The sequence below is a fragment of the Hyaena hyaena genome, unplaced genomic scaffold (assembly GCF_003009895.1).
Source record: "Hyaena hyaena isolate Hyena2069 unplaced genomic scaffold, ASM300989v1 scaffold_779, whole genome shotgun sequence".
NCBI lineage: Eukaryota > Metazoa > Chordata > Mammalia > Carnivora > Hyaenidae > Hyaena > Hyaena hyaena.
The window spans coordinates 297,148-366,656 of NW_024081413.1; the positions used below are offsets into that span (position 1 = coordinate 297,148).

General features: G+C 47.5%; 3 protein-coding genes and 1 long non-coding RNA gene across 8 annotated transcripts in view; 2 read left to right on the forward strand and 2 right to left on the reverse strand.

Annotated features, from left to right (window-relative positions):
• Window positions 1-4,085, forward strand: part of HPX (hemopexin) — a 7,255-nt gene extending 3,170 nt beyond the window's left edge. Inside the window, exons 6-10 of the mRNA XM_039218834.1 lie at window positions 35-247; window positions 515-646; window positions 3,206-3,336; window positions 3,417-3,579; window positions 3,718-4,085. Coding sequence (XP_039074765.1) covers window positions 35-247; window positions 515-646; window positions 3,206-3,336; window positions 3,417-3,579; window positions 3,718-3,977 — 899 coding nt within the window. The 3' untranslated portion in view covers window positions 3,978-4,085. The remainder of the gene's footprint in view (window positions 1-34; window positions 248-514; window positions 647-3,205; window positions 3,337-3,416; window positions 3,580-3,717) is intronic.
• Window positions 4,086-9,198: 5,113 nt separating this feature from the next.
• LOC120221441 lies at window positions 9,199-12,553 on the reverse strand. The gene is made up of 2 exons (XR_005525814.1): window positions 12,445-12,553; window positions 9,199-9,715 (listed from the first exon to the last, which is right to left on the reverse strand). It is a non-coding gene; the product is annotated as an uncharacterized LOC120221441 (long non-coding RNA).
• Window positions 12,554-13,164: 611 nt separating this feature from the next.
• APBB1 (amyloid beta precursor protein binding family B member 1) lies at window positions 13,165-34,971 on the forward strand. 5 transcript variants are annotated; one of them, XM_039218833.1, is made up of 16 exons: window positions 13,165-13,278; window positions 20,285-21,019; window positions 25,099-25,212; window positions 26,725-26,900; window positions 26,996-27,052; window positions 27,132-27,217; window positions 27,323-27,386; window positions 27,807-27,956; window positions 28,291-28,418; window positions 28,523-28,528; window positions 28,831-28,945; window positions 29,095-29,179; window positions 29,457-29,540; window positions 33,881-33,996; window positions 34,144-34,320; window positions 34,405-34,971. In XM_039218833.1, exons 2-16 carry the CDS (start codon window positions 20,299-20,301, stop codon window positions 34,570-34,572), a joined length of 2,247 nt encoding a protein of 748 aa, XP_039074764.1. In that variant the 5' UTR covers window positions 13,165-13,278; window positions 20,285-20,298; the 3' UTR covers window positions 34,573-34,971. The 5 variants fall into 5 exon arrangements, with proteins under 5 accessions (XP_039074764.1, XP_039074759.1, XP_039074760.1 ...); XM_039218828.1 differs by lacking the exon at window positions 25,099-25,212 and having other exon boundaries at window positions 13,166-13,278; XM_039218829.1 differs by lacking the exons at window positions 25,099-25,212; window positions 28,523-28,528 and having other exon boundaries at window positions 13,166-13,278.
• A 131-nt stretch (window positions 34,972-35,102) lies between these two features.
• On the reverse strand, window positions 35,103-39,749 carry SMPD1 (sphingomyelin phosphodiesterase 1). The gene is made up of 6 exons (XM_039218864.1): window positions 39,291-39,749; window positions 37,597-38,369; window positions 36,882-37,053; window positions 36,392-36,468; window positions 36,044-36,189; window positions 35,103-35,901 (listed from the first exon to the last, which is right to left on the reverse strand). The coding sequence occupies exons 1-6, from the start codon at window positions 39,570-39,572 to the stop codon at window positions 35,492-35,494; spliced, it is 1,860 nt and encodes a 619-aa protein (XP_039074795.1). The 5' UTR covers window positions 39,573-39,749; the 3' UTR covers window positions 35,103-35,491.
• Window positions 39,750-69,509: the final 29,760 nt, after the last annotated feature.

The following is a 69,509-nucleotide window of genomic DNA, read 5'->3' on the forward strand; positions in this document are numbered from 1 at the left end:
CCCTACTGAATGCTTATTGATTGATTGGACAAAGGTAACCACACATGGTTCTGGGACTTGACTACGGGAACCACAAAGGAACGTTCCTGGCCAGCTGTTGGAAACTGCTCCTCTGCCCTGCGATGGCTCAGCCGCTACTACTGCTTCCAGGGCAACCAATTCCTGCGCTTCAACCCAGTCACGGGAGAGGTGCTTCCAAAATACCCTCTGGATGTTCGAGACTACTTCATACCCTGCCCTGGCAGAGGTGAGAAAGCCCTAGCCCCTGAAACCTACTGAAATTCATCTACCTCCCTTGAGTTTTCAGACCCCACATACCCTAGCTCCTACCTTAACTCTGTGGTATAGTACTTTGGCCCTTGCCTTAGCCCCATCTCCATTCTAGGTCTTCCCAGTTGTCTTCCTGTGGGAAAAGCCTACATTCCCACTAATCCTAGCCATCTCTTCCACCTCAGACTGCATTCTGACCTTTGACCTTGCTCAGGGTCCCCCCTTCACCTATTTCTCTTCCCAGGCCATGGACACAAGAATGGGACAGGCCATGGGAATGGTACCCACCCTGGCCATAGGGATGTGCGCTGTGGCCCAGATCTAGTCTTGTCTGCACTGCTGACTGACAACCATGGTGCTACGTATGCCTTTAGTGGTGAGAGATGCCCCTTAACTCCCCTTCTCTGGCCTCCATACCTCCCATGTCTTTCATGTGTATCTACCATCTCTGATATGCTTCTTCCATTTTCATCACTGCATCCCTTATTTTGTCCTCTTGGGCCCCATCCTTAGCATCCTCAGCACGCAGGTTTTTTTTTTATCTCTCATCTCTTTTTGATGCATTTTGTTCAATCTCGTCTCTCATTGCCCAGGTCTCTAACTTCATCTACCTGTCTGCCTCCCAGTACTCTCTACTCTCAGGTCTGTGCCCTCTGTGGGTCCATATGACTCCTTATAGATATAGATATGGAGTCCCCATGACATGCCCAGTAAACAACTATAAAGAAAACTTATGGGTATAGTGAGAACATCGGCTATTTATTCAACAAATATTAACTGAGCGCCTGAGAGGCACTGCATTTTTCTAGGCATGGGATACAGTAGCCAACATGGAAGATGAGACACATGCCCTCACAGAGATTGACTGAGGAAGACAGGACAATAAAAAAGAAAAAGAGAATACATTTAGGTAGTTGTGAGGTTCTGGGAACATCAGAATGTTTCTTATTCTCAAATACCATTTGGAGGTAGTATAAATGGATTTAAAAACTGTTGATGTTTTAAAATATAAAATTTAAAATGTTAGGTGTCCAAAAAAACTGCAAGGAAATTAAAACAGGATTATGAGATAGGGGTGAGGAAAATGAGGGTCCCCTTATTTGAAGAAATGCTTTTTGAGCTGAGATTTCAGTGATAAAACAGCATTAGGTACATACAGCACTGGAGGAAAAGCATTTTAGGGAAGGTAGACAGCAGATACTTTGAGGAATCAGGAAAAGAGGCCAGTGTGACTAAGGAATAGTGAAGGAGCAGGGGAGTGGCTTGAAAAGAGGGAACCAGGGGCCAGAATACATAGGCCTGGTAAGGATTTTCAACTGTGAAAGAAAGCCAGGAGGGGGTCTTGATCAGGACTGTGATGTGTTCTCACTTATTTTTTGAAGATCATCCTGGAGTACCCAAGTCATTAAAGATATAGTTGTGTAAACAGGGAATCCAGCTAGTACTTCTTGCAGTAGTCTGGATTACACACAATACAGTTTGGACTAGGATAATAGCAGAAGTGGTGAGGAGTCATCATAATATATTTTGGAGGTGGAGCCAACAGTATTTTTTTAGTTTATTTATTTTTGAGATACAGAGGAGGCTCACAAGAGAGAGGGAGGGGCAGAGAGAGGAAGAAAAAGGATCCCAAGCAGGCTCCATGCTGTTACCATAGAGCCTGATGAGGGGCTCAAACTCACAAACTGTGAGATCATGACATGAGCCAAAATCAAGAGTCTGATACTTAACTGATTGAGCCATCTAGGTGCCCCTTGAGCTGACAGCATTAACCAATGGATTGAATATTGGTTGGAGTGGGGAAGGGAACAGAGAGGTTTCAAGAAATGATTTAGCTTTTGGGGCCTGGGCAACTGGGTGACTGATGGTTCCTTTTTCTAAAATTGGGAAAGACTAGGGAAACAGTAGCAGTGTGTGTGCCTGTGTGTGTATATGTGTGCACACACGTGTGTGTTTGACAGGGGGCAGAAGTCAGTTTGCACATGGTAGGCTTTTGGTGCCTAATGGACCCAAATGGACATGTTGGGTGGGCAGTCTAGTTTGAGCCTGATGCTCAAAGGAGAGGTCCATGAAAGCTGAAGAGAACAGATCAAAAGTCATCAGCATACAGATGGTATTTAAAGCCCCGGACTGGGTGAAATCACCAAGGGAGTGAGTGTAGGTAGTGACGAGGCCCAAACTAGAGGATTCCAATATAAGATACCAGGCTGAAGAGAAGAATAGTCAAAAAAAAATTAGAGGAACACTGGAAGAGGCTGGTATCACAGGAGCCAAGATCCAAAAAAAGATCTTTCAAGAAGGGAGTCGTGAGCAGTCAAATGCTGCTGAGAGGCGGAGCAGGATGGAGACAGAATCGACGATTAGATTTGGCAAGTTGGAGGACACTGACGACCTTGAAAAGGGACCCAAATGTAAGTGAAGTGGGGTAAGGAAGGAAAGGTAAATGGGAACTTAGACAATTCCTTTAATAAGTTGTTATGAGAAGGGGAGAAGTAAATGAGGACACTGATCTGGCTACTCCCTCATTCTCCTGTCACCTCAAAGGATTAGAGAATACCACCAGACTGAGAACACTTGGTGGAAGTGTGCTGTGGTGCTTACCTTTTAACTTCTGGTCACTGTCTTTCATTTTCCATAGTACCTCTGCACATGGATGTCTGAGATGCATAAGGAGCCCCCACCAACCTCTTTGGCACCTTGGCCACTATTCTCCATGCTTTCCCTTCTGTCAGACCCCTAGTGACTCCAGCTCCAATTAGGTCACCATAACCAACTTTGCTAATCAAGTCCTGCTCTAGCTCCTCTCACTTGGCCTCTTTGCTCTTGGCCTCTGGCTGTTCTCTTCCTCTCAGGACCTATCCCTGTACCTGTTACTTGCCTGTTCACAGCCTGGCCTTTTACCACCAGCACTAAAGGTACTTCTGATACTTCACAGGGTCCCACTACTGGCGTCTGGACACCAGCAGGGATGGGTGGCACAGCTGGCCCATTGTCCATCAGTGGCCCAAGGGTCCTTCAACAGTGGATGCTGCCTTTTCCTGGGATGACAAACTCTACCTGATCCAGGTATGTATTGGGAGAGAGGCTTGAAATGGTGACTGGGAGAATATCCAGCTCTATGCTGATGAATGTTCTTTATCCTCCAGGGCACTCAGATATATATCTTCCTGACAAAGGGAGGCTATACTCTAGTAGATGGTTATCCAAAGAGGCTGGAGAAGGAATTTGGGAGCCCTCATGGGGTCAACCTTGAGGCTGTGGATGCAGCCTTTACTTGTCCTGGGTCTTCTCGGCTCCACATTATGGCAGGTGAGGGGCATCTGGATGCTAAAGGGTGGCTTGTTCTGCTATGTCTCCATGGCATAGATCCCCATCAGGGCATGAGAAGGGCAAGGTCAGTATCTTCATGATGTGTAAGCCATGTTATGTCTGGTGCCTTCTTCCCAGGACGGAAGCTGTGGTGGCTGGACCTGGAGTTAGGAGCTCAAGCCACATGGACGGAGCTTCCTTGGTCCCATGAGAAGGTTGATGGGGCCCTGTGTGTGGAAAAGTCCCTTGGCCCCAATTCGTGTTCTGCCAACGGCCCTGGCTTGTACCTCATCCATGGCCCCAATTTGTACTGCTACAGTGATGTGGAGAAACTGAACACAGCCAAGATCTTACCCCAGCCCCTGAGAGTGAACAGCCTCCTGGGCTGCAGTCACTGAGAGGAGGGCTCTTGACATGAGTCTGGCATAGTCCCTTCTCCCTATTTTCCTTACAATAAAGCCAGAGTGCTTCTTTGCTGGACTCAAGGAGCCCTGGTTGTGGAACAATCTCACTTCTTCCTTTGAATTAAGAAGCTAATGACATCTCTTTGGAGGCTCTCAAATTCAAATGAAGCTGTGGGAAGCAAGGGAGGGGAAGGCTAAGGGACAAATCCCTGGAAGTAGAGCCACATTCTGGACCATGGCCTTATCTGTCTTAAGGCCAACACTTAAGACCTGGTGGCTCCTTGTTTTGTGGGAATTTGTGGGTAGAACAGTAGACTGACAAGCTCCAACTGCCATACAGGGCTTTGCACTGGGAGACCAGGTCATAGAATGGTTCTTGATAGGCACCAGGTCCTACCGGGCCAGGAGAACTGCCTAAGGTTCCTTCACCAGCTTTAGTGGCTACGAGGAAGGGCAGGAGATGAATCTTGGCCTCTTAGATCAGGATGGATCCAGGACTTGAGGTTGGCTGGGGCTGGGAACAGAGGTTAGGGATGAGCCACCAGAACTGTGAGGTGCACTCCCAAGAAGAATCTTGAGCTTTCCCCTTCATCCCGGATGGTGTCAGGATGATTATCCTTATAGGCCTGGCTGCCATTCCTTCATTCTGAGGGGTGAGAATAAAGCCAGAGTCTCACATCTGGTTGATGTGCTACATCTGAGGCCATCACTGTATCATACCTGAGAGCTTGGAAATGTCTAAACAGTTATCCAGCAACTCTGGTACTCAAGGTTAACTTCCTCCTCTCTATTGAAGGAAGAAACCTAAGTCTTTTTCTTCTCTTCTCCCATCCGCTCTGTCATAGGGAAGCCTCTAGCTTGTCTCCAAGGAACTCCCAGAAAAGGTCCCCTCATGCTTCTTTCATCCACTTACTTAGCACCTCCTATGTGCAGAGCAGTGTGTCAGTCAATGAATCACACAGTCCTTGCCCTCAAGAATCTCCAACTCTATATCACAGTTAAGAGGGGACCCTGGACAAGGCATTAGATAAATGCAATAAAGTGAGATAGACATGAAGGTAGAAGACCATATATACAAAGGAGAGTGGAGCCAGCAATGCCTGGGATGAAGGGATTAGGATAGGTTTTACACATAACAATCTGAGTTTCAAAAGATGAGTAGAATACATGGAATTCCTTCAGCACATCTATATTCACTGCCTACTATGCAGTATCATGCCAGGAGCAATATCGGCAGGAGGCAACATGAGCAAAGAAAACCCAGAGCAGAAGAAATAGCCAGGATTGGGAACCACAGCAATTCAGGAGGGCCAAATGAAGGGCTGGTGGTAGATGAGGTTGGAGAAGGAGGCTTATGAATTCATGCAAGGCTAAGACGCATGGATTTTGTCTGTCTTTGGGGTAATGAAGGCCTGCTGAGGGATTTTAGACATGGCTGTGGCATGCTGAGGTTTACACTTTAGAGAGATCACTGTGACTGTGTGAAAGGAGGCCAAAGTGGATGTGAGGAGATCACTGAGGAGGTTGGTATTATTACCAGGTGGTAAATCACATATGCCTGGACATTGGGTGGCAATGGAGATGAAGAGAAGTAGGTGGATTAAGAAATATTTAGAGGGACTTGCTAAATATTTAGCAAGTGTGAGGGGTGAGGGGAAAGAGAGAAATCTCACCTCCAAACTGCTCTATGGCCTTTTTTCCCCACTCATAATTGCACCTCTCCTTCCCAAACTTCTCATGGCACCCTCTTGAATTCTCTCCATGGTTAATAAGCTTCTCTATATTCTTTACACACTCCATAGTTTATACACTTCTCTATCTCTTTACCTCTAGCTTTAACTGAGATCAGGCTCTGATCCAGGGTCCCTCCTCATTTCCCTATAACTGTCCCAATAGATGGGCAACAATATCAGTATTAGCAGGACTCCCATACACATCTGTACCATTTCTCTTCCTCTTTAAAAAATGTTTATTTATTTTGAGAGAGAAAGAGGGTATATGCATGCATGCACGAGAGTTGGGAAGGGGCAAGGAGAGAGAGAGAGAGAATCCCAAGCAGGTTCTATGCTGTTGGTCCAGAGCCTGATGTGGTGCTGAATCTCATGTACCATGAGATCATGGTCTGAGCCAAAGTCAAGACTTGGATGCTTAACTGACTGAGCCACCCAGGTGCCCCTCTCTTCCTCTCTTTTCCTTTCTTTCTCTCTCTCTCTTTCTTTCTCTTTCTTTCTTTCTTTCTTTCTTTCTTTCTTTCTTTCTTTCTTTCTTTCTTTCTTTTCTTTCTCTCTCTCTCTCTCTCTCTCTCTTCCTTCCTTCCTTTCTTCTCCTTCTCCTCCTCCTCCTTCTTCTAATGTTTATTTATTTTTGAAGGAGAGAGAGAGACAGAGCATGAGTGGGGGAGGGGCAGAGAAAGATGGAGACACAGAATCTGAGGCAGGCTCCAGGCTCTGAGCTGTCAGCACAGAGCCCAACGCAGGGCTTGAACCCACAAGCTGGGAGATNCTTAATTGACTGAGCCACCCAGGCAACCTCTTCTTCTTTCTATGCAGGTTAAATTCCTAAATTCTTTCTTTGGCATCATCCAAGTGAGCCATACCATTCTTTTTTTTTTAATGTTTGTTTGTTTGTTTGTTTGTTTGTTTATTCAGAAAGCAAGATGGAGAGTGAGAAGGGGAGGGGTAGAGAGAGAGGGAGAGAGAATCCTAAGCAGGCTCTGTACCATCATCTTGGAGCCTGACATGGGGCTCAATCCCTTGAACCGCAAGACCATGATCTGAGCCAAAACCAAGAGTCAGATGCTCAACTGACTGAGCCACCCAGCCACCCCAAGCCATACAATTCTTCTGTTCATCATCTACCAACCTCCTGACTACGTCCTCTCAATTGGTGAAGTCATCCAATTAGTATGGCTAAAATCTGACCCCCTAGTCATTATTCACAATTGCTCCACCTGTGAAAAAATGCCTTAAATTCCATCATCACACTGTGACCACAACCTCTTATCCTTATCTTTCTGCTTCCCACACAACTTTATTCTCCTACTCCTGCTCCTTAACTTTATAGAGATGTTTGATCCCTTAATTATCTCCCAGTCCTCCACTCCCTCAAAGCTATTCTTTCCTTACCCTAGTTGAACATCAAGATTGGTCACCTGAACAACTTACTTAACAATGCTTTTATTTCTCTGTCCCCTCTAACTTCTACTTAATCTAGCCATAAAAAAGAAAAGAAAAAGAAAAGAAATAAAAAAACCAATGTTAGGTCAGAAGAGGGGTGAGAACTTTAGAATCAGTCATGTCTGAATTCCAATCCTAGCTAAATCACTTCTAATTTTGTATATTTGAGAAACTTAGCCTCTCTGAGCCTTGTGAGTGGTGTACGTGTATAAACACGCATGTGTGTATGCAAACAAGGAATACATATTGTATCGATGGCTGTTCAGTAAGGATACAGAAATCACTCCAGATACCAAATAGAGAAGGATTTAAAGCAAAGAATTTGTTACAAAGTTGTAAGGGAGGGGGGCAGCTGGCTGGCTCAGTTGGTAGAACATGTGACTCTTGATCTTAGGGGTCGTGAGTTCAAGCCCCAAATTGGGTGCAGAACTTACTTAACAACAGCAGCAGCAGCAGCAGCAGCAACAACAACAACAACAGCAACAACAATGTTGTAAGAGAGGTCTGCAGAAGAATAAAAAGGAAAACAGAGGTAATCAGAGACCAGGATACTACCACTAACCTTGGTTTAGAAGAGGAAAAGGAACAAAAGTTATTGCCCAAGGACTAAGGAGCTGGAGCCCACAAATGTGCACTAGCAGATCGAGGAGCTGGAGCCCACAAATGTGCACTAGCTACTGATGTGCCCGGAGTCTGTGCTGCTGATGCTACGGAAACCACCTCTGCTTTTGCTAGGCAGGAACCACTGCTGCTGATGTTGCCAGGGGCACCGCCAGGAGCAGGAGGGCTTCCCTTCCCCTCACTTTCCTCATGTGACGGTTCTCACTGGTGGAACCTACCTGGAATGAAGCTACAAAGGCATCTGAGAAATGTGGTTTTCAGACTTCCAGCCCTGTTAGTACAGAAGAGTGGGTGTGGGGAGGAGTACAAATCGGCAATATCTGCTACATATATTCATCATAACTCTTCATTGCAAGTGATAAAACCCAATTCAAATTAGTGTTAATTAAGCACAAAGGAAACTTACTGACTTATGGGACTTTAGGCAGAGGGAAATATAGGTGTTAAATTGATGTTGCCAGGCATCTGTCTCTCCCCACCCCTCAGCTCTGCCTTGAGTTGGCTTTGTTCTCAGGCAGGCTCATCCTTCCCTGTGGCAAGATGTCCGCCAGGTTTGCCTTCTGTGAACACCTCTTGCCCGACAGTTACAGGAAACTGCTCAAATTTCATCATGTACCCATTTCTGAATTGATCACTTCGACCTAAGTATGGGTTAGGAACCCAGCACTGACATGGATATGGAACTGGGATGATTCCCATCTGAACCACAGAGTAGGGTCGGGATGGATCTTCAAAGAAAACTGGTGTGCTGTTACCAATAAGGGAGGTGGATGCCGTGCAGATAACAATGGCAACAACATGTTCATGACAGGATAATACTCACCTTGTAAGGTTTTTCTTGTTCTTCTTCCAAACTTCTTCCTTCCTCAGATAAAGATTTTGACAATATTGATATCACCAGGTGCAAAATCCCTCAACCTCTTGCCTGCTCCACTTTAATAATTACCCTACCTATGCCCTTGTCCTCATCCACTCAGTCCATAAAGTTAAGGTGACTAATTCTTCTCCATGAATCCTTGATCCTCGTCTTATTGCCTCTGGGATTTCCCTCCATCTCTCATTGTTTTTTCTTTCTTTCTTTTTCTTTCTTTCTTTTTCTTTCTTTCTTTCTTTCTTTCTTTCTTTCTTTCTTTCTTTCTTTCTTTCTTTCTTTCTCTTTCTTTCTTTCTTTTTCTTTTCTTTCTTTCTTTTTCTTTCTTTTAAGTTTGAGAGAGTGAGAGAGCAAGAGAGCGAGCATGCAAGTGGGGGAGGGGCAGAGAGTGAGGGAGAGAGAAAGAATCCCAAACAGGCTCTGTGCTATCAGTGCAGAGCCTGATGTGGAGCTCAAACTCACCAACTGTGAGATCATGACCTGAGCTAAAGTAGGATGCTTAAATGACTGAGCCACCCAGGTACCCCTCATTGTCTTTTTTTCTTTATTTTCAAATTCATTTTCTCTACCGGTATCTTTTTTTGTAATTTATACCCATGTTCAAGTCTCTACCATTTTCAAAAGACAAAACCAGAATCTTTAACTTCACATATAACTTTTCAGCTGCTGTCTATTCCTTCTTCCAAATTTCTCAAAAGGGGGAGTCTGTACTTACTTATTCTACTTCCTCATTTTCATTTGTTCAATTCATTGCATTGTGGCTTCTGCCCTCATTTTCTGCTGACACAGATCATATCATGGGGATCCAGGCCTTCAGTGTTGCCAAATTCAAAGGATAGTTTTTTGCCTTGAACTTATTGGAAATCTTTGCTGCATTCAATGCTGTTGACCACTTCTTTGTCCTTGAAAGTCTTTCCTCCCTTGGATTTCTTCCATGATATTACTCTTTGCTGATTCTTCTCTTATTGTTTCTTCTTAGCCTTCTTTCCTCTGATGGCTTCCCAAATGCTGGTACTCCTAGAGTTCGCCTTGATCCTTTTCTCTTTTCACCCTAAATGCTCTTCCTGGAAATGCATTAAAATAGTCCTGTTCAAGAAGGGCATTGAGCAAGTCCTTGCCAGGCCTAGCACTTGACTTATGAATACCACTCCATATAACATTTGGAAAGATCTTACTCCATATAGATTTTTCAAATCATAACAATCACCCAGAAGAGAGTTTATTGAATAAACTGCAAGAAAAAATTGCAATATCAAAGCAATACTTATATACAGCAGTAGAAAAGTCTGCCTTTGTATCATTAAGTGTCTTTGCGGCTAACAGAGGTGAAAGATCTACTCTTCCATATAGGTGAGGCAGGTGCCAACTGCCTTGTAATGCTAAATGGCTGGTCTATTAATCCAAAGAGCGTAAAGCCAGTGTTCTTTGTAAGTGACTCTGGATAGATTTGCTTCTTTTTTTTTTTTAAGTTTATTTATTTATTTTGAGGGGGGGGGGAGAGAGAGAGAGAGAGAGAGAGAGAGAGAGAGAGAGAGAGAGAGAATATGTGTGTGTGAGCAGGTGAGGGGCAGAGAGAGAGGGAGAGAAAATCCCAAGCAGGCTCTGCGCTGTCAGTGTGAAGTCTGATGCAGGGTTCAAACTCACAAACTGTGAGATCATGATCTGAGCTGAAACCAAGAGTTGAACGCTGCCGCTGCCCAGGTGCCCCTGGATAGATTTGCTTCTAAATAATTTTTTCCCTAATAGTTTCAAGGTAATAACTTTAAAAGATTGCTGCCTCAGAGGGACCTACACTGAGCATCAGAACCACACACTGAGCATCTGAGGTAGTTCATAGGTTATTGGTTGCTCTGTGGCCATGGAGAGCATCAGAAGTGGAGAAGAGATACAATAGAGAGAGGATGGATGAAGGACACAGGCTGACTCCCCATTATTCAGAAAGCTTCGCAGACTTATGAAGAGATCAGGGATTCAAGAAGACTGTGTATAGGTCAAACTGCAATATATGTGAACTGTACAATTTCCTTTTTACATCTTAGCTAATTAGACTCCTTTCCCCACCTTCCCTACCCTATACTGTGTGCCTCTAGTTACGCAAAGAGATTTTCCTGAATATTGCAGCCATCCTACTCAATGGGATTGGGAAGACAAATATTCTGCTTTGTAAGTGGGTGATATTTTTTCAGTTGCTCCAGCAGAGATCTGGAAGTCATCTCTTTATTCATACTTCCATAGCCAATCAATCAACTGATCACTATTTTTGTGAATTCTACCTACTGAATTTTTATTAAACCTATGCAACTTTCTCCATCCCTACTCCCACCACTGTATTATCTGCTACCTAGACTACATCAATTGCCTCCTAACTGGTCCCCACACTGCCAATTTTGCTCTCCTCCTATCTATTCTCCATTTAGCAGCTAAAGTGATCTTCTAAAATGCAAGAAGGAATATGCCAGTCCCTGCCTCAAACCCTTTGATGATTCTCCATTCCCCTTATAATAACGTCCAAAACCCTTAGCCTAATATACAAGGCCCATTTTTGATTTGGTACCTATCTACCTTACCAGCTCATCTAATGAGAATACTTCTCCATCCTCACATCCATACTGGCCTTCTTGTACTTCTCCTTGGCCTTGGAATAATTTCCTCTTCTCCTGGCTAACCTCCATTTCCTTTACCCCTTCCCCTATCATAAATGCCACTACTTTATGAAAACCATCCCAAACCTCCCAGACCAAATTTAGTCTGCTCCTAGCATCCTGTACATCTCCTTCAAGATAATCATCACATTTCTAACTATATGTTAATGTCTCTTTCCCCTGTTATTCAAGCTTCCTGAAGGTAGGGACAACACTCTGTATTCTTGTTTCTTTACATGAAGAAACTAAGGACAGTGCCTCACACTTAATAATTTGTTGAAAGAGAATGAATAAATGAATGAATGAATGAGGGGGACCCTTCCTCTCTTGGATAATTCTTACTCAACTTTCAAGAACCAAAGTCAGATTTTATATCCTTCAGGGTTGGTTACAGTCAAATCTGATTCATCTTTGGATCCTTAGGTTCTAGGTTGGGACCTGGTACATATATAATAAATGTCAAATCATAATAAACTCTTGGCCAGGAATTAATAATTATTGAAACTGAATGATGGGTATATGAAGGTTCATTATACTGTTAAGTCTCCTTTTGTATATATTTGAAATTTTCCATAATAAATAAAGTTAAAACATTTATATTCACCTCAAGTCAAGTGAAAGTATAGTCAAGGATGATCATGAGGCTTCTGGCTTGGATGAACCAGTAGATAGATGGTGGTGCCACTCACTGGGAAGGGTGAAGTTGAGCTGTATCCAGGCTATTGTGGATGTGTGTCTGTGGATGTGTGTGTTGGGGAGAGTTCTTTTTCACCACAGTGAAACTTCTTAGAAGGCCAATAAAAGGATTAGATAATGAATTTATATTTGGACACCTTTAGTTTGAGGTACATTGAAGGCTTCTCCAGTCAGTTGCTCAATGGTTAGCATTTCCAATAAATTGAAACCTCTGCCTTAGCAGAATGAACCAGGAGAAGGTTTCTGGATGGTAATGTTCCCCTTCATATCTTTGATGGCTTCCTGGCCACTGGGAACTATCCCACCATCCAGGGAGTAGCCTGCAGAGCACAAAGCCCCCCATTCCTTCCTTCACACTTTTCACCCACATTCTCCCTTTTTCCTTCCCTCTCATGAATTTCCACTGGGAGTGATTTATTCCAGACATTATAGAGTCCTTGATGTCGCAGCTTTACCTTCAGCAGCAGAGGTAGACTGTTAACAGACATCTGGGTTTCAGTCTGATTTCACCACTTACTAGTGACTGCAGGCAAGTCGCTTTACCTTTCTTAATCTCAGCATCTGTCTCTGAAAAATAAGGACAACAGTGGCGATTTCACAGGGCTGGTGTGAGGATACATGTCTGGAAAAGGTTTAAACACCAACCCTGGCACAGTGTAAGCGACCAATAAATACGATCTATTATTATTACCAACCCTGTGTCCTCATTGCCTCTCCACCAGGACGTCAGGGACTGTTGCCGCAAGAGTGGAGCAGGCTGCCTCCTCCGGGCGCCTCCCCGCGCGGCCGCGGCCGGGCCACCGCCACAGCCGCTCCCGCTCCAGCCTCGTCGGTGCGGCGCGCGCAGGGGTGCGGGCCCTGGGCCCTGCGGGGCGCGCTCGGTGAGTCCGGGACCTCGCCACCGAGGGCTGTGCCGGGCCGGACAGGGGTCGGCGAAGGCAGGGGCAGAGCTCTGGGACTCGGGGACCCGGGCGCAGGGCTGGCGGGGGCTAGGGCTGCTGGGCCGTGGGGAGCACTGAGTCCCGAGCGTCCTGCAGGGTGGAGCCCTCGGCTAAGCTGCGGCAAGCGTAGCCCGCGACGCGCTCGCGCTCCTGTTCCCGCGCGCGGCCCAAGATGGCGCCCCTCCACCCCCCGCCCCTCGCCCCGCGCGCGTCTCCGACGCTCGGGGCGCGGCCCCGCGGCCCGCGCGCTCCAGGGCGGGGGATGTTGTGATGGAGAAGCCGCCGCGGAGCCGGAGCCCCGCAGCCTGAGCCACCTCCGCCACCTGGGCCTGGGGCCTCCCCGCGCAGGTAGGAGCTGCCCCTGCCCTGGCCCAGCCCCGGGGGCCGGATCCCGACCTCTCCATCGGCTGGAGGACCCCGCAGCCCCTTCCCCGCACGGCCTGGGTCCCCCCGACCCCGGCCAGGCCCCATCCCTGCGGGCGGTCCTCCCGCCGCCCGCATTCCGACCATCCTCCTTTTCTCCCTTGTAGACTCCACCTTGGTCCTCACAACGCCCTCTCCCCGACCTTTACCTGGTGCCCCTCTGGGCTAGAGAGGGTCGAGTATGGGGGACACGAAGCGAGAGGGGGATGGGGGTGGGGGAGGGGAGGTCAGGGGCTGGGAATGGGACGTGGGGTGAGGTAGGCAGAGCCCTGGCGGATTTCTCCAGGGTCCCAGGCCTGGAATCTGTCAAGCCGCATTCTGTTGCCCTCGGCGACTAAGGGGTGTGCCTTGGGGCCGGCAGTGTCCCCAGCTCGGCAAGGAGGCCTAGCACTCACAGAAGCACTCGTCCAGAGCAGCTTTCCCACCGCCAATTTGTAGGTTATTCGGAACGTATTTTGCATCTGCCTGTGTATTTCTTGCATTCCCAGCCCCTCCAGACTAGTCCCAGCTCTCTCTCTACTCTTTCAAAGCCAAAACCTTTCCTGCACTTGCTGTCTTCATTTCCTCACTTCCCATTCATTCTTAAAACCTCTTCATTTGTCCACTGTCGCGACACCCACTGAAACTGCTGGAGCCAAGGTCACCGGAGACCTCCATGTGGCCAACTCCAAAGGACACTTTCCTGTTAATCCCCCTTTACCTTTTAGTAGTATTCGGTGGTGTGTGGTAACTGTCCTGGAAACATTTTCCTGGTTTCTCTTGTCTGGCATCGTCTGCTCCTTCGTGGTCTCATTTGTTACCTCCTTCCCCTCCCTTTAGATGTTGGTAAAGCTTTTGGTTCTGTCCTGAGCTATCTTCTCTCATTATATACTTTCTCCTCGGTTATTTTATTCACTCCCAAATCTTCAAATTTCATATACCTATATGGTGAGGATTCTCAGATGTTTATATCTGGCCCAGACTTCTTTTTCTGAACTCCACATCCAGCTGCCATCATGACATCTCCATTGAAGTTCAACAGAAATCCCAGACCTACAGATCCCAAGCTGAATTATATTCCCTGTGTCATCTCTCTACCCTTCTTCCAAACCTATTCTCCCTTCGGCTCTCAGAAATGGCTACTTTCTGAGTTATCCAAGCTGGGATCTTGGGCAACATTCTAGATTAACCTCTCTCCCTCACCCTCTGTATCTTATGTCACCAAATTCTGTCACATCCACTACTTAAATACTTTTCAGATATTTTCCATTTGTTTCACTCTAGCCTCACTGCTACTGAATTTAATCTAGGCCAAAACTCTTTTTCCTTCTCATTGTTCTAATAGCATACCCTCTTGCCTACCTCCCCTTAAACACTCTGAATACAGTGTGATCCTTTTTAAAAATGGCATCTATCTGATCATTTATTCATTCAACAAATATACTTTAAGCACTTTTAATATATCTGGTACTGTCTTAGGCACTGAAGATATAATTATGAGCAAAATAGACTGGGATCTTGTCCCTACAGAGCTGATAATACAGGAGGGAATCAGATAAGAGTAAAATCACAAGTGTAATAAATACCGTGAAGGAAAGGTGGATGGTGCCTTGAGAAGACATAAAAGCCCAAGATAAACTGGTCTGGGAGATAGAGAGAGGGCCAAGGAAGGCTTCTCTGAGAACATGACATTTGAACTAAGATGTAAAGGATGAGTATCAGGCTGAGTGAGTGAGGGTTAGCAGAATGAGGTTCCAGGCAGCAGGGAAAAATCACATGCAAACACCTTGTGAAAGGAGAGCGCATCATGTCTTCGAGGAATCAAAAGAAGGCCAGTGAGACTGGAGAGCAGAGTGCTGATGCTGGAGAGGAAGGCAAAGGCCACACTGAGTAGGACAGTTTAGGCCTTGTTAATAACTGTGATCTTAAGATCTTTGTCCTTGGTATGTATTGTGATGGTGGTGGATGTGGAGAGTAGATGAAGTCTAGAAATTTTCCTCAGGGAGAAAATTATCAAATTATCAGTATCTGGGGATGGATGGAATGTGGGGAGTGGGGGAGAAGCTAGTGTCAAAAATGGTAACCCCTGCTTCTGATTTGCACAACTGGATGGGTGGCTCTATCACTCCATGTGCCAGGATCCTAAAGGAAGACTAGTTAGGGTGTGGGAGAGAGAAGCTTATGCAGGCATGTTTGTATGAGAGGCCTTTGAGACATCAGGCGGAGATGTTGAGTAGGAAGTTGAATGTACATGTCGTGGAGCTCAGATGAAGGGTCTGAAATGGAGATGTAGATTTGGAAATGAGCAGTGTAAACGTAGCACCTGAAGCTATGGGCATGAATAAATACATTGGATATTTGGCAAGAAGGAGTAAAGGGTATAAGAACAAACCATGAGAAACCATAGCATGTAACAGCTGATAGAGGAAGATGAGCTAGCATAGGGGTCTATGAAGCCATGGGACAGGAACTAGAGTGTAGGAAGAAAACCAGGAGATGTAGTGTGGGGAAGCCATGGGTGAAAGTTGGATGAGAGGCAGGGTGTTGAGTGGTGCCTAGAGTACAACCAAGATGCTGTGTGGTTTGGATTAGATGACAGGGGCCTGTTGACCTTGGCAGGAGCTATTACCGAGGTGTGCTGGGAACGGAAGCAGAGTTGAAGAGAGTTGAGCAGTGAGTATAAGGTGAGGAAATGGCAACAGTGAATAGAGGCATCTCTTTCAAGATATTTGCTTGAGCTGGGGAGAGAGAGAGAGCTAGTGGTGCTGGAGGAGTATCTGTCATGAAACATTCTGTTTTTAAGTTGGGAGATAGTGGATCCCATTGAGAGGGAGAGGTTGATTATATAGAAGAAAAAATGGATAAACAGTGGTATAAAATTCTTGGAAAGGCATGAAAGGAAGGAGCCAAAGTAACAGATGAAGCAGTTGGTCTTAGGAAGAAGGAGAAAAGGATAGGTGCTGAAGTCAGCAAATTTATGTTTCTGGACATTCTCCAATTGCTGGCTTCCCTTTCCTCTGTGAAGGAGGAGTGGGAGGTCTTCCTCTGGGAGGGAGGGGTGGTACAGGGGTGGTCCAAGGAGAGTTGTGTTTTTGTCTCAACTAAAAGGTCCCTTCCTTGGGGCACCTGGGTGGCTAAGTCAGTTAAGCATCTGACTCTTGATCTCAGCTCAGGTCTTGATCTCAGGGTCATGAGTTCAAGCCCTACCTTGGGTTCCATGCTGGATTTTAAGCCTACTTAAAAAAAAAAAAGTTCCTTCCTCAAACAAGTCTTTGCTGATGTCTGGACTGGAGTAAGCCTCAGACTCCTATAATGCCCTGTTCCTCCCCCATCACAGTGCGTCATCATTTATTCAACAAATAGGGAGTGCTTATTGGTGCCAGGGACTGTTCTAGACACTGGTACTACACTGCTAGACTGTGTACATCATTGAGGAAGAACCATTTCTTTATAATTCATCACTCTTCCCCATGCCTAGTACAGTGCCTCACAAATAGTAAGCTGGCAGGTTTGAGGACTCTTGACCTTGAGTAGGACTCACCCTTACCCCTGTGGTCTGGTATCAGCTCCTTCAGGCTTAGTGGCCACTCTTTTAGCTCCTTGCCTCAAGGGTCCTGCCCCGCGCCCTGCCTTAAGCCAGAATCCATGTGGATCTTTCCATCCTTTGAGAGGCTTCAGGTACACGTACATAACCCCAGTGAGAAGGGAGAGGCTGTCTTGTGCCCCTTCTTAAAGACACTGGCCATCCTTTGCCTCAAAAGTTAGGTGATGGTGCCACACAGTGCCTTGAACCAGGTGCTCAGGCTTCAGCACTTGTCCACAACAGAGCTGCCTCATTTCTCCCCCAGTACTTTCTGTCCTGGTGACCAGAGGACAGGGATGCCCTGGAGTCGAGCTGGCTCTTCATGTCTCAGCCTCACAGTGTATGTGCCCTTCCCAGATCACACCTCAAAGTGCTAAGGAGATTGGTCCCATCTTGACCTCTTAGAAACCTAGAACCATATACTGCTGCTTCAGAGAAGGGCTCATCATCTCCATCTTCCTCTGAGCTTGCCAGAGTCATGGGATCTTCCACATCCTGGAACTCATGGAGATCTGACTGTTGAACAGATTTCAAGCCAGGATGTTGATTTATGCTAACTCCATCCCTCCCTTTTCCCCTAGATCTCAGTCCTTGCCACCCTGGGATTCCTTGCCTTCATCATTCTCCAGCACCCTACCTAATACTCCTGTTGCCCACCCACAGGACCACACAAGCCTGTCTCAATATCTGTTGCCACTAGTTCTGAGCCTCCTAATTCCTCTCATCCCATATCTGTCCCCTCCATCTTTCCCTTCTGTCCACACCAAGGGCCCACTGTGTCACAGACGCACAGCACACACACTTTGTTAATGGGAATATGAAGCTGAATACGACATGGCCTCAGATGTTCAGATGGAATGGGGCACTGTGTGTCGTGAGGTACAGAGGAGGGAACAGTCCCCTGAGCATGAGGAGAGAGGACTGAACTGGAAAGTCTCACTGCTTAGGAGCCTTGACTGCTGAGCCAAGTTTTGAAATATGAGCAGAGATTCTCACATGGGGAGATAGGATTCCAAGCTGGCGGAGCACTATAAACAAAGAGCCAGAGTGTGAGGGTACCACAGGTTCTAGAACCTGCCATACTTTGTGAGACTGGAGTTTAAGCTATGAAGGAGTGGGGGATGGGGGAGGAGTTCTGAGAGGTCATAAAGATTGGCTCAGGGAGGCTCTTGGTGTCCTGCTAGTGAGCACAGACCTGAAGGCAGCAGTGACCCATCTAGGTTTTCCAACTGAGGAGTGACACAATCTGGTTTCCATTTTTGGAAGATTACTGTGGTTCTAGGTAGCGGCAGAGCCGTTTTTCTCATTTATGCCAATGACTGTGAGTTTGCTTACCGCCCAGGTGGAGCCACACCAAGCAGCCAGCAGTTACATGCGAGGCAAATACACAGACAAGAACATGTTTTCATCTATGTCACAGACGTGTGCACAGCAATGTGCTAGGGTCTGAGGAGCTGGGCAGGAAGGAAGGGTGGACTATGGCTCCTACCTCAGGACCATGTGCGCACCTGAGACAGCAGAGCCTTGCTCAGGCAGAGAAAGCATCTCACCAGCAACCTGGGCTCAGGGCTGAGAGCTGCACTGAGGTGCAGAGAGCCCCAGGACCTGGGGTTTGGGGGGAGAAAGAATTCCCCAGTGGGGCCACCAGGAGAGAGAACTCTCAGGTGAGAAATCAGGGAGAAAGAGCCATACAGTGGGAGTTGGAGAGAGAGGTGTGTACTGAGGGGCAGTCAGTGAGGGAGAGCTGTGTGCTGGGGTGAAGGATCAAGTAGGAAGAGAGGACTCCAAGAGAGGGTATCAGGGAGGGGGAAGGGTGACACAGTAGGAGCTAAGAGGGCCAGGATGAGAGAGAATTGGGTATTAGTTGGTTAGGGAGAATGACCTGTGAGGTGGTGGTAGGGAGGGTCCAGGGAGTAAGCACTCTATAGTGGGGGTTGGTGAAGGAGGACAGCAGAGCAGTGGAAGGTCAGGGAGATGGGGAGGGTAGAGTGAGGCTTTGACAGTGGGATCATTGGGCGATGTGGCTGGAAGGATAGGTAGGCAGAGAAGGTGGTCCACAAAGGGCTTGTAAGGAGAGGGGGTCCAAGGGGACAGGAAGTGGAGGGCTGTCACTGTGGAACAGGAAATCCCCTCACCTGAAGGCAGATGGGGTTTGGTTGGGGTACTGTTGAGACACAGTAACATGGCCAAAGTGTGTTTTCTGAAACTGGGAGAGGAGATGCTAAAATGGGGCATTTGGGAGGTGGGAGGGCAGAGTTATACATTCATTCAACAAATATTTATTGAATTCCTACTCTGTACCAGGACTGTGTTAAGCTCTAGGTATATTGCATTGACAAAAAAACAAAAAAAAGACAAAATCCTCCACCATGGAAGTGAAATTATAGTTATGAGAAGACAATCATGAAACATATAATAATAATAATAATGTTGATTAATAGCTTGACAGATGGTCTAGGCACTAGGGAAGGTTTGAGTGTTGCTGAGAGAGGGAGTGGTAGCCTACTGTTTTTAAAGAGTATCAAGGAAAGTGTCACTAAGAAGGTGACATTTGGATCAAGACCTGAAGGACTGAAGGGTACAGGTCCAAAGCCCCCGCAATGACCCAAGCATGGGCCATTATAGGGGCTGGCAGATGGAGTGGTGCCCACAGTGAGACGCTTTATGGAAACAGTCATCAAAATGTAGGTTCACCTTGGCCAAAGGAGCCACAGATTAGAACTGAAGATCCTTCCTTCGTGATCTTCCTTCCCAGGTCCATGCCCTTGAGGGATGGGTCTGCAGCTCATTCTCTCCTATTCTCACAGTCCATAGTTGGGGTGGGCTTCAGGGCTGGTTGAGCCCAGTGATTTGGCAATGATAGGAACACAGCCTCAGGAGCCCACAGTAGGAGAGCTGTGGATAGCAACGTGGCAGGAGGAAAGGAGCAGTCAGTGTCCAGTGTCCAGAACACATGAGCCAGTCCCACGCCAGCTGGGTCCCTGGCACAGTAAGCCCCAGTCGGATAAGCTGGGGGTGGGGATGCATAGAGAGCCATTGTGTGGAGGCTCTGCCATTGGGAGTAAGGACAGAGCAGGGTCTGGCTGTGCTGTCCCAGAAAGCTCGGGGCTGGGGATTTAGGGCCAGAGTGGACTGTGGGGCCTGGCCCTAGCCTTTGGTGGAGATAGGATAAGCAGGTGATGGTGAAGGGGGACAGCAGTTGAGGCTAGTTGTTGTCATGAGAAAATAGCTCACAGGACATGGAGCAGTGCATGCTGGCCTGCTGTGCATAAGGGAGATGAGGAGGTGCAGAGCACAGCCTGGGCAGAAGCAGAGGTGCTGCTATCCCAGCCTGGAGGCTCAACATGGTCTCCTCTCCCCACCCTGCAGGATTTGCCAAGGCCATGTCTGTTCCATCGTCACTGAGCCAGTCGGCCATTAATGCCAACAGCCACGGAGGCCCCACCCTGAGCCTACCCTTGCCCCTGCACGCTGCCCACAACCAGCTGCTCAACTCCAAGCTGCAGGCCACGGCTGTGGGACCCAAGGACCTGCGCAGTGCCATGGGTGAGGGTGGTGGGCCTGAGCCAGGCCCTGCCAATGCCAAGTGGCTAAAGGAGGGCCAAAACCAGCTGCGGCGGGCTGCCACAGCCCATCGTGATCAGAACCGCAACGTGACCTTGACCCTGGGAGAGGAGGCCAGTCAGGAGCCTGAGATGGCACCCTTGGGCCCCAAAGGCCTGATGCACCTGTACTCTGAGCTGGAGCTCTCTGCCCACAATGCGGCCAACAGAGGGCTCCGCGGATCCGGCCTGATCATCAGCACTCAAGAGCATGGGCCAGATGAAGGAGAGGAGAAGGCAGCCGGGGAGGCCGAGGAGGATGATGAGGAAGAGGACGAGGAGGAGGAGGAGGAGGACTTGTCTTCTCCCCAAGGGCTGCCCGAGCCCCCAGAGAATGTGGAGATGCCCCCCAGACCCCAGGCCCTTGCCGACGGTCCCCGAGAGCACAGCAAGAGTGCCAGCCTCCTGTTTGGCATGCGGAACAGTGCAGCCAGTGACGAGGACTCAAGCTGGGCCACCTTATCCCAGGGCAGCCCCTCCTATGGCTCCCCGGAGGACACAGGTACCTTAATGGAGCTTGATATGGGGAATATGGGAGGGCAAGAGGGCAGAGGTCAGGCCTTTCCAAACATGGGCCAGGGCCAGCCTTGGCATGAGTCACAGAGCGCATGTCCTTAGCAGACCGGATCCAGGTTTTCCTGAACGAAACCATTCCTATATTCAGAGTGCTTGCACAAGTTGATAGATTCTCCTGTCACACACACCCTGATGGATGGTAGACCAGGTACATTTAGGGAGCACTTACCAGGTACTGCTCTGTGCTCATCATTATTGTATTTAATCCTTACAATAATGTTGTGAGGTAGAGACTATTATGGTGCCTGTACTACAGATGACCAAAAAAGGAGGCCTGGAGAGGTTAAGAAGCTTTCTCAAAGCCACCGACAGTCTGGGATCACAGTAGGACTGAGTCTCGGCCTGAGCTCCTGGCCCTGCATACCCTGCCACTGATGTACACAGTAAGATGAACCAGGTGCACTTGAGCCAGGTTTTAACAGGCCAGGTCTGGAGGCGGCAGCAGCACCTCCCCACAGAGGTTTATTTGGAAAGACTGAGGTTGAGGGTTGTGTGCAGAAACCACTCTGAGCATTGCAAGGATATCATTTTGTATCCTTTGTATCAGGAATGGAATATTGACTAAAAGTTAGGAAATAAAGGAAGGTTTTAGGGTGGGTGGGGGGAGAAAATAGATATTAAGGCTCCAAGGATTGATCATTAAATACGTCCTACTTAAATAAATTGAGTCTCCATATTTGCTCATGTCATGTAGAGATTCAGTCAGGGCTGAGGAAAAAAGGACAGAGATAATGGGCTGTAGCGGCAAGCCTGGGCTTCTGTGGGCTAGGATGTAAGTAGAGATTAGGAAAGACTCTTGTGTGCACCTAGCAGGCACCATACCAGACTCCAAATGTAGAGCCTTTGCAGGGTGGCATGTGGTTCATGCAGGTGAGCCAAGGGCAGTACACCTTCCCTTTTTAAAAAACTTATCATGGACATTTTCAGAAGTTGAGAGAATAGAATAATGAGCCCGATTTACCCATGACCCAGTTTCATCAATTATCAACACATGACTAATCTTGTTGCCCCCACCTACTCCTGGGTTCTAGCCTAGGTTATTTTGAAGCAAACACTCAAATCCATAAGTGTTTACCTCTGCATTTCCAAAAAACAAAACTCTTTTAAAAAGATCCACAATATCATTATCATGAACTCAAAACTTTAACAGTAATTCCTTAATATTATCAAACATCCAGTCAATGTTTATAATTTCCCAATTGTTTAATAAATGACCCCCAACTCTGCCATTTTAAAAAAAGTTTTGATTGTTTGAATCAATAACCAAAGAGTCCCAGACCTTTCCGTGGTGGATATGAATCTTAAATTTTCTTTTGATCTGTATGTTGTCCTTCCATTCCTCTGTCTGTCTCTATTTTTGCTTGCAGGTTGTTGTTGTTTTAAACTGGGGACACTGTGTTATTTGTCTTGGGTTTTTCACGGTCTGGATTTGCAGACCCTCTCCCTGTGGCAGTGTTGAACAGGTTTCTCTTCCCCGAACTTTCCTGTAAATTTGGAAGTAAGTTTCAGAGCCTTGATCCGATTCAGATTTGAGAGTTTTTTTGGTGTTTTGCTTTGGCGAACACTTCATAGGTGGTATTGAGTACTTCTATCAAAGACAAAGTCTGATCGCCTCTCTTTTTGTCATATTAGTGGCCTTCAATGTCATTGCTTGGACCCCCTTTAAAGGGAACCGCTGCTACTCCACTCCAGCTTGTTATTTATAGGATTGGGTGTTGGGGGGGAGGGAATGTAGTTGCAATGGAGCCAATTCGTGCAACTTTTCTAGGTAAACATAAAACTGGACATTGATGTGAAATATCCCAATTGCTTTTTAAAATTTTAATTTAATGTTTATTTTTGAGAGAGAGAGAGTGTGTGTGTGTGAGTGAGCGCGAAAGCATGAGCAGGGAAGGGGCAGAGAGAGAGGAAGACACAGAATCTGAAGCAGGCTCCAGGCTCTGAGCTGTCAGCACAGAGCCCGATGTGAGGCTTCAACCCATGAACTGTGATATCATGACCTGAGCTGAATGAAGTCAGCTACTTAATCTACTGAACCACTCAGGTGTCCCCCCTCCCCCAATTCTTTTATTTATATTTTTTATAAAGCATCATGCAGGCCCCACCAAATCTGAGTCGTGTATCAGTCTGTAGGCTGCTGGTTTGCAGCCTCTGCCCTAGCACTGGGTATGAGTCAGAGGTCTGATTGCTCTGGGGCTGCTGGGATGGTCATTACAGTAGCTGCACCTATGAGCCTTCTGGGAGAAGAAGGTTAGAACTGCTGAAGAAGCGGGCAGGGTATGCTCTGCACGGGCATCAACGTCAGTGAGAGAGGATGGTCAAGAATCAGGTTCTGTTAGAGGCTATAGAAGTTCAAAGTAGTGAGTGGTGTGGGGACAGCCTAAGGAAGGGGCTGAGTCACTGCTTACTCTTGTAATTGTGGTACTATGGCCATGAAGGCCACAGAGGAAGTCTGGGCTGCCGAAGGAATGGAGTAGAATTGGACAGAGGTGTTTTCTCCTTCTCATTCTAGGATCTCCACAAAGTTGTTGATTGAATGCATAAGCGAATAAATGAATGAATGAATGGTGAATGAATGAGTGAAAGAACTTTACTACCTGTGTTGGGTTCATACTGCCAGGCCTTGTCCTAGATGTTGAGACTGCATCTCCCTCCTACAAGAGAGGAAGTGTCCTGCCCTTAAGGCACTCACAGTCTAGTGGGGGAGACAGAGATAAACAGGCAGCTCTGATCAGCATGGTGAGCACTGGGATGGGAAAAGTGTAGGAGGGACACCCAACCCTGCCTATGTTCATGGTGGGGGAAAGGGGTGGGTCAGTTTTGAGAAGTGACCTTTACATGGACGCCTGAAGGAGGAGTGGGTCATAGCCAGGTGAAGATTGAGGGAGGGAGGCTGGACTTGGAGAGGACAAGGGGCTTGCCTAGCAGGGAGAGAGAGAGAGACAAGAAAGGAGGGGGGTGATCATAGATAAGGCTAAGAGGCAGAAGGTTAGGGGCTCAGAACAGCACCCAAAGTCCAGGAAGAGTTTAAGTTCTATCCTGAGGGCAAGAGAAAAAATAATTAAGAATATTAAAGTGGAGAGTAGTTTAGGATTTCGGAACAATCACATGGGTTGTAGTGTAGAGCCCCCCTGTGAGGCTGTTGCAGAGATCCAGGTGAGAATTCCAGGTAGGAGCTCGGACTACTGTAGTGACCTGGGAGTACAGAAGAGGGGAGACCATTATGCAATTCACTGCCTCCTGAGCAAATGGCCACACCCCTGGTTTCACCAGGAAGGTGTGCATGGATGAGTGAATGAATGATACACAAATCTTTGAATTTGTGCATGAGTGCCTGAATGAGTCAAGGCAGGAGTGAAGATGTCCATTCCTGAAAATATGTGTGTATGTGGCAGCAAAGGCCTGAGTGGGGCTGTGCTTAGAGGGAGATGTGCCAGGCTCCAGAAGGGCCTCCCAGATGGTCAAGGGGGGAGAGCGGCCCCTCCAGGACAGATCGGAAGGATGAAGCTCTTTGAAGCAGGAAGGTACAGGACTAAAAGGGATGGCAGATGGATTGGTGTGTGTGAGTCAGTCATAGATGGTGAATTGGTCCCCACATTCAAAAGGTGCATGACCCTCCATGAAGAAGGGTGTGGCTGTGGGTGGCATGGTTGCCCTGGGTGCTGGTGTTCCTGAAAGGTTTGATAGGAGGGCTCTGAAGATGATGGAAGGTTCCTGGGAAAGAGCAGGCATTCTAATTCCCTAGGGCCTGAGGTGAAGGGAGGGTGGAGGGAGAAGAGGTGGTAATGGCTACTTAGAAGGCTGGACGGGCAAGAAGAGCCCCTCCTCTGTGAGCCCACCTCACTTGGAAGCTGAGGGTGGTGAGACATCATGCTCAAATAACTCTCACATCAGGTGTGCATCCACCTTGGGTAACCGTGCCTGCTCCCAGGCCCCCTGTGCCCGGTTGCCCAGCAGCCTGGGTCTGGGGACTGCCTATATCCTCAGTGCTGCCTCTTGGACCAGTCAGGATTCCTGGTTTCCTTGGTAACGGGAAGCACGTCAGCAGTCTGGGCGCTCCCAGCCATCCTGGTGCTGCGGTTGCCGAGGAGACGCTGCAGCCTAGCTGGGCCCTGGCAGGTGAGGGGGGCTGTTCTGGGAAGCCCCAAGCCCAACCTCAAGCTTGCTGGGGCCCAGTCCTTAAGGCTCACTTTTGGCCTCAAACTGCCGGGCAGGTTCTGGGCCAGGGAGGGAGCCCTGGGAGTCCTGAAGCCACGCCCTTTTTGTGCTGAGAGCTACAGGCTTTGCAGGGCCCCAGGTGACTGAGGTATTCCCTAGGGGTTGAGCTTCCTGGTGTCCCCTAGACTAGGTTTGACTGTGGTGCTGTGGCGACTGCCTCGGGGTGGGATGGAGATTCAGGATTGGGGGAGGGGAGCCAGGGTTAGAAGGAAGAGATGTGAGCAGGATGGGCTAGGGTCTTATGAAGACCCTCCATCCCCATCCCAGGGAGCTTCCCTCCCCTGGTGGTCTGGGCCCCTCCTTGGCGAGCGCCAGGCGGGGGAGGATCTTGCCTGGCAGGCGCTCTGCCCTGGTGAGAAGGGGGCGGGATGAGCTTTTCTCTGCAGCCCAGCACCAGGCTGTGAGCCCAGCTGGCTGGGCTGGAGGGGCTGTGAGGAGGGAGGGTAGAGGCAGGAGGGGCTGGGAACCAGCGCCATGTTCTCCCAGGACTTTTTCCTGGCCATCATCCTGCAGGACAGCAGCCCAGGTGAGGGGTAGCGTGGGGCTGGGCATGATGTGGGGTGGGGCTGGGTGGGGAGGAGAGGCAGAGGAGGCATAAGCTGGGCCACAGAGCTGGAGTGGTGTGGCTCTGCTAGGGGACGAGGGGTGTATGTCACAGGTATGTGTGCACGTGCATGAAATATTTGCCTGCTTCTGTGTGTGGTAAAAGGTCTCGTCATGGGTGTCTGTGGTGTCTGCACACATGTGGCAGAGGCTGACTGAGTGTGCACTATTTGTGTGGTACCCACATATGTGTTGGGGGTTGTTGTGGGTGTGGTCTCTGTGCACATGTGGTGGGAGCTGATATATATAACTGTGTGTATGCACACCTCTGTGTATGGTGTCTGCATTAGTGTATGGCTGGAGTTGGTATGTATATGTATATTTTTGCCCCTGCAAATGTGGGTGCCCCTGACTGTGATACCTGCCATCTATATGGCATTTTTTGTGTGTGCATACCCTTGTGTTTGATGTGGCTGCACAGGTGTGTAGTAGGGCTTGTATGTGTTGTGTGTCTGAGTGCACATATGTGTGCAGGAGTTGATATGCGTGTGTACCTGAAATATGGATATGTGTGATAGGAGGTCAGTTGGGGTTACCCGACCTCCCTCCCTTCTCTCTGCCTTCTTCGCTCTATGTGGCCACATTAGCCAGGCGGAGGGTCCGGGGGGATACCTGAGTCATGTCCCCTGCAGGTGGTCCCTCATGTTGTGATTCCAGACTGCAGGCTCTAGGAGGAAGCAGGAACCTTGTGCTGGAGCCCTTCCCCCATCCCTCCTCTGTACGGTGGGGTCTCAGTGAGGGGATTGGGCATAAGTATCCACTATCTGCTTGTTGGGTGGGCACATCCTCATCAGTCCCCCGACCTGGCAGATTCCTTCTGGAACCCCAACGCCTTCGAGACGGATTCCGACCTGCCGGCTGGATGGATGAGGGTCCAGGATACCTCAGGGACCTACTACTGGCACATCCCAACAGGGACCACCCAGTGGGAGCCCCCGGGCCGGGCCTCTCCCTCACAGGGGAACAGCCCCCAAGAGGAGTCTCAGGTGAGCTCACAGGTTGTTTTTTGTCCAGCGGTGGAGGGGTGGTGCTGCTGGAGCAAGATGAGCCACCCACTCATTGCTCCCATCCCTCTCTCTAGCTCACTTGGACAGGCTTTGCCCATGGAGAAGGCTTTGAGGATGGAGAATTTTGGAAGGTGAGGGGACCTGCTTTACAGTGGGGGAGCTGGAGAAGGGGCATCATTCTGGTCCTGACTTCTCTCACCCCTTCCCAAGGATGAACCCAGTGAGGAGGCCCCTATGGATTTGGGGCTGAAGGACCCTGAGGAGGGGACATTGTCCTTCCCAGCTCAGAGCCTCAGGTGAGTGGGAAGGCATGACAGTGGGCTGTCATGAGGCCTCTGGGAGAGGCCTTGGGACACCTCCCTGTTTGGTGATCCGTACTAAGTGTTACCTTCTTTCTCCAGCCCAGAACCATTACCCCAAGAGGAGGAGAAGCTGCCCCCACGGAATGCCAACCCAGGGATCAAGGTTTGTTCATGGCCAATGCCCATTCCTCAGGCTGGGACTCCTGTGTGTGTGGGAGACCCCCTTGTGTCACATTCTTAGGGGGCATCTCTGGTCTCAGTAAGCTCTCCAGGTCCTGAGTTAGGAGCTCCTCTAGTCTTAGCACAGACCCCTGTGTCTGAGGCAGAGGCATGTCAGTGTTTAACTCAACTAGCCCAGTGGCTTGGGGGGGGCGGGGTTCTCTCCAGGATGGTTCAGATGCTTCCTTGTACTAGCAGGGGTCTCTTCTCAGACTGTCATCCTTCCCATCAACCGATGGGGAGCTCTGCACACCCTCCTAGCTGCTATGTTCTGAGTCAGGAACTCCTGAGAGTGCTCTGTGTTGGGGTTCTCCTGTTCTAGCTCAGACTCTGTACCTCCCACCCCCTCTTCTGTGTCTGGCAGTGTTTCGCCGTGCGCTCCCTAGGCTGGGTGGAGATGACCGAGGAGGAGCTGGCCCCTGGACGCAGCAGCGTGGCAGTCAACAACTGCATCCGTCAGCTCTCCTACCACAAAAACAACCTGCATGACCCCATGTCTGGGGGCTGGGGGGAGGTGAGGGCTGAGCTAGCAGGTGTGGTGCAGTGGAGAAGGGAAGGGAGCTGTGAGGGAGAGGAGAGCTGGGCTGCTAGAGCAGCAGTGGGGGGAGGGAGGCTTCACCCCCCCCACAAGTGACAGCCTATGACATGGGTGTGTGATTCCAGGTCAGGGCCTTGGGAGATGGTTTCTAACAGTGACTGGATGATAAAAGGAGTCACATAAGAGATGACAGATGTGACCTCTACTAGAGTGAGGCCTGCACGGTTGGGGGTGCCCTGAGCTGCCGGTGGCAGAGATCAGCACCTCCCCAGCTGGGGCTCCACTGAGTGACTGCTCTCTGGGTCTGCAGGGAAAGGACCTGCTGCTACAGCTGGAGGACGAGACACTAAAGCTGGTGGAGCCACAGAGTCAGGCCCTGCTGCACGCCCAGCCCATCGTCAGCATTCGAGTGTGGGGCGTCGGGCGGGACAGTGGAAGGTGGGAGCTGGGCCTGGGATCCTAGGGTGGGGGCATCCAGCCATCTGAGTGGGGGCCCTCCTCCCTAACTGTATTCTTTGCCTCTCTTGTGCTGCTGGACCCAGAGAGAGGTACTTATGCCTAATTTACCTTGCCTGTTCCTCTTCCCACACCTGGACCAGATGCCTCAAAGCGCCCAAGTTCCCCTATCTGCCCTGCCCCTTCCTGCCCTCCTGCTGTGCTCATCCATTTTTCCCCTCCTCAGCATGTTTGCCTGTCTTACCCACCAGCCAGAAGGCAGCACCCACGGGAAACCATCCCAAGGCCAGAAGCCCTGAGGAGCTGCGATGGACAGGGAGGGTGCGGGTTGGGTAGGGATGACGCCTCATGTTGGATGGCACTGGGAGACACTGAGGTGCCCCTCCCTCAACAGGGACTTTGCCTACGTAGCTCGTGATAAACTGACCCAGATGCTCAAGTGCCACGTGTTTCGCTGTGAGGCACCCGCCAAGAACATCGCCACCAGCCTGCATGAGATCTGCTCTAAGGCACGGCCCCCTCCACTCCCTGGACTAGCTACCACCTTTGCTCTACAAGGATGTGGGTGGGGTCACTGAGTCGGGGTGGGGGGGCTCCAGGGCAATGGAGCCCTAATAGACTCTCCCTTGCTCCTCCCCTCCGGTCCCCCCTTCCTCAGATCATGGCCGAACGGCGTAATGCCCGGTGCTTGGTAAATGGACTCTCCCTGGACCACTCTAAACTTGTGGATGTCCCTTTCCAAGGTCAGTGCCACAACCCTTCAGGTCCAGCCCAACTTTGTTGGCAAAGGTATGGTGACTCAAGTAGAGGCATGTGCTACTATATAGACATGACAAAAACTGGGCACATGGAGACTAAAGTCTTTGGATCAAATAAGTGAGGGACTCTGGTTAAAGGCAGATAGGGAAGGGGTGGAAGTGAGGACTTGGCTGGGTGCATGTCCAGCTTATGCCCTGGTGGTGGGGACTGGGAGTGAGCAAGATCTGCCACCACAATTGATCCTCCTTTTCTTTCCCACAGTGGAATTCCCAGCACCTAAGAATGAGTTGGTACAAAAGTTCCAAGTCTATTACCTGGGGAATGTGCCTGTTGCTAAACCTGTTGGTATGTGTGTTCTTTACCTAGAGACTACCAGCATTGATCCCAAAGCAATGCCCCCATCTTCTGCCTCCCAGTGCCTCTTTTACCAGACCTTCCTCAGGCTTGATGTCACCCTTTCCTTTAAAATGCATCCCACCTCCTGTACTTCTGTCCCATCTGCACTCTGTGTCCTGCCTATAGCAGCGGTTGGCATGCCTTCACTGAGTATGAACCAATGAACTAGGCACACAGGGAGACCAACTCTTGCATCCCATGGAAACACTTTGATTGGGTTGGGAGGCAGGTCTTAGGTGACTGGAAACACCAAGTAGCAGCTGGGAGCTGGGTTTGGTATTACAGCACTAACTATGAGCTGTGAGCACCTAGAGAGGAAGCAGTGAGCATAATTGTGACATGCTTTATTGCCTGTGAAGTACTTCCTTATATGTCATTTAGATTTTATTTTTATTTTTTTAATGTTTATTTTTTTGAGAGTGAGAGAGAGACAAAGTGTGAGTGGAGGAGGGGCAGAGACAGACACAGAATCCAAAGTAGGCTCCAGGCTCTGAGCTGTCAGCACAGAGCCCGATGTAGGGCTTGAACTCGTGAACTACAAGATCATGACCTGAGCCAAAGTCAGATGCTTAACTGACTGAACCGCCCAGCCGCCTGTTTGTCATTTAAGTTTTGATGATACTATGAAGTTGGGATTTTGGTAACACCCATTTTGTAGATAAGGAGACTGAGAGTAGAAACTATCTGGTTCTCACTCATATTTCTGGTGCTTTCACAGTACCTGTTATTTATTTGTTCATTTGCCTAACAAATACCTATAAGGCCTACAATGAACTAGGTCCTGGGGAACAATGGCCATAGCTTTCACAGAGGCTACAGCAGAAAAAAAAAAGAATTAATCAAATAATCATATTAATAATAAATGTATTATTACAAATGAGCATTCATTGAAAGAAAGCAGCAAAGTACTATAAAACTTGTAACAGAGGAACTTAATTTAGGGATGTCAAAAAAGACTTTCTTGACAAAGTGACATTTGAACTAAGACCAAAAAATGAGTAGACGCTAATGTGGTAAGATGAGCTAGAGATAGGAATAAAGCAGGGGAAGATCATTACAGGCAGAATGAACAGTGTAGGGGAGGACCCATAGTGGAAGGCATTTGTCTTCATCCTAAGAGCAGCAAGGAGCTGTAGAAGAGTTTTCAGGAGAGCACTTGGCATACTCAGATTAGAATTTTGTAAAAGCTTGCTTTGGCTATGCTATGGAGAAAGATGTTTGGTAGGTGGAGGTGGATGTGAAGAACTCAGTTGGGAGGGTCTTGGAGTAGTCATGGCTGGTAAGTGTATTGTGGACTGTGGTGGAGCTGAAGAAGAGTGCACAGAGTCAAGAGATGTTTAGACAATTAAAGTATCTTGGTGATTGACTGAATGTGGGACAAAGGACAGAGGCGTTCAGGCTGACTCCTGGCTCCCTGGCTTTGGGAACTAACTGGATGGTGATGTCATTCTCTAAAGGCAGTAGACTTTGGAAGAGGCCAATTTTAGTATAGAGATGGGAATTCAGTTTTGGACATGCCAATTTTGATGTGTCTTAGGGAAGCTTAGTGGAACACTCAGGTTGGCTGAGTTGGATTTTAGAGGTAATCAAAGCCATGAGTGTAGAGAAGACTCAAATGACACAGCCAGATGGTAGACTTAGGACTCAAAGCTGGTAATCTTTAATTCTCTGTTCTTCCCCTCAAGCCATGCTGACTTTAATGACCAGCATCTTATATCCAATGAAGGAAACCTTCTTGAGAAGGATGGGGATTGAGCTGGGGTTTGAAAGAAGGCCTGGATTTGCAGAGGGAAGTTGGTATTCCAGTTAGTTTCAATGGCACTGCCACAGACATGGAGCTGAAGGTGAGACAGTCATACTCAGGGAGCAGGAAAAAAGCCTGGCTGACCTCTTCACCTTTGCTTTCATTTCTTTCTGCCTTTCACCCTCAACTTCCAAGCCCTCATTGCCTCTTCCAGCTATTACCCCTACTCCCCTGTCTTTCCGCTACCTTACATAGGTTCTCACAATGATGAAGCAACTGTCTGCAATCCGTAACCGCTCCTCTGCTGCCTGTCACCTGGATGGGTCTGTTCTGTTGAGTCCCCTACCTCACTTCCTGCTTTGTCTTATGCTCCTTTCTTAACCTCCAGGAGTTTAACACTGGCCCCTCCTGAAGCTTCAATATTCACTCATTAATCATTCATTTATTCAGTGAATAAGTATTGAATGCCTGATTTGTGCCAGGCACTATTCTAAGTTCTCGGTATACATGAATGAACAAAACTGACAGACTACAGCCTTCAGGTAGCTGACATTCTAGCCAGGAGAGACAAGCAATAACGAAATTACATACTATGTTGGAAGGCAACAATTGATCTGAGAAAAAATGCACAGTAGGATAAGGGGTATTGGGAGTACAGAGCTAGGGGTTAGGGTGTAGGTTTTACTCCTGAGTTGTTACCAAATATGGCAGACTTTTTCTAGGCCACGTTGCTCACTACTCCTTCCCCCCCCACCCCTACTGATCCTCCCCACACTCTGAGGCCAGGCCCCATCCCCCACAGCCCCATGAGCTTGTCAAGCAGTTTGACTTTGATATCTTGTCCACATTCATGGTCTTCAAGATTTTCCATCAAGTGGCCTAAATGTCAAAAACACCACAGCCCTTGGCAATTAGACCTGACCCCCTCAGGACTGCCTGCGTTGTCACCATTCTGTGGGCTTCTAGGTTACTTGGTTATACAGTTTGAATGCATTTGCCCATGTTGCCTTCAGGGTGACTTGCTCATGCATCTGGAATTCCTTCAGTATATAAGCCCTGTTCTAAGATTGGGGACATGGAGATGAATTAAACTTGGCTTCTGTTCTTGAGATGGCCACAGCCCAGTGTGGAGAAAGGTTTTACAGGAGTTATCAGATGTGTTAGAGGCTGTTCCAGCAACATCCTCTTTCTGCCCTGCGACAGGGAAGGCTTCTGGGTGGGGCTTGGGTGAACCCCAAAGGATGAGTATTGGGAGTTTCTCAGTTAAGAGGGAAAGGGTCCTCCAAACGGAGGCTTCTCCACACAGCCTGTGTCCCTTGAGGGCATCCTCTTCTCTTACTCTGTATTCCCCATCTGCCTAGTAGGGCATTTGCCAGGATTAGATGTTAATAAATGCTACATAAATCATTTGAAGCTCAGGGAGCAGTAAAATATGAGGTCTGACAACTCAGATGAGGCTGGTTTTTGGAGGACTTGCATGTTTGGGAGAGGAGTTTGGTTTGATCTGGCCAGAGGTAAGATGAGCAAGTCCAAGATGAGGGAGGATTTTAGAGGGAGCCATTTGTTCTCTTCCTTGTCTTCTGCCCACAAAGGGTCCATGTGGTCTGCTTATGGGAGCCCAGAGGCACTGAGAGGGGCAAGAGGGCCCAGGAGTGGCCCATAGGGCTGCATGCCTTCACGCTGGCACTGCTTACTCTAACCTCTTAGCTGCGAAGGTAGAGACCAGTAGATCACACTGCCGGTTCATGAGTAGTGCCAGGACCAGCACCCATGCTCCACCATGCCATGTGCTTCTCCTGCCGTGGTTTTCTGCTGAGTGCAGGCAAAAGTGGGATGCAGGAGTGAAGTGTTTAATAACAGTTTGAGATGGAGGAAACCACTGTTACAGGGGGAAGTTGATTGATCTAAAAGCCAGGAACCTTGTGTTACTTCCTTTGAGCACATTGTAGAAATTACTGAAATTACTGAATCCAACTAATATTTGACAATCCCTCTCATTCTGAAAACTTAGGAATATAGAGAAGGGAATTTTAAGCATCAGTTTCCTTATCTGTAAAATGGTAATAAAAGAATCAATTGGGAGATTGTGGTAGGTGTAAATGCAATTGTACACTGTAATGACAGCACAGTGGGACACAAAAGTCAATGTACCTCAAGTGGATACAAAACAAAACAAAGTATGGGTCTTGGGAGAGGAGTGGCCTATAGGGGCTGGTTTGGAAGTTGTTGTGGTGTGACACAGAATGTCTGAATGTGGGTGAACACCGAGAGCCAAGATGTGGGGAAGTCAGAGCTTTGGGGGATCACCTCATTTAGGAGGCTGAAGGAAGAGGCAGAATCAAGTAAAGAAAACCAAGCCTAGGATTCACTATTGAGGAAACCAGGAAAGTTCTAAGTCACTGAAGCCAAGGAAGAGGTACCAAGGAAGGGATACTTGTGCAGCATTGTCCAGGGCTGTAAACTGGTGAAAAGGGGATGGAGCAAAGGCCCTGGGGTATCCTCTCCCCATCCCTAGTGGTATCATGTTTGTATCCATATCTTTCAGGGGTAGATGTGATAAATGGGGCCCTGGAGTCAGTCCTGTCCTCTAGTAGCCGTGAGCAGTGGACCCCAAGCCATGTCAGCGTGGCCCCTGCTACCCTTACCATCTTGCATCAGCAGGTAAAGACTGGGATGGGAGAAGGCATGGCTGTGCCTCACCATGGAGGGGAGCCTGGGGTGGTGGGGCAGGAGCTGCCAGTAAGGTGGATGAGCCCAGAGGAAGAGAGGGTTGGGCTGTTCCTTTCTAACTGGGCTCCCTCCCTCCAGACGGAAGCAGTGCTGGGGGAATGTCGGGTGCGTTTCCTCTCCTTCCTGGCTGTGGGCAGAGATGTCCACACATTTGCATTCATCATGGCTGCCGGCCCAGCCTCCTTCTGCTGCCACATGTTCTGGTGCGAGCCCAATGCTGCCAGCCTCTCAGAGGCCGTGCAGGCTGCCTGCATGGTAAGCGGGTAGGGTGGTAGAGTGGTGATGCCCATCCCACACGGGGCAGGCTGGAGAGTGACTGCCACACCTGCTTCTTTGCAGCTCCGCTACCAGAAGTGTTTGGATGCACGCTCCCAGGCCTCCACCTCTTGCCTCCCGGCACCCCCTGCTGAGTCCGTTGCCCGTCGTGTAGGGTGGACTGTCCGCAGGGGTGTTCAGTCGCTGTGGGGTTCCCTCAAACCCAAACGCCTGGGGGCCCATACCCCCTGAAGTCCTCAGTCCTCCCTCCACCTGCTTGCATTGGGCCCCAGGGAACTCAAGGGTATGGGGCAGGGAGGGGCCCTTGAGGCTATTGTTAGGCCTCAGGCCCCCTCAAAGCTGCCCCTCCCCAGTAGCTGGGGTTCCCTGCCTAGGGGCTGGGGAGAGAGAGACCTAATCCCTGCGAGGAAGTGACAATACTGGATTGGTAAGAGGAGCAGGAAGCAAGGCCAGCCCCATGCTCTCCCCGTTTCAGGTGGAGCAGGAGGAACTGGTCTAGGCCAGGCCCCATCTTGGTAGGGTCTGGCAGGGGCAGAAGGGGGACTGGTCCAGGCATGGGTCCCCTCCCCACTGTTCCATGGGCATCTCTGCTGTACTGATATCACTAATAAAGTCTGTCTGCCCTGCTAAGCTGTGTGCCTTACTGTGCCTGCACCATACCATCACCCCCAGGTGATCATCCCTCAGTTAGGATTATATTCCCAAAGCCCCCTTCTTTTGCCTGCTTTAAGAGGAGAAAGTGGGACAGTCGCAGAGGGGTCTGGAGTCCAAGTCTCTTATCTTTATTTTAACAGCCTGACAATCAGGCAGCAGCAGCAGTACAGGGCTCCTGGCTGGCCAGCACAGGCCTGGGGTGAGAGCTCCTGTGTGGTCTGCTGTGCAGTACCAACTTAGACCTTTGCTCCACAGTCATGAAAGGCAGCACTCCCAAGGCAGCTTAGATGCTGGGCACAGGCAGAGCAGCTGCCCTCTCTCCTGTATCTTACCAAACCAGCTCCATGAAAGAAGGTCCTGTTTCCCTGGTGTGCTTGGGGCCCAGGGACAGGGTTTTCCTCCAGACGCTGTTCTTACCATGGCCATTGCTGGAGTTTTTGCACCTTTTCTAAGATTTGTACTTTCCCAAATCTGGGAAATCTGGGCCGTGGGGGTCCTAGCAGAGAGATGGCCTTGGCTGCAGGCTCTGGACATCAGGGAGGCTTCCATTCGGCACCAGATGGCGACATAGAGCAGGGCTATCGGAGCGAGCTGAGAGCTGGGCACACAGAGTAGTTAGGCGGCAGGGCATACCACAGGGCTCTGAGGGGGGGTGGCCTTTATGGTAGAGAAACCAGAAGGTCTGGAATAGCTGCGTGTCACCCCGCATGCGGTACACCAGGTCATGCCAGGCGGCAGGCAGTGCGTTGGCCAACCCGTAGGTTTCTCGAGCCCTATAGAGACGCTGCCAGTGTGGCGTGGCTCCTGGCTTATTAGCCTGTGTCAGGTTCAGGATGTAGGTCTCATGATCTAGGACGACATGAGAACTCCCCGGATAGTTGCCATCTATTTGGTAGACCCGATAACCTGCAAGGAGGAAGGGCTGACTAGAAAGGGAAGGAGCCAAGGCAACTCCAGGAAGAAGTCACATGTCCCATCTGCCTCTTGCCAGCCTTGGCCCCGACTCTGTTCCTGCTTCCTCTATCTCAACAACTCCCACATCACTCACCAGGATTAAGGCCGATGTAGGTAGTGGCACTCGGTGCCAGGAAGGCTACAGACAGTGGCCGGCTCAGGGTCTCCTCATCATAGAATACCTCAAACTCATCCAAGTGGGTGTGGCCAAAGAACTGACCAGCCAAGGTGTTCTCATACCTGGCCAGAAGACACTAATTAGATTCAAAAGGTTTTAGGGACAGGGAAGAGATCTGGGAAGATAGGATGCTTTCTGTCTCCACACATTGAAGTAAGTAGCCTTACTATCCCAATGGGGCAGAAGGAATGATAAAATACTCAAAAAAAATTTCCAAATGAATGTCAGACTTCATCCACCCTCCTCTCCCCACCTCCCTCCTACCTGGCTACAATTCGGTAATAATTCCAGCTCCAGCTCTTCAGGCAGTGCCCAGGGGGAATGTGGCCAATTATATGCACCTGAAGGGAGAGTTAAGGGAGGTTATCAGGGAGAATGCCCCTCTACTTGCTAGATGGGATGTTCCTTGATTCATCAATTGTTCAATAAAGCCAATTAGAACTTCAAATTAAAAAAAAAAAAAAAAAAGAGGAAGGTTATGAGGACAAGGAGGGGTCCAGGCAGCCCTGGCAAGGAGAGTTGGTACTCATCACTCCTACAACAGCTGGTATTGCTGGCCAGAGGAGGGGGTGAATGAGAGGTCTTAAGGGGGACTAGTAGCTGAACTCCCAGGGAATCCGGTTGTTGGGAATTCCAGAAAACCAGGCTTCTCTGCTCATAGATGCTCCAGATAGGAGTCTGGTCATAAAGGGCCTGCTTTTCCCCCCACCCACATGGAGCACCTATTCACCATGTTCTCACCACTTTCCCTCACCTTGTCTCCTCGATCTTCCGCTGCCTGAAGCTCTCCCACCAGCCACTGGAGCTGTTCAGCAGGATCTGTGGAGTTAATCAAGAGCCAGAAGTTCTCACGGGAACAAAAATTCATATTGAGAGAGATGAGGCGGAGGCCAGGGCGTGGGGAAAGGGCATAGAACCCCCCAATTCTGAAACAAAGAGAACACGAAGGGTCAACACTCATTCATAATCCTGGTCCTGTTCTTGCAGTCCTGTACTAAGCATTTGGGTGGAGGGCAGAGGCAAACGGGACATCATACCTACCAAGGAGCTCACATGCCAGCAGAAGACCAAACAGCACCAATTATAGGGCCCGTATGACTGAGGCAAATGGCTCAGATAGCTAAGGGCTCTAGGAGTTCAGGGGAGAGATCAAAGAGAACTGTAATGGGAAGCAAGGGACATTCAGAAGGAATATGATCTGAGCCTGGGAAAGTTGGGATGTTAAAGTTGGGGGGAAGGAGGTGTTTTAGAAAGGGCCAACATGAGCAAAGACACAGACCAACATGGAGAGGGTATGCTGTCAGCCCTGGGAGGGACAGAGAGAAGGGCAGAGGAGGAGTGGGATTAGAGTCAGTGAAGACAGCTGAGGACTCATGTTAGAAGAGTCACAAGTAATGCCCAGGTCCTCTGCTCCCTTCATTATCATCCACTTTCTTTTCCCTTCCTGGGTTTCCATGGACCTCAACTACCTGAGTGTATGAAGGGCTTCAGGAGGCAGCCAGGACTCCCATGCTTTAGCCATTGCCTCATAGAGCCAGCTGGAAGAGTGATTGCCCTTTATGAAGGGGGGAGGGAAGCCATTGACAGGTGTGCTCTCGTGGTTGCCTACAGCAGGGTACACAGGTATTGGCCCCAAGAACTTCTTCACAAGGGCTGTGATGGTGGTCAGGGCCCGAAGCTGGTCCTCACGTGATTGGTGCCAGATATTGTGGGCAGGGATGTCTCCTGTCCAGTACACCATATCAAAGGGGCCGGCAGGTCCCAACCCGCTCAACAGGCTCTCCAGGGTCCGCAGGGGCAGGTCACACTTGCTGTACTCGCCCCAGTATCCAGCACCTGGGCGGGACGCAGGTGGCAAGCCAGAATCCCGGCGGCAACACAATGGGTTCTCACAGTCAGAATCTGTGCCCTCCAGGTAGTCATGATCCCAGTGCAGGTCAGTGAGGAAGAGGATGCGGCTGACAGGGGCGCCTGGGGCTGGGGGCTTAGGTGGTTGTGGGGCCGGCTTTGGTACAGCTGGCAAAGAGATGTTCCAAGATGAGAAGACATCCCAGTGCCCACAGGTGGAGCCCAGGAGCAGACCACAGGCCTCAGATGGGCTCAGCACTGAGCGTGTCCACACCTCCACCATATCATCTTCAAAGAGCTGGACAGTTGACTGGCACACAGTGGGCGGTGCTATCTTCAGCAGTTTGCAGAGCTTGGTGGCCATGGAGCCCACCCAGGCTACACCGGACTCCTTCTGTAGTGGGAAGAACCAGTGATGAGAGGTCAGAGGGGACACAGAGACCAGGTCAACCCCTGGCTACCACCATCTGTGCCTCCATATCCAAACTGGGGCCAGGCCAGACTCAGTGCCACTGTGGTGAAGAGACTTCAGTGCACTCCTGACTCCCGCAGATATTGCCCTGTGACTCAGACAGCATCAGGCCAATACTTCCTCTACAGCTCAGTAGGCAGTGGCATTTCAGGCCTTTTGCTTGCCTGGCTGGCTTCCTCAGTCACTGTCTGCAGAAAGCCTTGAAATTTGGGCTGGGCAATACGGCTGTCCAGAGTTTGGGGACACACACAAGGGCAGGCCCTGTTTCCCTGGGGAGACCTGCAAAACTCACCTACCAACTCGCACTCATTATCATCCCATCAGAGTCAGGGCAGTGCCACACCCTTGGATCTTTCTGAATTCACGTCCCTTTTGAGCAGCTAGTGCAGGTATGGCACTCCAGATTAGAGATGCCAAGTGTAAGGTACAGGGGGATTCAGAGTCAGATATATCAAGAATGGAGTCCCAGCCCTTCCCTTGTCGCCAGCAATGTGCCCTCAGTGAAGTTACTTAACCTCTCCCAGATGCTCTTCATTTGGAAAATGGGAGATAACAACTGTTAAGTAATGAAAACACCTCACAGACTTGATTTGACCTGTATAAAATGGCTAGCACAGTGCCCAGCATATAATTTGGGCTCTTTCCTTACTTCACAAGGTCACAATGGAGGTAGCCGTGGCGTGTAGTCATGGGTGTCCCTAAAGGAGAGCAAATCCGGTAAAGGCTTGTATCCTCCAGCCTCTTCATCAGGGATGCTCTTCAGGACCCAGCTCCAGCCCCTCCACCGCCCGACCCTACCAGAGCTCCCTTGGCTGTTCCACTGCAGGCCCTTTAAGCGCTCACCTTCAGCCCGAAGTCGATAGCGGTGAACAAGGTTTTGCAAACCGGGCAGGTGAGGTTCCACCACCCAAAGGCGTCACGGAGCTGGGGCACTAAGCGACCGGCAGGATGGCTTTGGACGGGAAGAGGGTGGGCCGCGGCCGGGCCCCAGAGAACCAGCGCCAGAGCCAGAGGCAGGCCCATCCACAGGAGCCTCAGTCTGAGGGACCCTCGGGTCCGGTCCGACTCCTGCTCCGGGCGGGACCTGGGGTGGCCCTGGCTGAGAGATACTCCGTGGTGGGGCATTGCCCAGCTTCCTAGACAGAGCTGGTTCGTTCGTCCGGGTCCCGCCGGCCTCGGCCCTGGCTGGCTCTCAAAGCGCCGGGCGGCGCCGGGGACTGCCAGCTAACCCCCGCGGCAGTCGACTGACTGCTCTGCGTCCAGCCAAAAGGCAGCTCCGCCCCTTCCTCTTCCTGGGTTCCCCAGCAGCTGATCTCGCCTGCAGCCAGGATCCCGGTCAGCGCAGGAGCGGCTGCGGGGGGCGGAGCGCACCCGGGCCCCGCCCATGCCTCGCCTCGCCTCATGCCCCGCCCCGGTCCTGACGCGACTGCGCGCGTCGCTGAGCGGAGGGGTGCTGCGGCGCCCTATACCGCGGGAGGTCGCTGTAGCAGCCCTTGTACAAGCTGTGGAGCCGATCAAATGTGGCTAGTGAAAGGCTCGCGGAGGCTCCTAGGCGCCTACTCACTTCAAACATGGACTAAGTTCCTGGAATAGCTCATTGCCAGGTCCACCTGGCACACTAATGGTTCACCACTAAGGAAGAACGTTTGGGGGACAGCAGGGATTCTCACACTGAGTGTGTTGCCTCTGCCCCGAGAGCGCCTCCCCTCCATATCTCCTGTTCTGCCACAGGCACCAGAACCCTTGAGTCACCCTGGCAGAATCTTTGAGTCACATTTGATGCAGAGTTCCTGATGGAAAGGCTCCTGAACTCGTGGGGACACCCATACATTTACTTTACAGATGAGGAAACTGTGGCTCAGTGATGGCAAAGTGACGAAGGTGTACAGATCATACAGCAAGGAGGGCCAGGAACATGAACTAGAACTTGGATGCCCCGTATATCCATGAGGGTGAAAGTATCATTTACTGAGCTCCATGCATGTTCCGGCACGAACGGAACTATCTTTATAGTTACTATCTTCAATTGGAACAACCCTAAGAAGTAAGAATAATACTATTATTACTTCCATTTTGCAGATGGGGAAAAATGAAACATGGGGAAGTTAAGTGGCAGAACAGCAATCAAAACCTGAGCTGTTTAACTCCTAGAGTTCTTCTCCAAGATTCTACCAGATCCTACAGTGCTACCAAAATCCTGTCAATTCTTTCCTTTGATGATTTCAAGTGACTTTTCCTCAGTTCTGTGGGCATCATCTCAGAGTAACTGTAGTATAATAAGGAATATATTTGGTCTTTGTCTCAAATTCCTGTTTGGGGTACAGAGCTCCTAAAACCCTTTGAATTTCATGAGTGATCCAGTGCTTTTGTTATTTATACTACTCCTTTTCAATCACACCGAAATTTATGCTAATAAGCCTTAAGATGGGGCTGGTGACTTAAAGACAGAGTGATTAGAGGGTGAGAAATTTCAGCTCCACCCTCAACCTATAGAAAGGGTGGAGGACTGGAGACTGAGCTCTCTATCTCTTTGAGAGTTTCCTGTTGGTGAATTTAAGGAGTTGCTAGTAGGGTGGCACACCTAGAAAGCACATGGCAGCTTCATCCCCCCCCCCCCCCCCCCCCCCCCCCCCCCCCCCCCCCCCCCCAATCTGTACCTTTTCCTGTGGATTTCTTCCATTTGGCTATTCCTGATGTACCTTTTATAGTAAACTGGTAAATGTAGATAAGGTGTTTTCTGAGTTCTGTGAGCTGTTCCAGCAAAATATCAAACCTAAAGAAAGTGTCCTGAAACCCCAGAATTTATAACTGGTTGATCAGAAGCACAGGTGGCAACCTGGAGCTTGCGACTGGCATCTGAAGCTGGGCAATTCTGTGGGACTGTGTTCTTTAATTTGTGGGATCTGATGCTAACTCCAAGTAGCATCAGAATTTAATTGAATTGCTGTATAGCCAGTTGGTTTTGGAAAATTGAAGAGTTGCTAGATGATCACCAGAAGTGGTGTCAGTAGTAGGATTTGCTGAGGTGCCTGGATGGCTCAGTCAGTAAAGTGGCTGACTTTGGCTCAGGTCATGATCTCACGGTTCATGGATTTGTGCCCTGCACTGAGCTCTGTGCTGGCAGCTCGGAACCTGGAGCCTGCTTCGGATTCTGTGTCTCCCTCCCTCTCTTTGCCCCTCCCTACTTGTGCTCGCTCTCGCTCTCTCTCTCTCTCTCTCAAGAACATAAATAAACATTAAAAAAAGTAGGATTTGCTAAAAAAAATAACTAAAATAAAATAAAGAAAGAAGTACAATTTGCTAGTCTGGCCCCAGCTCTTGGAAACGTGTTTTGGGAAAAGAGAGGATGAAAGGGCGGAGGAGAGGATGAGGAACCTTTGTATCCTGTGCGGTGATGTTCACATAGTCACCCATAGAAGCAAACAGTTGTTGTGCTATAATCAATTACTAAAGGTAAATTTTACCAGTGGAATTTAGAGATGGATCCAACTCCTAGGGAATTGATTCACCAGATGCTTAAGGAAATGGAGACTAATATAGTTCCTAAAAACAAGCTATATAATCTCTCTCTCTCTCTCTTTTAAATAAATGTTTATTTATTTTTGACAGAGAGAGAACACTCACAAGTGGGGTAGGAGCATGGAGAGAGGGGAACAGAGGATCCAAAGTGGGCTTAGCAGCAGAGACCCCAATGTGGGGCTCAAACTCACGAACCGCGAGATCATGACCTGAGCCAAAGTTTGATGCTTAACTGATTGAGCCACCTAGGTGTCCCCAAACTATATAATCTCTCGGTTACTATTATCTGTAATAGCTAAAATGAAAGAAAGGAAGAGTGCTGGGTGAGACCTTGATGCTGGACCAAGCTAAGATTTTGTTTAGTCTGGGTTTGGCTTAGGAGGGGACAATTGAGAGTACCTCCAAGACTTTGTCACAAGAAGATGGACCACATGGGGAGAGGACAAAACCAAAAAACAACTGAAACCAGGAGGTATCATGTGAGGGATTGTTTTACTTTGTAGATTAGTATCATCAACTTCCTGAAGAACCCTTACTGAAATGGATTGTGAGTGTGACTAATTTAGAGGTAGTATCTTTGTTTTTACATGCTTCACCATGGAAGAGCAAGTTTGGGTTCTTATGGGACCCATAGCTCACTATGGAATGATCTCAGATGGCAATACAGATACACAGAGGGTTATTCCTGAGGAAATGACCAGCCTGCTGGATTGGATAAAAGCCACTGTGAGGTCTGTTCAACCTAACAAGGGACACTGTGCACGATTCCTATAAATGTCAAGCAGAACACCCTACATCAAGTAGCTGATCTGGTTTGTATGGAAGCCATGTAGGGTTAGCTTTATGATGACCCTAGCTTTATATTCACCTACTGAATATGCCCATTTCCCAAATCATGGTAAATGGTATGGTTATGTGTTAAAAGGCCGCTTTTATGTGGGCACCACTTTTGCATGCCCCTCCCCACCCATGTAACTTTTTTGCTGCAAAATCAGTCCAACATGGCTAATCAAATTTGGTATCTAAGCTTCCCTTCATGGGTCTTATTGATGTTAATAAAAACATTAGATTAACAAGAAAATGGGGAGACAGAAAGGGGAGAGTCAAGGTCCATCTTGATGGACAGCAGGATGGACATCTTCAGATGGTTAATAAGAAGAGGACTTCAAGTAGCCCCATTTCTCCTTAACTGTGTTGCTCTCAGTCTCTGTCCTTCCTGTGTAAGAGGACATTGAGGGACCCTCAAGGCCCAAATTCCCCCTGTTCTCCAAGATCTTTTCCCATGAAGTCCTTTCCTTTGCTCACATCCTATCTCCTAACAACATCTTTCTTGCTGACTCCCTCGCTCATTTACCCAATTCTCTTTCTCATAGTGTTTCATATGGTTGGTTTTGGTGGAACCATCATTGCTGCATATCACACACCCTTATCCTTCTGAGTAGGTGATCAAAAGCCCCTCTTACCCTGACACGGATGACATTGTTTTCCAAGAATTGAATTAGATTCTGAGACAAAGGTGAACATGCAAGAGATTTCTTCAGGGGCGCCTAGGTGGTTCAGTCAGTTAAGTGTCTGATTGCAGCTCAGGTCATGATCTCGCAGTTTGTGAGTTCAAGCCCCATGTTGGGTTCTGTGCTGACAGCTCAGAGCCTTGAGCCTGCTTCGGATTCTGTGTCTCCCTCTCTCTACGCCCCTCCTCCACTCATGCTCTCTCTCTCTCTCTCTCTCTCTCTCTCTCTCTCCCCCTTTCTCAAAAATAAATAAATATTTTAAAAAGTTTAAAAAAGATTTTTTCAGAAGTGCTCTTGGAATCTACAGCTATGGAAGGATGGGAAAGATTGGGGGACACGTTGAGCTTTGATGCTACCTCAGTAGGGACCTCAGTGGACCCAGTGGGAGTTCTGAAGTTGGGATGACCCTTCAGAGTTGTCTTGAAATGGCATGAGGGGGCCTACCTCATTTGGGGAGGTCCCTGTAGATGCTGTCAGCTGAGGGCTTTCTGTTGAGAGCACTCCTAACAGACGGGAGAATAAGTCCTTCATTCCTGAAGGAAGACCAGGCGGCAATGACAGTGTATTCCACAGTCCGTCTGCCTCGTGTGCCACTTGGATCCATTTCTTCATATAAGTTCTGGGAGCAGCTCCCTCAGCATTGTGGTGAGTCTCTCTTCATGGTGGAAACTTAGAAAAGGAAAGCTAGTAGGAAGAATTATGGCTACTGTAGCTGATATCAGGATAGCAAGGGATACCCATCATTTTCCTTTTCTACTATACATTGTATATTTCCTTTCTCCTTAGCCAGCATGTCTGCTGATTTCAGTGGCTTTCCCTGATGGTGTGATCCAGACTTTTACTCCTGAGGTATGTGAACATCTGGTATCCATGCCCTCCTCAAGCCATTGCTGCTGCATTTTTTTTTTTTTTATTTTACCATCAAAATAGAGGAGGAGAGTATCAAAAGGCTCCCAAGTGGACAAGCTGGTGCCAAACTATTTCCCCTCCATCTCTTTTTGTGTAGCAACTGCCCTGCCTCTTCTATTCTTCTAATTAGGATGCACTTCATGGCCCAGATGGTGATGCTTCTTCTTGCCACCTGGTCCCTTCACACAATGAGCCAAAAGTTCATGGGCAGCAGCCATACTCTCTGTCCTGTTGGACACATTTTTTCCTTTGGGAATCAGGACCTTTAAACCTGTGGGGCCTAGAGTTGTAGGGACAGGAAGCACAAATTCCCCAGGTGGATCATAGGAGTAATGATAAGAAGGCCATTCCTGCTTCCTCCTTTGTTTTTGGATTCATGAGTTCAATCTGTTAGGCATACAGCACCATATGAAGGTTGCTATTTTGAAGTAGACATTGCATGCTGGAAGACGACACACTGTCTTCTCTAGGTATCACTTTGAAGTTTATGCTTTAGCTGTGCCTTCACAGCCCATTCCATAGCTGTATCAGGCTGGCAGTTTCTGGGTTGTGTGATATGTAATGTTACCAGTGGGTCCCCTAGTCATGGGCCCACTTTATACCTTCTTTGCTAAAGACTGGGTCCTTGGTATGATGTGATGGGATCTCATGCCTGTAAGCTCTTGGATAATGGTGATGATTGAGTCCCAGTGGGCAGGAAAAGTAAAACCATGCCTGAAATATGCATTTATTCCTTTAAAAAAATTTTTTTTTACATTTATTTATTTTTAAGAGACAGAGTGACACAGAGTGCGAGCAGAGGAGGGGCAGAGACAGAGGGAAACACAGAATCCAAAGCAGGCTCCAGGCTCCGAGCTGTCAGCACAGAGCCGGACGCAGAGCTCAAACCCACAAACTGTGAGATCGTGACCTGAGCCAAAGTCAGAAGCTCAACCGACTGAGCCACCCAGGTGCCTCAATATGTATTTATTCCTGATAGAACAGCTTCACCCTGTAGAGTGGAAGGAATCCAATGTAGTCAACTTGCCACCAAGGGGCTAGTTGGTTTCTTCAAGGTATGGTGCCATCTTAGAGATTTGGCTTCTGTTTTGCTGCTAGCAGTTTTGCTGCTAGCAGGTTAGAAATTTGACATTTGGCAAAAACCAATGTCAGGTCTGGTAAGTGGCTTTCTAATGATTAATGCTACCACCTAGCCTCTATTTGGGAGGAGACTCTTATCATTTCTTTTGCTAGCAGGGAGCCCACCAGCTCAGCAGAATTGTTTCGTACCATCAGCCTTGGGCTATATAGGAGAGCCATTATGGAATGTCTTGGTGATTCTGGTACCCACCCCTCTTACCAAACATTCCTTGTTACTTGGGAAAATTATGTATCCCATGGACTATAGTTATTTCATGAGTTTTCCAACCTTATAAAGTATATTCCTTCTTGGACACCCACTTTCTGAGCCTTTTTTATCCTTCCTGTCAGCTATGGCATTTCTGCCTCACTTGGTGCAGGCTGTCACTTTCTCCATGCTTTTAGTTGCTGATTAATAATTTTGTACTTTCATTACTCTTTTCTAGAGCATCAGTTGAGCTTAGCTATAATCACTCAATTCCTTTATTTTTAAAAAAATTTTTAATGTTTATTTATTTTTGAGAGAGAGATAGAGTCCAGCAGGGGAGGGGCAGAGAGATGGAGACATAGAATCTGAAGTAGGCTCCAGGCTCCTAGTTGTCAGCCCAGAGCCCAGTGTGGAGCTCAAACTCATGAACTGTGAGATCATGACTTGAGCCAAAGTCAGACACTTAACTGACTAAGCCCAGGTGCCCCTCAATTCCCTTATTCTTTTTTTCTAAATTTTTTAAATGTTTTTTATTTATTTCTAGGAGAGAGAGAGAGAGAGAGACAGTGTGAGCAGGGGAGGGTCAGAGAGAGAGGGAGTCACAGACTGAAACAGGCTCCAGGCTCTGAGCTGGCAGTCAGCACAGAGCCCGACGCAGGGCTCGAACCCACGAACCGTGAGATCATGACCTAAGCGAAAGTCAGACACTCAACCGACTAAGCCACCCAGGCGCCCCATCAATTCCCTTATTCTTATAATTTCCCTCATGTTGCTCAAAAGTGTGATTCACTGAACCAGCCAGTACATTTCTTTGCACCAGCATACCATCCCAGTCCACCAGAGACTCTCCAACTCTACCTAGCTGATGCTGGGGTCCCTGTCAGCTGGGTGGCGAGTGATCCCTCTCTACAGTCCCATCTTAGTGTCTGCTTTCTTAGAGCATCATGGCACCAGCTACTGCAGGTTGGGTTACCCAATAGCTGACTCTAAGATGGAGAGGTTTATTAGGGAGTACTCTCAGGATCACCTCATGTGATGGAAAGGAAACAAGTAGGATTGGGCAGGGGGAGAAGACGAACATTGATGCAGTCTCTACAGAGGCTTCAGCCTACCCTACAGTGAGTTCTGAGAAGACTTTTCAGAGTTGTTCCAAGATGAATCAGGGGGACTGAACCCTTGCTCCCTCCTAAATTGATTGGTCATAGGATGTTTCAGAAAGGGGGTATGACCTTGGTCAACGTGGCTTTCCTAGGTGGGGGCTCCTGTATGGGCTCATCGTTGAGGGCCATATTCCAGCAGCACCCCCAACAGTTGGGGGGCCAAGTCCCTATTCCTGAAGGGGAACCTGGGCAACCCAAAGCAGTGTCCACCACACTCATATTCCCAGGGTCTGTCTTAAGAAAGGACATAAATACAACTTGGATATTCTATGGCTTAAGAGTCATTATGAGCAGAGCTCTGTGAGGCTACAAGTGAGAGTGGTAAGGGCCACTTTATTCTTTATTTCCTCTGGATTTTAGAAACTCTGAAACCTATTTTGGAGGCTCCTAGCCTACTGGACAATGGGGAAAACTTGGGGAAGGGGAGAGGAGCCCAGTGTTTAAAGACCTAAAGCTCACACAGCTCCTGTTTCCATAGCAAATTGGGTGCCAGGCTTGGAGAGTGATTGGCAGGGGGATAATATACCTAGTTGGGATAGAGAGCTTCCTAGTTAATTTGGGCTAATTGGATCAGGTACACTAGGGTATCTATGCTCCATTGTGTCAGGAGACCTGTTTAAATTCTATACAGGTAACCAGACAACTCTCCAGCTGCAAATTAAATCCATAATTTCCCCAGCAGCAGCCTAGAATTGATGGGAAGAGGTCCCCCTCTTGTGGATTTTTTAGGGAGTACCAGAGAGCTAGGAATCTGGATTCAAGGGCATGGACCCTGAAGAAATGGAATCTTCTGACAGGCAATTTTAACAGTATGTCGCAAACCATCCGTGGTAGGGACCGTGGCTATGGAGATGGGCTTTAGATTCAGTCTCTTGGGTTAGAATTCTGGCTCTGCCGCTCACTCGTGTGACCTGGAAAAAAAAAATCACTTTCTGAGCTTTGATTTCTTCCTAGATGACATGGAGATAATAATGGCGTGGCGGTTGTGAGATTCAGTGAGATCTCAAGGGCTTAGAAGAGTATGTAGTGTTGAGGAGGTGTTTAGTGTCTGATGTCATCCTGTTAAGCTGTGTCTTCCATCTGTATTGACTATCATTGCTTTAATGAGGTACAGCTCCCAGGACTTCTGGCTACCAACACCCCATTCATAGTGTCCATTGCAGTGGAGAGGAACTTACTGTGGTGAGGTGAAGGCCAAAGGAAAGAATATGGGAAGGGGCACCTGGGTGGCTCAGTCAGTTAAGCATCTGACTTCAGCTTAGGTCATGATCTCATGGTTTGGGAGTCTGAGCTCTGCGTAAGGCTCTGTACTGTCAGCTTGGAGCCTGGAGCCTGCTTCAGATTCTGTGTCTCTCTGTCTGTCTGTCTTTCTCTCAAAAATAAATAAACATTAAAAAATATTTAAAGGAAAGAATATGGGAAACTGAAAAATCCTTTCTCTTACTGCCCCCACCCTCACCTTAATTAGCCATGTAAGATGTAGGGAGCATTTACTTAGCAGACCGTGACTTGGCTCCTTTCATTGTCAGGCAGTCATACATTTATTTGGTCAACACACACACACACACACACACACACACACACACACACGCAACTGATTTGTCTAAACAAAAGCCTCACAGAATTCAGCCTCCCTAGAAAAGCCCTATAGTCATGTACTGTTTATTCATGCAACCTCACCCTCCCCACCCGAATTCCTTATGAAAGCATTCTTTCAGTAACAACAATTCCCTTCAGAGGGGAGAGAAATTTTGCATCTAAGAGAAATATAATTTAGAAACTTCCCTATATGGTTATACTAGTAACTGAGCAATCCTAACCAGTCCAATAGGAGCTTCCATGGGGGACGTGTGGGAAATTGTGGGAGCAGAGAGGAGGCATGTCACCTGGATCTGAGGGGCTTAGTGCAGGTTCCCTAGGAAGTGAGTTATGTCTATGCTAGGCCCAAAGAATGGATTGAGACTAATGTCCCCACAAAGGGAACCGCACATGCAGTCCTGTGGCAGGGAAGGGCTGGCAGGTATGGGAACTGAGGCAGACGACAGTATGACCACTGGAGGCCTGGGAAGGAGTTGGAAGGTGTGTGAGACTGAGACAGGAGACTGGCACTGGCCAAAGTAGGAGGATTACATCAGAGTTTAGTCTTAATCCTCAAAGGAATGAATGCATTAATTAATTAATTAATTATCCAGATAGCTAGCCATTCAGGTGACACATTCTTAGAAGTCTATTCTGCCCAAGTGTTGTGCCAGGGACCCTGAAACACAGAGATGACTGTGCACCAGCACCTCCCACAGAGCTCATGGACCGGTGGGAAGACACAGACACGAAGCACAGACCTATAAGAAAGGGCTTTTGGCAACATGTTTTCTTGGTACTGTAGGGGTCAAAGGAAGAAGTGGTTGGTTCCTGCTAACTAGAGAGAAAAGGTTCATGTGGATGAGAAAATTTTTTCCAGGAGGCCAGTCTTGAAATGTGTTAGTATTTGCCTGGAGGATGAGATTGGGATGAGGTTTCTCCTTCCTTTTCAATGCTTGAGATGCACTAACCATCTTTCAGAGCCTACACAACATGCTCCCAGATTTCTCTGGGCCTTTGCACCTGCTGTTCTTTTTACCTAAAAGATCTTCCCTCTCCTTTCACTTAATTAACTGTTACTCATTCTTTTTAATAAAATGTTTATTTATTTTGAGAGAGAGAGGTAGAGAGTGAGCAGGGGAGAGGCAGAGAGACAGGAGACAGAGAATCTCATGCAGGCTCCACACTGCCAGCGCAAAGCTCAATGTGGGTCTTGAACTCATGAACCATGAGATCATGACTTGGGCCGAAATCAAGTCAGATCCTTAATGGACTGAGCCACCCAGACACCCCTGCTACTCATTCTTTAGCTCAACTGTGATTTCCTTGAGGACGCTTTGCCTGATCTATTCTTTTCTTTTTCTTCCTCTTTCCTCCCCTTGCCCTCTTTCTCCTCCTCCTTCTCCCTCCCCCTCCTCCTTGTCCTCCTTCTGTCCTCCCCCCTTCTCTTCCTTCGCCTCCTCCTTCTTTGTCCTCCACTATAGTTCTCATTGCAGTTGCATTTGTTTATGTGCTTGTTTAGTTACTGCCTGCCTGCTCCAGTAGACTGTAAGCTTCACGAGGGTCCGGACCTTGTCTAGTCTTGCTCCCGTTGTATCCCTAGTATTCACCACAGTGTCTGCCACTGCCTCCATGACATTGTTGCTTGAATAAATTAGAAGTGAGAGTCTAAGCAAAGGGCCAAAGGCAGGAAACACTATGCAAAAGAGGAAATTTCCAAAAGTTTAAATAAAGGCTTGTTCAAGGAGACGCAGGGAGGCAGGCAGGGCCCACATGCTGAAGATTCTGCTTGCAAATTTGGACAACCAAGTATTAAAGGATTTTATTGGAATCTGTCCTGATAGCCTATGGAGCTTCAGTGAGGAGAGCCAGAGAGGTCAGCTGGTAAAGATGGTAATAGGTGAGGTTAGAGATGATGAATTCTGAAGTGGGATTTAAGAGGGGTGTTTGGCAGGAGAAATAGATGGAAGAGATACTGGAAAGCGGCGCCCACAGCACCACCTGGACGCTGTGGGAAGAGGGCCTTTGATGCCTTCCAAGTGGCCACCTCCGATCTGTAAGTAGACAGATGAACACAGGGAGCACTTGAATTAAAGACACCAAGGTTTTTGGTTTAGCTGATAGGCAGATGGAGCACACGTGTAAGAGTGGGGCTGGGACAAGAAAAAGGATGTATCTTCCTCTGAGGTTAAAGGTAGGGGTTGGAGGAGGAGAGAAAACAGAAGGATTGCAAAGTCCAGGTGATCTGTCAGGAACTGAGGCCTCAGAAGCCCTAATAACCTGCTTCCTCCCCCATCTGCCTAATCCCTTGTCCATCAAGTTTTACCTTAACCACTCTACCACACAGGGCGTCATCTCCATGCTCCACCCGCAGCACACTCATCTAGCACCCAGCACTACACAATTACTCAGTGGTTTCCCCACGAGAACACAAGTGATGGGCGTGGGGCAAGACCTTCAGTGTCTCCATTTTATCCCCACTCCCTGGCATGGTGCCTGGAGTGTAATAAAGGCTCACTGTTTATTTGTTCAAAAAGAAAGGAGCGTTTTTCTTGTATCTAATCTAATAATTTTATATACATACCCCCCTTTTCCTCATAAAACCTCATTCCCCCCCTCCCAAAGAATTTTTTTCATCTGTGTTTCTTAGAAGCTTAGCTTCCTTGAGGGGAAGTTTGAAATAAAACTGTAACCCTTGCTTGAAATCAACTTGTCTAAGTTGCTTTAACAAAGCCCTTGCCTTGCTTTATGTGAATAATAACACCCACACTTTTTTGTTACATCACTGTGAGGACCACACCCCAAGGGTTTCATTTTGAAAGCCAGTTTTCCTAAAACCAGAAACACAGTACGTACACATGTTAAAATTTTTTTTCAAGTTCTCAAAGGGTTACCTTTAAATAGAGAATGCTTCTTCCTACCCCAAACTCCTGAGCCTTTCTTTGGAGAGAAACATGACATTTTGTGTGTGTGTGTGTGTGTGTGTGTGTGTGTGTGTGTGTGTGTAATAGAATGTTGAATGGGACTTCTGATGCCTCAATATTTTGACCAAAGCTCTAAGGTTAGGCAATATACATACCCAAAGGATTACTTAAAAGTTGGCTGAACAGATCTTTTGACACTCATCCTAACATCCACCTTTGGTCTATATAAAAGAAGTCTAAAAATTCTATGGCAGTTAAAGCACAGGGGCAAGGGCTGTGATTTTTCTAAGTATGTGTATGTTTGTGTACATGTGTGGACGGCAGGGTGAGGCTGCTAAGGAAACCGCTAAGAGTGATTGGGAATCTGGTGTCTTTCTTGGAGAGAAAGGCTTGGGGAGTTGCAGAAGCTCATACCCAATGCAATCTCAATTCAGCTACCAGAGCCACGTATGGTGAGAGGGTTCTTGGAAGAGCTTCATATGTGACATGGATGCTCTTGCCTCCTCTCCCACCTGTGTGTTTCAGGTGGGGAGGCTGGCTGGAGTACCCCTCAGCGTTAGAGCAAGGATAGAAGGCAGTGATGGGGTAGTGTGCATGCTCATAGTATGTGACTAAGTCACAAGGCCACCAAGGAAGAGAGCTGAATGGGAATGAACCTTGTATAAGGGGGCACTTGGTATGGGCAAAAGGAGACTATAGAGTGTACTTCACTAGAGAGGAACTGAGAACATTGGGACTCTGGACAGTTGCTGGAGGATGCATACCCCTTCCTGTTCACTTCTTCCCCATCCCCCAGCTCAGGGAACTGGACACTGTCCATAACCCTACAGGGCTTCTGAAATCCACACATGTCCCCGAAAGAGAGCCACAGCTCTATACAGAGGGTATGCAGAGCTCAGTTACAACAGGCCAGTGCCACGTGTATACACTCACACCCACACACCCCATGTGCACTCCAGAGGAGTCAGTTGCAGGAGGTGAAGGGGGTTGATGGAAAATGAAAGCACTGTTCACATCTCCTTTTATTATTACCAGCTCCCAAACCACAAGACTGGCCTGAGCTGGGAGTGCAAGGCTGCTGGGGGAAATTTTGAGTTGGAAATGTTTGTTTTGACATACGTAGAAATGAATCATTTCAATACACAGAAGTAAGCTTAGTTTTAATTATCAACTTGAAACTAGTTTTCTATCTGAAAGTAACTGTAAATCTATGGGATTAGTTTGCAACATCATGGGAGAGGTTGTGAAAAAGGCATTCAGTGCAGCATGTGTGAAGGCTGTGTTCAGAAGGAAAGCTGAGGCATGTTTGTGCTCCACTGAATTCAGTTCATTCAGTAAATCCATTACATCTGTATTTATAGGCTGTAATGCAAAATACACAAAGGAGAACATAGTACATTATTTCTTCTTTTCATATCAATTGCCAGAGAGCTGACTTCTGGATAGTTCCAGGGAGCTAGTGAATCACATGGGCTTTTCACTGGATTCTGAATGGAGGGTAAATGCCTTGGGGAGATGAGGATTGAGATACACTATCTGCTTCAACCTGGTACTGTACTGGAGAAGGATGCTTGGGCCTCAGGCCACAGCAAGACTTTATATGAATATTCTCTTCTGGCCACCCTTCAGCTAGATTTAGACTTTGGGATAGATCCAAAAGATGAGCCTGGCCCATGGCCCATCTACGAGGAGAGGAGAGCAACACATTTTCAGGACTGTCTCTAAAATAATAATACCCAGGAGCACCTGGGTGACTTTTTCAAAAAACTAATTACTATATTTTTGAGAGAGAGAGAGAGAGAGACTGATAGAGCATGAGTGGGGAGAGAGGGAGACACAGAATCCGAAGCAGGCTCCAGGCTCCGAGCTGTCAGCACTGAGCCTGATGAGGGGTTTGAACACACAAACTATGGGATAATGACCTGGGCCAAAGTCAGCCGCTCAACCACCTGAGCCACCCAGGTGCCCCAGGGACTGACTCTTCCTTTCAGCTCAGGTCATGATCCCAGGGAGGTGGGATTGAACCCCACAACAGGCTCTGTGTTGAGCATGGAGCCTGCTTAAGACTCATTAAAAAGGAAGAAATAAAGGAAGGAAGGAAGGAAGGAAGGAAGGAAGGAAGGAAGGAAGGAAGGACGGACGAAAGAAAGATTAAGAAAAAATCAGCATCTATCAGAAAAAAAAAAAGATTCTCTTTCTCTCTCTCTGCCCCTCTCCCCCTCTTCCCCACTCAGGCTTTCTCTCTCTAAAATAAAAATGCATAAGGTAAGATAAGATAAAGATAACATAAGATAAGAAAACAATACCCAAAATTTTTATTTGCAAATTCCTATGAAAAAATGATTTTTGAGCACTCATCCTCAAATGTTCCTTCATTTACAAATTATATACAAATTTACAGTCATAATGTTTTTCTTTAACAACTTATTAGGATATAAATTTGAGAATGGGATAAGAGTAAAAATAAATACTAGTTCTAATAGTCTAGCATATTACTCTTGCTCCTCCATGGATTGGCTATGTACTGCCCAGGATGTACATATTCAACTGCTCCAGAAGGAGCATCTAAGCCTGATTGGAGAACAGAAGTGGAGAAAGAGCATGCTCCATGTGGGCCTACAAGTCTCATGAGAGAACAAGAACACTGCTTCATCTCACCAACTGAGTTACAAGTTTGATGAGAGGAAAAAGAGACTAGAAGTATACTTCCAACAGAGTTTTCTCTTGGAGAATGGAGCAGAATCCTTCCCTTCCTTGAAAACTTCCAGCTGATAAGAGTGATGAGTAACTCTTCCTACTTTAAAATTTAAGATCAGTACAGTATTCCACTATCATGAGATATCTTGGACTATTTTGTGTGTGTGTGTTTTTCTTTTCTGCATGTTCCAGCTCTAGACTCAGGGTGGGCACATTACCATTCACGGGCCAAGTCTGGCCTGTTGCCATTTTTTTGGGACAGTCTATAAGCTAACAATGGCTTTTAAATTTTTAAATGGTTAAAGAAAACCAACAGAAAAATGGTATGTTAGGACATCTGAAAATTATAGGAAATTCAAATGTCAATATCCATAAATAAAGTTTTATTGGAACACAGCCTTTCACTCATTGATGTGCTGTTACACCAGAAGGGTAGAGCTGAGTTGTTGCAACAGAAACTGTACGACCCTCAAAGCCAAAGTGTTTGCTATCTGGCCTTTCACAGGAAATGGTTGCTGCACCTTCCTCTAGAGAGTCAGAAATAGCCATATTATTTCAAGGGAAAAAAAAGGATTGTTGTAATAGTAGGAATGCAAATAGAAGTGAAGGGCTAATGTTAAGAGTGTTGTGTTTGTATCTGGTGTGTATGTTTATTTTCAAATACGTTTTCGAGAATAAAAAGGAAAGGGGAGAGGTGCCTGGGTGTTTCAGTCAGTTAACTTTTGATTTTGGCTCAGGTCATGATCCCAGGGCCATGAGATCGAGCCCCGCATCGTGGTATTTGCACTGAGTGTGGAGCCTGCTTAAAATTCTCTCTCTGCACCGCCCCCCACCCTCCCCCCCGCCCCGTCTCCTTCTGCCCCTCCCTTGCTCAGGTGAGCTCTCTACCCCCACCCCACCCGCCAAAAGGAAAGGAGAGTCAAGGCATAGACTCCATGTCATTATAGTAATAGGGAACAGAACAAGGCAGATAATTAATTTGCCTTCTGCTTGCCCTGAAGAAACTAGAAGAGCTTTGGGACTTCAGATAGCAAGGAGCTGGTGATAAGAGTTGGGCTGGGGGTCTGGAGGCAAGGTCAGACTGGGAGGAACTATGATGCCAGGGTCAGGATCAAGTGGCTGAGGATCAGGTGGCCGAACAGTCTGCCCTAGCACCATCAGGAGGCTGTTTACCCATCTAAAATTCATAGATTCAACTACTATGGAATTTGGGAGGAAGGCTATTGGAGGACATTAACAGTCTCAGCTGTACTCTCCCTCTCTGGCATCTTCAGCCTCCTCTGCTCAATTTGAAAATTCAACTGACACTCCTTCTTTAAAAATGAAGCAAACAGGGTGCCTGGGTGGCTCAGTCGGTTAAGCGTCCGACTTCGGCTAAGGTCATGATCTCACGGTTCGTGGGTTCAAGCCCCGCATCAGGCTCTGTGGTGATGGCTTGGAGCCTGGAGCCTGCTTCGGATTCCGTGTCCCCCTCTCTCTCTGACTCTCCCCTGCTCACGCTGTCTCTCTCTCTCTCAGAAATAAAAAAAAAAAAAAAGAAGAAGAAGCAAACAGGGGCACCTGGTGGCTCAGTCAGTTAAGCATCCGACTCTTGGTTTCCACTCAGGTCATGATCTCCCCATGAGTTGAGGCCTCACATCAGGCTCTATGGGTTTAGAGCCTGCTTGGGATTCTCTCTCTCTCCCTCTCTATGCCCCTCCCTTGCTTGCGAATGCTCTCTCTCTCTCAAAATAAAAAAAAATCTTTAAAACAATTTAAAATAATATAAATAAATAAATAAATGAAAATAAGCAAACAAAAGCAGGACAAAACAAATGCAATCCCCTCTCTGGACCCAACCTGATCTCCAGCTATCCCCAATTCTCTGCTCTCCTAAACAGGGAGCATGTCAAAAGAGCTCCCCACACATGCTGTCTCCACTTCTTCACCTATTCATTCTTCAAAACACTGCCATCTTGTCTTGACCCTACCAATCTACGAGAACAGCTAAAGCACCTATGACCTCTACATTAACATTTTTAGTGGACACTCTTCTGTCTTTCTCTTCTGCGTCTGGACATATTTGATTACTCTGTCTTCAAGCACTCCCTTCTCTCTGCTTCTCTAACATCTGTTTTGGCTCTTCTTTTTTTCCCCCAGCCTGTTCCTTCTCAGTCCCTCACAATGTTGACTTCCTGTCTCTGCCCTGAAGAAAACCCGGAGAGCAGGAGGTACTGCAAACACAAGGTGACTACACTCTTCACATGTTATCTGATTTCACTGATGGATAAAAGAAACTTGTTGTTGTTTTTTTAAATGTTTATTTATTTATTTATTTTGAGAGGGCGGGGTGGGAGAGGGGATGGAGGAGCAGAGAGAGAGGGAATGCCAAACAGGCTCCAGGCTCTAAGTACAGAGCCCAAGTCAGGGCTTGATCTTAGGAACTGTGAGATCATGACCTGAGCCAAAATCAAGAGTCAGACACTTAACCCACTGAGCCACCCAGGCACCCCAAAAGAATCTTGGTTTTATAAGCTACCTGCTAACCCAGCCTAGCATCAGTGGAAGGTTCAAGAGACAAGGAAAGTAATCTGGGTTGATAAGCAAAATCATGGTTCTTCTCTTAGTTTCAAATATCATCAAAAACTCTAGATCCTATTTGTGACACTCAGTTCCCAATATTGCCCTTTGTTAGGATGGCCTTTCTGGCTTTATGCTTTCCCCTTAGAACGCTCAATCTGACATAAATAAGCAACCTGTAATATACTTGTATTTTGCCTTGTTGGGGCCGGGAGAGGGGGGCTTCCTTTTCACCAATGCAGCTAATTTCATCCTCTGTCACCTAAGAGTATGTGAAGGTATTGTCTAACCTAAGGACATATCCCATGATTGGGCCTCCTGCCTGCCTGGCCCAGAATCTTATTTCCCTTATCTTTTTGTCCTGCTTAAATCTAAGCCAAGAGTCAAAGCAAATGTCTTATTTTCTGCAACAGTTTTTTTTTAGTGTTTTTTCTTTTAAAAATCTTTCTTACCTGTACCTCCCTTGTGACACTGTATGCAATGTTACCAGTAGCCAATGATGGACTTTTTTTGCTTTTTATCTACTGAAAACTCCAGCCAAAATCAGGCTTCCTGTTTTAACTTTCCTGAGCTGATGTAGACATTTCAGCCACTCAAAGATGCTTGCAAATCGCTGGGGCTGAGGTGTGTAGGTCTCACCTCACTGGAGAATTGGCAGCTTTCCAAGTCCCATGCTGCTGTAGCATGTGTAGGACTTGCTGCATGGGTGAGACTTCTAGAACTTGCCAGGCCTGTTGTATCCTTTGTGTTGAAATCTTATTTGTCCCTCTCACCATTTTTTTGGATTGGAAATGTTCAAATTCTTATTTTCATTTATTACAGCCAAAATTTAATCCACACAGTCTGGAGGGAGTGGGGAATAAAATCAGATTCTGGGCCCTAGTGTCTTAGCAGCTAAGAATGGAAAGAGGAAGCCTGGAAGCTGAAAATTTAATCAAATTATCACAACATGACCCTGAGACAGGTACTGTTATCATCCCTAGTTTACAGGAACCTGAAGCTTGGAGACATTAGATGACTGACCAACAGAATCAAGACTGGACTTGCTCCCAGGATGTCCAAACCCTGGCTATGCTCTCAAAATCCCAATGTCCACATCCCATTGTGAAAGTCTTGCCAGCTAGAGACAGGCCTATAAAATGTCAAGCTTTCCTCCAATTTAGGAAATAGTTGTAGATATTAGGATGTCATGTAAATCTCTCAGAGAGTGTGCCTTGGGGATTGAACATCATTGAAAAGGTGGGAAATGCATGTCACACTCCTATGCCTACTAAGAACATAATTAATAATTTTAACACAACAAAAAAGGTCTTTTCTCTACCTTTGGTTGGGTAACAAGATAGCTGGAGTTGTAATAAATGACTAAAGAGGTGGTCTGATTCCTTAGCTTAAAAATAGAGTTTTGGTTTTCTATCCTTGGACAGACAGATCCCTATCACTGTAGTATGAAGACATAAATGAAGAGTGTGGATGGGAATTTGCTGATTTGAGGAAAGTTAGAAAGTTGTGGTTAGCACAAAAGCCAGTTGATTAGGGAAACATAGTATTGTGGGACAATTTTGGACTTATAGGACTATTACTCTAGTTCCATACTTGTATATTAGTCAGGTTAAGTAAGATTAGCTTAGGATTGTTAAGAAACAATCCTAAAATATCAGTGACTTAACACAATATGGGTTTACTTTTGGCTCTTGTCACTGTCCATTGTGGTGAAAGAGAAGTAAGGGGGGCACAGGTAGACAGAGGTTCTATCACCTTCAACTCATGACTTCTGGAATTGCCTGGATGTTGAAATCCAGATATCAGGTGGGTGTGCGGGTGGGGGTGGAAGAGAAAGAGAGGATCATGAAGATGATCTAGGCTTGGAAGCAGTTTTCATGAAGCACCAGACCTGGAATAGCATCTGCTGCTACTGCCCAGATTCCCTTGGCAGGATGTGGGGGCAAAGAGTAGGCCTGGGGAGGTCTGTGGGCCAAAGAAGGAGGGAACAGGGATCTTGCAGGGCACCGCAGCCTCTGTTGCAAGAGGTAATTGAACTCGACATTCCCTCCTTGCATTCTCTCATGTTCTCAGTGTCTTTACCCACAGGAACTCAAACAATATGTGGAATTGTTGAATGACTTAGTGCTCAAGCTTAGATAAGAATTCAGACTTTCTAATTTTTAGCTCAGTGTTCTTTTACCCCCTGTTATTTACTTGACTCAGACTGTAGAAGAAGATGACTGTTTAGGGAGGGGAGAGTTCAGTGTGGACTAAGGTGATTGTGAAAGGCTCCAGGGGAAAGCAGAACTTGAAGTGGGTCCTAGTTTATGTAGGATTTGGATGGGCCGAGCAGAGGGCAGCACATTCCAATACAGTTTGAAGACATAGATTTGGGCTCAGCCAATGATTATATATTTATTTATTTTAATTTATATTCTTTTATTGATTACAATAATTTTAAATAAAAAAATTTTAAAAGGTAACACATCTGCATGGTACAAAATTCAAAAAGTACCAAACATAGAATGAAAACAAATCTGTCTCCCTTACCTATCCCCCACCCCCATCAGCTCCCCTTCCCAGAGGCAAACTTTGGTGTCTTTCTAAAGATCTGCACATATAAAAATAAATATTTGGATTGCCTGTCTCCTAATAATTTCACCATAGCAAAGCATTATACTTGCTAGTAGGATCAGATAAAAAAATATATTTCAGAGTTTTAGTTTGTTCTTTTTCTTTTTTTTAAATGTTTTTTATTTATTTCTAGGAGAGAGAGAGAGAGAGACAGTGTGAGCAGGGGAGGGTCAGAGAGAGAGGGAGTCACAGACTCCGAAACAGGCTCCAGGCTCTGAGCTGGCAGTCAGCACAGAGCCCGACGAGGGGCTCAAACCCACAAACCACGAGATCAAGACCAAAGCGAAAGTCGGACGCTTAACCGACTAAGCCACCCAGGCGCCCCAGTTTGTTCTTTTTCTAAGTAAAGTTGATCATTTATATTTAGAGCTGTCTGTATATTGTTTTATCTGAACCCTTTCATTTGCCCACTTTTCTGTTAGGTTATTCTGTCGGTATTAAAATGATTAATTTCTATGAGGTTTTTTTTTTTCTATATTAGAGAAATTAGGACTTTGTCACTAATACAAGTTTCTGTTTTTTCCAGTTTGTCTTTTCTTTTATGGTAGTTTTTTCAATGCAGAATCTCAATTTTGTGTTGTTAAAGTTTTGATCTTTTCTTTTATGGGTTATGAGTTTTGGAGCATACCTAGAAAGATCTTCCATCCCCCAAGATCCCTTTTACAAAAATCCCATGCTTTTTTCCTCCGAAGGGAGGAAATAGGGAACATGGCCACATGGATCCAGATATCGACCCACTGGCCGTACTGCTGGTCCCAGCCAGTCCTAGGCACCAGAGAACACAGAAAACTTTGATCCCTTGAGTCATGGGGTTGGAGCAGGGGCCTTGCTTATAGGAATCCAAAGGCCTTACTGGTTCACTTCTGACCAAGGGGAGGAAAATAAGATAAGGAGAATCTAGCTGTCTACAAAGTGATAAAGAAGATCTGCTGCCTACTCTGAGAAACTTTTTGGGGCCAGCTTGACCCTGAACCAGGCATCCCTCTATCTCCTGAGAGCCAGGTGATCCCGTCCATACTCACAGCCTCACATACTTTTTATGTGTTGATGAATTCCAGATTTATATCTCTAGTCCCTGACTCTGAGCACAGGTATCTCTAACTTAACTATCTCTAAAATGGAATTTGAGATCTTTCCTCCTGAATTTGGCACTGCTCTAATCTTCCCAACCAAGGATTAGGTGCCCCAGCCAAACTACATAATGATTTTTACCAGAGACTTGGAGTCATCTTTGGCATTCATCTCTCTTTAGCTCTAAGTTTTATCCATCACCTAGTCATGTCTATTTCCCCTTCGAAATCTGTCCTAAATCCTGCTGCTGCTAATCACCTCTGTAGCCACTGTCTTAGCCAAAGCTGTATCATGTCTTGTGTAGATTGCTTCAAGTTATCTTAACTGATTCCCTGCATCCACCCTTGCCTCCAACCCCATAGTCTACTTCTCATAGTGGACTTTCTAGGTCTATCTTCTCCCTCCCTCCCTGCCTGCTTTACGTGTTGTGGGCCCTGCCAGATGGATATGGAGTTCTCTGAACAGCCTGGCCCACTGTGTATTGTATACATCAGTTCCTTCTTCAAACACCTTCCTATCCTTTGGCCCCCTGGCAGACTCCTACTCACCCTTGACATCTTAGCCCTTTTCTGTGCTGTTGTCTCCTGCGTGCAACCCCCCAAGCCCTCATTTAGGTGATTCCAAACACATGTAGAGGCTCATTTAATGTTTGTTTGAATGAATAGATGAACTCGAGAGGGATGAAGACCAAGGAGGGAAGAGTCTGACTCATGCTGGGGTTTGGAAGAAAGGGACAAGGGAAGTGCCAACACTAGGGCCTGGAGGAGGTGTCAGGCCTGGTGAGATGCTGGATCTGAAGCCTTTGTATGTCAGGATGGTGATGTGATGGAGGCTTTGTCTGTGATACGTCTGCGTGTGTGTGTGGGGGGTGAAGGGACACATACATGTGTGGTCTGGTGTTGGGGGGGCCAGCAGAAGTGAGCCCCATGTGGTAAAAGGTAGGCTGCCGTGCTTTGGAATGTAGTCTTCTCAGGCCAGAGTTTCTGGGATGGGATTAATTGCCTTAGCAGAGCCCAATCTCTTCATGAGACCAGGGCACAGCTATGGCCATATCTGAAGCAGGAACCAGGAGTAAAGGCAAAAAAAGATAGAAAGCCAGGTGACCAGAAGCTTCTATTTTGGAGACCAAGGGAAGGGAGGAAAAAAAATGGGGGAATCAGATGGGACCTGCTTGGCTTTTGGGGAATCAGGAGCTCTCCGAAATGCCACTCCATATGCCGACTGGGCTCTGAGTAAAGGTCTCTAGTTACCGAGGTACAGAGGGTCCTGAATGAGGGACTCCAGGTGACTGAGGGGTCCTGGCCTCTGGGAGTCATAAGCTATAAGTCCTGGTCATTGAGTGGCCTGAGTGTAAGGCCATGTCACTGAGGGGGCCTGAGTGAGAGGCCCTGATCACTGTGGAGCCTGAGTGAGGGGTTCTGGCCATTGAAGCCCCAGTAGAGGTTTCTGGTCATTATGGGGCCTGAGTAAAAGACCCTAGCTACTGGGAGCTGGAATTTGGGGCTGAGTGAGGGCTTGAACCCTGGGACCTGGGGGCCATGGCCACTAAGGGACATAAATAGGGTCCTCTGGTCACTGTAATATTAGTGAACTTGAACCATAGTGCCAAAAACTTTGGCAGCTGGGTTCTTAAGGGGAAGGTCACTCCATTAATCCTGAGCTGAGGTACTTGGGGAAGGCTTCTCAGTGCCCCCAATCTGCCCAGCACGCTCTGCATATTCTGGGTCTGACCAGCATGGCTCACAACAGCCAGCAGGTGGCACTGTGGCCCCATGCAGCCTGGACTTGGAGAGGTGCAGCTGGCTAGCAGTCCTTGGGGTAAAGCTCAGCTGAGACAAGCTCAGCGGCAGATTCCACCAGCTTTGGGAGCTGTAAGACCTGGAGGGTGGTTTTGTGGGGGGGGGGGGGGGGGGGGAGGCATTAGGTGGACTCTAACCAAACTCCCTGGGGTGATGGCCCACAGCAGATCCCCTGGAGGCAGAGAATTCTGTGCTGTGGGTTAGGAGTCCTCTGTCTGTTCCATACCCCAGGAGCCAGGGCAGGCTTCAGCAGTAGTTCTGGAGCACAGAACAAACTTTACTCCAAATCTGGCCTAACACACCCAGATGCACTTTCACCTCTGGATCGGTTCAGCTATCCCAGTCCACAGACCCAAGACAAACTAGGATCCACCCTGAACATTAGAGCTATTGTTTCGCATAACATTCAGTGCCTTGTGAAACTCAGATTGAATTAGAGTCTGTTCCTTGCCATAGCCAGAACTTGTCACAGCCCAGAACTCGTCAATACCTCACATTCCAGGGCCTGGTTACGTTCCAGAACCCTGTCACATGCCAGGGCTTTGTTGTACCTCAGATATAGTCACAGAGCAGGGCTCTGTCATTTTTTTGAATAAAAGCACATCTTAGGACCTTGTCAACAGCCTAGACAGAGCCTGTCCTGTCAATACTTCCCAGGGTCCTGTCACAGTCTATGCTAGGCCTTGACCTGTGACAGTATTGGGTATGTGACTGAGCCCTGAAATGTGCCTGAGTTTGAGAGACATGGGGTCCTGGGCTTTGACTATATCCACTGTGTATAATAATTGGTCCACAAACTTGCACTTGTGAGTTTGGCCATCATTAGCATCCGTAATGATCATGGTGACAAGTGCTGTGGTATGCAGATAAAACAGTGCTTCTTCAACTATCTGTGGGGATCAGTTTTGTTTTTTAAATTTCCATTTTGGATCCATTACAGACTGACACTTTTGTAAAATGCAGTTAAATTGCTCAGAAAATAGAATTTAAAAAAACATACAAATATAAGCACATAATTTTTAAAAACCCAAGTTTCATTTTGGAATAATTTTAGATTTACAGAAAAGTTGCCAAAAGAATAGAGATACTATATAGTCTGTATCCAGTTTCCCCTAATGTTACTGTCTTAGATAACCAAGGTACCTTTGTCAAAATTAACAAATTAACATCAGCACAGTATTATTTCCTAAACCGCGGCTCTTTTCAGATTTTAGCAACTTTCCTGCTCATGTCCTTTTTCTCTTTCAGGATGCAAACCTGTATACCACAATGCATTTAGTGCACTTTTTAAAAAGTGTTTATTTATTTTTGAGAGACAGAGTGCAAGTGAGAGAGGGGCAGAGAGAGAGGGAGACACAGAATCTGAAGCAGGCTCCAGGCTCTGAGCTAGCTGTCAGCACAGAGCCCAATGTGGGCTCGAATCCACAAACTGTGAGATCATGACCTGAGCCGAAGTCAGATGCTTAACCGACTAAGCCACCCAGGCACCTCTAATGTTAATAATTAAAGATAACCATGGGTACCTGGGTGGCTCAATCGGGTAAGCATCTGACTTCAGCTCAGGTCATGATCTTGCAATTTGTGGGTTTGAGCCCCATGTCGGGCTCTGTGTTGATACCTCAGAGTCTGGAGCCTGCTTTGGATCCTGTGCCTCCCTTTCTCCCTGCCTGTCCTTCGCTTATACTCTGTCTCTCTCTTAAAAAAATAAACATTAAAAATAATAATTCAAAATAACCAACCTCAGGAAGGAGAGGTCCATGGTGGCCAAAAAAGTCAGGGACAGTTCCACAGGTGAGGTGGAGTGTGGGCTTATTCTCAGGGATGTGGACTGATGGAGACAGAGGGAAAGGATGCCACACATACGGGTGGTATGTCCTGCTCACTAGCGTACCCTGGCTTCCCTCGGAATTTGCAGGGTTTTTGAGGCCTAGAGCTGGATATTCTCCCTTACTGTCTCTCCGGCCACCAATACCCATCTGTAATGGAAACAACTTTCTTCATGGGGACAAATCATTGTAGAACCTCAGGGAGGTCTGGCAGAGGGGTGTTCTGGAAGGAGACCTTTGTGGTAGGGGGAGTAGGGAGCTGGCCAAGGACCCTGACTTGCCCTGTTCCTCTTTCTCCACAACTTTGGAGTTTTCTGACCAAAAAACCAGCTGCTTGCCCACCCATGCCTCCAACTACTAACTGGGGTTGACCTGCTCATTTTTTTTTTTTTTAACAAATCTTCTGGAAATGTAGGTGAAACTTTCTTTATTTTATTATTACTATTTTTGATAAAGCTTTAATAAAGCTTACTCATCCTGAAAGAGAGAGAGAGAGCACGAGTAGGGGTGGGGCAGAGAGAGGAGGATCGGAAGATCCAAAGTAGGCTCCCATTGCTGACAGCAGAGAGCCTGATGTGGGGCTTGAACTCCCATGCCACGGAGTCATGACCTCAGCCAAAGTCGGATGCTTAACTGACTGAGCCACCCAGGAGCCCCCAAAACTTTCTTTAATTCTTCTGAGTATAACTCAAACTAGCATTATCATTTTATTTTATTTTTTTTTTAATTTTTTTTAATGTTTTATTTATTTCTAGGAGAGAGAGAGAGACAGCGTGAGCAGGGGAGGGTCAGAGCGAGAGAGAGTCATAGACTGAAACAGGCTCCAGGCTCTGAGCTGGCAGTCAGCACAGAGCCTGACGCGGGGCTCGAACCCACGAACCGCGAGATCATGACCCAAGCGAAAGTCGGACACTTAACCGACTAAGCCACCCAGGTGCCCCATCTTTATATGACTTTTAATAAATATCTTTTAAAAAATTATGCAAGCCATGCATATTCATCAGAGAAAGTACAAATATAGCTGGCACTTCTACATTTTTCTGAAGAATCGATGGAAGAGAAAATAGAAAATAGAAATAGTTCACCGCCAGTCAGATTTCCCAGGACAGCATACAGCGCCCACAATAAGGAGACCCTGCTCTGCCAGGAGGCTGTTCAGCCACTGGGGCTGGCTTCCTTTCTTCTCAGTTCCAGACCTGCCTAAAGCTGGGCGCCTCCATGCCTTCCACGTGGGAGAGGTCTCCTGACGTCAGCATTGCCTCCAGAACACAAACCCCTGATTCATACTTGCAGCTCCTTCCTGCTGGCCTCCCACTTAGCGCTCTCCCTGGCCAAAGGAACTAGACTCATTCTCAGCCATGTGCATAAGCCATTCTCAATCTTTTTTCCACCCACCATGCGTGATGGATGACATCCATATTCATACACAGTCTCAAAGGTTAAACCCAATTTTATCTAAACTTGGACAGGATTTTTGCAGGAAATGAAAGTTGGTGGTAAAAATAACTATTACATCTCAATGCAATACCATGATTTGAAATCGGCGTGACTATTGGCATGTTAGCCATCTGCCCATTCCTGGCTACTCTGCATGTGGCACAGGCTTTGGAGAAGCAATACCTGAGTACTGGCCGTGATGCCACACCTTCTCCCAAATTAGTGAAGGTGACATTATTATAGGGATAATCTTAGTAGTTATCTAAGACTCATGAATTTATTTTATAGCAATTATTGTATTGTGTTATATGTATTTTCCCCATTAAACCTTTTTGTTAGTTGCTGTATCCCTAGCGCCCAGCACAATGCCTGACATTGATCAGTGCACACTGATTGAACACATGAGTGAATGAACCCAATTTGTTGTGAAGCCTGCATGCTTCTTACCCTGACTCTTAGAAACCTTGCCTTCCCTTTATTCCTCTCTCCCTACCTAGCTGGTTCTACCAGCAGCTATCTAGGGGTACATTTTTATAAACTTAGTTTGCTTTCTTGTTTGGCCTTTTCGTGCTATTCTGGCATCCCAGCCCTGACTTGTTGGCCCTCTTTTCTGGGCTTCTTTACCCACGTTTCGTCTTTTCCAGTCACCAAGATATTCTCACGGACTTTATCTAGAGTGCAAGATATCTCCAGCCTTTTCCTCCCCTAGCAATCTTGGCTCTCCACCTAGATTTTGACTCTTTGACGGTATCCTTATGCCTTACCCATTTCTTTTTTTCTTTTTAAATGTTCATTTATTTCTGAGAGAGAGAGAGCGAGAGCACACACACACATGTGCATGAGAGGGGATGGGCAGAGAGAGGAAGACAGGACCAAAGGCAGGCTCTGTGCTGTCAGCCCCGATGTGGGGCTCAAACTCATGAATTGAATCGTGAGATCATGACCTGAGCCGAAACTGGACGCTCAATTGATTGAGCCACCCAGGCATCTCATGCCTATCCACTTCTTTTATAATCCCCCAAGTGTAGCACAGCCCTAGACAAATGTTAGACCCATCTTCTTTGCAGCATGTAACATACTGTTTATTAAATAAGTAACCGTGTAAGTTTGTCTAACATCTGTCTCTCCCATTTGGAGGTATATTCCAGAAGAACAGGGATTCTGTTTTATTCACTGTTGTATCCCAGCATCTAGCACAGGGCCCAGCACATAGTAGAGTTTAATATGTTTAATAAAGATGTGTGATCGGAGTAAATGAATGAATGAATGAACTGAATAATTAACCCACAGGACTTTGATAAGTGGGGGATGGTTTTGTTTCTTTGAAAAGAAGTCTTAATGTTGCAAGATCCATTTGTGAAAGGGGAAAACAAGCCTCGGGGCAGTCAGCAACTAAAAGCAACGGTTGATGCTTAAAGGGGCCTGTGGCAGTTTGGCCAAGCGCAGGGGAGCCTACTTGGCCCAAAATAGAGGGAACAAAAGGTTCTGGGAGAGCTGGGAATGGGAGTGGGATGGTGAGTCACAATTTCCTATATCCATTGCACCAGTTTCTTCCATGATCATATTTACTTTGGACACTCTACTATGTTCCCAGGGGATCGGAGTAAAAGTAGAAGTTGGTTTGTTTATCTGTTATATTGTTCATGTGGATTAGTGTTTGGCAACAGCATTTCAAAGAAGGTTATTGCTAATCACTTCTGATGCATGTGGGGTGGGGCAAAGGTGGCCAGAACTGGCCAGTTGGGAGATTATCTCTGGGATTTACCAATTAGCCCAGCAGGCTCACACTTCCTCATGAGATGTGGGCCCAGCTGTGGTCGCTGTCTGGACAAGGGGCCTAGGGACAAAGCAGGAGGCAGAAGTCCTGGAGGCAAGGGGCTTTGGCAGCTACTTGGGGGACCAGAGGGAAGCAGAAAGTAGATGGGCAATCTGAAGAGACTCCCTAGCTCTTGTTATGCTTACTAGACCTTAATTAAGGCCCCTTGATCTCTGAGCCCCCAGCGATGGACACCAGGTCTCTGAGGGAATGGGGCTGGATCAAGACTGTTAAAGGTCTAAACCATGTTAAAGATTATTGTCGGTCTCCATATGTCATTCAAAGTAAAACAATTAAACCATAAAATAAGTGCAAAGAAGGTCAATACAGTTAAGGTTTATCCTGTGATGGTCATACTGATGCTTTTCTGCAAATATCAAATTCTTATTAAAAACATTTTTTCAGTTTTGTTTCGGTGGTTCTATTCAATAATGCCATAAGCTCTTTCCTGTCAGCCTGTTGAGGAATCCATCCTTGTGGAGGGGTCTGAGGCCCTGTCACTGAGACCTGATTGAGAACTGGCTCACTGAGAGGCCAAGTGAGAGGCGAAGGGGATGGAGGAAAGAGCTTGGATAGCTGAGTGAGAGGTCTATGTGAGGGTCCTGGTCACTGAGGGAGTTGGCTTGGGATGTTGTCACTGAGGTCTGAGTGATGATCCCTAGTCGCTGACAGTGCTGAGCATGGGCTCTGGTCAGTGAGGGGCCTAACAAGGTGCTCAGGTCATTGAGGATCTGAGGAAAGGTTCCTGATCACGGAGGCATCTGTCAGTGGCCCTGCTCACTGAAGCTTTTGATGGAGGATTCTGGCTACCAAAGACTAAAGGAGAGGCATCTGCCAGAAATTTTGAATGTGGTCAATGGGCCCTAAGTAAGAGGCCCTACTCCCTGAGAGGACCAAGGAGGATGTTTGGGTCACAGAATTAGGGTTGCTACCTTCTGAGGGGACCGTGGGTTCAGGGTCCTGGCTTCGAGAGGTTTGAAGAAAGGTCTCAGACCAAGGTCTTGGTCAATGGCAAATATAAATAAAGTCTCCATCAAGTCTGGATTCATATAGGTGGAGAAAACTGCCCAGTGTGGGGTCCAATAACAGATCCTATGGCCAGATTAAACCTCCCCTTCTTCCTTCTGCTTGATTTGCAGGCCTTCTAGTTACCAGTAGATGGCACTGCAGCTTCACATGAGGACAAGGTTGCAGGCTTGCGTCCCAAGGTGGGGTCCAGGTGCAAGAGGGGATTAGTTGCTCCTCTGACCAGATTCCCCAGAGGCAGGAAGGAACCAGGCTACGATGGCCAAAGCAGATCCCATAAACAGAGTCCACCTAAAGGCCAAGATCGTCCTCTTAATCTCCAGACCAACTAATTCTAAATGCATTGTGATTTTTTATATTTGATTCATTTCTACATTCATTTGTTCAGCAAGTCCAATACCTGATAGAATTTGTGCTAGACACTGAGATACAGGGTGGTTAAAGAAGCTACCGTTGTTGATAAATCTATAGTCTTAGAGGTGAAACATTAATGTAAACAAAATAATTACAATACACATGATAAGGACTATAATACAAGATGTGCACAATGCTGTAGAAGTCCAGGGAAGGAAGGAATACAGCATTTGGGGAGTTTGTGAACATAAGGGAAGAAGGAAGTGACCTTGACCCAGGGTCTCAAAGTATGATCAGGGATTTTGTTTGTGAGGTACCAGTGAGGGAAGGTTCAAGGAATAGAAGCATAGGTGTGAATAGAGAAGTGGAGTCAGGAAGAGTGTGGGGGTGTTGAGGCATTTTTGTGGACTCCAAATGTCTATAGTAGAGGGAACAAGATGGGGATGGTTTGGGAGAGTGATAAGGAGTAGGGATGACAGATACGTAGGTGGGTAGATCATTAAGAAACTTATAATCCATATTTAGGGATTCAGTTATGGCTGTTTAATGCATGAAGATTCAGGAGGGTTTTCAAGTAGGCAGAAGAAAGTCACCTCTCCACTTAATTCACCAGTAGCCAAAGTGTGAGGTGGCTTAGGGAGGAACAGATTGCATGTAGGAACTGAGGTAGGCAATCATGTTAGAATTTATGGGAGTTAAGTAAAGAAGGGAGATAGGGAGGAGAAAACAGATTTAGGGGTATTTAAAAAGAAGGATGAATAGGATTTTGTGCCAAAGTAGACGTGAAAAGTTAAGAGGAATGAAGAATTTAGGAAAACAATAAATGTGAATATTTACTGAGCATTTAAAATCTGTAACACTTTATCTCAGTCATTCTGACAGCACTCCATATGTAGGAATTATTATCCCTATTTTTAGTTGGAGAAACCAGAG

What these genes read in the sequence shown, in the direction of transcription:
- APBB1 (XM_039218833.1), top strand. Translation starts at nt 20,299, where the DNA reads ATGTCTGTTCCATCGTCACTGAGCCAGTCGGCCATTAATGCCAACAGC. An exon ending in ATGCCAACCCAGGGATCAAG is followed by an intron (nt 27,387 to 27,806) that starts GTTTGTTCATGG and finishes TGTGTCTGGCAG; the next exon opens with TGTTTCGCCGTGCGCTCCCT. An exon ending in TGTCTGGGGGCTGGGGGGAG is followed by an intron (nt 27,957 to 28,290) that starts GTGAGGGCTGAG and finishes CTGGGTCTGCAG; the next exon opens with GGAAAGGACCTGCTGCTACA.
- SMPD1 (XM_039218864.1), bottom strand. Translation starts at nt 39,572, where the DNA reads ATGCCCCACCACGGAGTATCTCTCAGCCAGGGCCACCCCAGGTCCCGC. An exon ending in GAAGCCCTTCATACACTCAG is followed by an intron (nt 37,054 to 37,596) that starts GTAGTTGAGGTC and finishes TCTTTGTTTCAG; the next exon opens with AATTGGGGGGTTCTATGCCC. An exon ending in TATTACCGAATTGTAGCCAG is followed by an intron (nt 36,190 to 36,391) that starts GTAGGAGGGAGG and finishes TCTTCTGGCCAG; the next exon opens with GTATGAGAACACCTTGGCTG.